At 34.7% G+C, this 72089-nt stretch overlaps 2 protein-coding genes across 3 annotated transcripts in view; one reads left to right on the top strand and one right to left on the bottom strand.

The window, feature by feature from the left end:
• Positions 1-34098: 34098 nt before the first annotated feature.
• On the top strand, positions 34099-60303 carry LOC133182452 (furin-like protease kpc-1; the record flags this gene model as incomplete). Its single annotated transcript, XM_061317301.1, has 17 exons — positions 34099-34278; positions 37839-37943; positions 38114-38206; positions 38476-38622; positions 42533-42609; positions 46528-46616; positions 49713-49885; positions 50790-51002; positions 51166-51266; positions 52046-52149; positions 52414-52531; positions 55255-55586; positions 55881-56047; positions 57407-57495; positions 57896-57975; positions 59546-59791; positions 60036-60303. Coding segments are annotated over 17 exons (2331 nt in total), but the record flags the coding sequence as incomplete, so codon positions are not given.
• A 9625-nt stretch (positions 60304-69928) lies between these two features.
• Positions 69929-72089, bottom strand: part of LOC133181795 (furin-like protease kpc-1) — a 29070-nt gene continuing 26909 nt past the window's right edge. The window contains exon 21 of one of the 2 annotated variants that reach the window (XM_061316397.1): positions 69929-70767. In XM_061316397.1, the coding sequence (XP_061172381.1) occupies positions 70694-70767 (74 nt within the window). In that variant the 3' untranslated portion in view covers positions 69929-70693. Of the gene's footprint in view, positions 70768-71318 lie in introns of those variants that run through there. The other variant, XM_061316396.1, reaches the window with a different exon arrangement.

The following is a 72089-nucleotide window of genomic DNA, read 5'->3' as shown; positions in this document are numbered from 1 at the left end:
GTCATAACGAATAGGCATGCCAAATATTAAGCCTTACCTCCTTAATGTCTTGCAGTGTAAAAGGTATGGGCTACAGTGCAATAGTTATGGCCAATGTTAAAGTTTTTCAAATGTAGGTCAAAGGTCACAGTTGAGGTCACATGATAAAAAATTTCTGTACCAATGGAAAGATCTTGTCATAATGAACACTCATCTAAAATATTAAAGCCTTAACCTTGACAGTGCAATAGTTATGGGCTAGGTTCAAGTTGACAACAGACAGACAAATGGACAGACAGGACAAAAACAATATACCCCCATGATTTTTCGATTCCTGGGCATAAAAATATCGCGTCCTAATGCAACATTTTGATGAGGCGTTCATGAATTAATGTGTAAATTAATTTTTTGTTCGCCTTATAGTTGCTTTACTTATCAAAATATGATTATTGACAGTGAGATATTTCAAGATTTAATCATAAGTAAACCCCAGAGCAAATTAAATTTTCAACCATTTATGAATTATTAAAGTTAAATTAGACTAATAATTACTAGCTAAAAATTCAATGGCATTAAAAACTACAGGCATTTTTTATTCCTATATTGCTATTAAATCTCGAAATAAAGAGAAAACTATCTCGTTCAACGAAATAACTAACTCGTTATATCGAGATAATTATCTCATTATAAGTCCTAGCTGCAACTGTTCAAAAGTTACGGACAAGGTAAAAGTTTTTTTTAAAGTAAGTAAAACGTCAAGGTCAAGGCCAAAGTTGTTGGTATCCAAAGGAGATCTTGTCACAAGGATTACATATGTGACGTATGAAAGCCCTAGCACCAACCATTCAAAAGTTATTTCCAAAGTTAAAGTTTTTCGAAAGTAGGTCAAACTCCTACGTCAAGGTCAAAGAGGTTGGTATCCAAAGGAAGGTGATGTCACAAGGATTACATATGTGAAGTATGAAAGCCCTAGCATCAACCATTCAAAAGTTATGGCCAAGCTTAAAGTTATTCAAAAGTAGGCCAAACTCCTAGTCAAGGTCAAAAGGTCTAAGTAGTTGGTATCAAAAAAAGGTCTTGTCACAAGGAATACATATGTGAAGTATGTAAGCCCTAGCTCCAACCATTCAAAAGTTATGGCCAAGGTTAAAGTTTGTTAAAAGTAGGTCAAACTCCTAGGTCAAGGTCAAAAGGTCAAAGAGGTTGATATCCAGAGGAAGGTCTTGTCACAAGGAATACATTTGTGAAGTATGAAAGCCCTAGCTCCAAACATTCAAAAGTTATGGCCAAGGTTAAAGTTTATCAAAAGTAGGTCAAACTCCTTGGTCAAGGTCAAAGACCTTGATATTCAGAGAAAGGTCTTGTCACAAGGAATTCACATGTGAAGTTCGAAACCCCAAGCACCAACTGTTCAAAAGTTATGGCAAAGGTTAAAGTTTTTCAAAAGTAGGTCAAACTCCAAGGTCAAGGTCAAAAGGTCAAAGTTGTTGGTATCCAAAGGAAGGCCTTGTCACAAAGAATACACATGTGAAGTTTGAAACCCCAAGCACCAACTGTTCAGAAGTTATGGCCAAGGTTAAAGTCTCATAACATTTTGCAAAAGTGGGTCAAATTCCAAGGTCAAGGTCAAAAGGTCTAATATGATGGTACCCAAAGAAAGGCCTTGTCACAAGGAATACACATGTGAAATATGAAAGTCATAGCTCAAACCAATCAAAAGTTATGGGCAAGGTTAAAGTTGACAACAGACAGACAGACAAACAAACAGATAAACAGACAAACAGACAGACAGGACAAAAACAATATACCCCCGGGATCTTTCGATCCAGGGGCATAAAAATTGCTTCCTGAAGGTTAAAAAAAAACGTTTTTGAGTCGGGCACTTTTTAGCCAATACGTCGGGAGAGGGCAATCAAACAATTTTTTGGCCTTAACGAATGAAAACAATTCTAAAACGTTCCAAGGTTTTTATGAGAAATAATAATGGTAAAAAAGGTCATTTCTCATCAACTCAAGGAATGCCATGTCACATTGCTAACGTTCATTTCTAGTTTTAGCCAAGAATGCCACCAAATTTCTCTTTGACCTGTTGCTGAAGTTAAAACATCTATTGGCATGGGTTTAGAAACAACGAACAAGACATATACGATAAATTCACATAGGAATGACAAGGAGAAAATCTGAAAATGCAAACAAGAGATTGTTTCATGGTAATAAATTTGTTTCACAAATATTAAATATCTAAGAGATCAATAGCTTTGAATTCTTTCTTAATGCATGAAAATAAATGATAGAGCATAAATTCTGAAGTCAACACTAATCTTTAAAAATATTTTTAAAATATTCCAGGTTTATTGATAACATTTGTGAAAATGAATCTGGGAAATTTTTTTTAAATAAAATTGAGGAAAAAAATGCAAGTGCCCTTTCTCCAGAGGCAATTTGTGCATTAATGCAAAAACTCTTCCCAAACATTAAGTGTAAAAGGAAACTGGACCAAAAGGGCACGTGTTTACTGTGGCGTTTGCTGTCTTGGTTTACTTCTTGGAAGAGAGAAATCAAAGAGGATAATTCAAAAAGGAATTCAGAAAGTATCTGATTTCTCATCAAACACGACAAGACATTGCATCCCTCGTGCTTCTCTCCTATGATAAGGGTAGCAATTCCCCCCCCCCCTTTTTTTTTTCAATTATTTGTACTTTCTTCCACAACGAAAATACTTGATCAGACAAGTTATTTCGTAGCACTGCTTCAGCTATTTCTTCCTTTGCAAATGTTTCTGGATTTGCTTGGAAGCCGATGTCTTGTATAATGCTTTATAGTCTCAGTATTCTTGTCTGCTTTTTGATGTTTTCTGACTTTTTCACATCTGCTTTCCCAGCCATGCATATGCTGCTGTCATCGCCTCAAATTTGCTTCCGTTTAGACCTGTTAGATTTCTTTTTCCGATGCCAGTTACTCTATTTAGCCATTTCTTCGCTCTGTATTTTCTGCCTTTCTATCTTGAAACAATTTTTTTAATGTATGAACTTTGCCCTTTCGTTTTTATTTCCTGATGAGCAGAACAAACTTCGTCGTCACCGAGTATTGAATGTTTCATTACTTTATTTAATTGCTCTTTTGAGAGTCCAATCTCCTTTATTAGTTGAGTGGCTTTGTTTTCTAGTGAATTTGTTTGTGTTTCTTTTCTCAACCTTTCCAGGCGCTTTTGAAGGGTTTTTGTTTCTTTTTTTCAGTTTGACCCTTTCTACAAATAATATGTGTATCATTAACGCTTCGTTGAGAAGGTGTGCGATTATTTAACGTTGTTTCAAGATTTTTGTTACAGAAAGAAAGTACGTTATAAAACAATGTTTACAGATCTTGGCAAATAAAGTAGAGCTGCGATACAGACAGCCTACAGAGTAAAGAAGCACTCTTGCTCATCATAGGTATACACTTAGCTTCTTTGCTTTATCACCAGGAGCAGAGATTCTCGTGTAATTTTATGTTATGTTTGTTGGGGGTCAGATTGCATAATCCTACTGAAGATACTCTTTGTTTGTCAATGTTTTCTAGTCTTTTCTGACCCCCATTATTTGTACAAGTTTTATATTCGTCATTTTTTATTAAATGACATTTTTTCAATTCAACACTGTGTTACTGGTTCTGCCTGTCAGGTCAAAAAACAAGCTTCGTCAACTCGGCAAGGTATTTAGGCAATCAATGGAACATAAAAAAATATTTTTTATAAATTATGCTTTTTTCACCATATAATCAATAGAACCCACCACTCTTTCACCAGAACCACCGACACTGGGGCCATGGATTTCAGAGTTTTAAAAATTCATACTTTTGAAGAAGCACCCTTGCTCATTATATATATGTCCTTAGTTAGTTTGTTTCATGCCCAGGAGAAGAGAAGAAGATTTTCAAAGAAATAATGCTCTTTCATTATATGATCTATATAGCCCCGCCCTAGCACCAGAACCCTTAACCTTGGGGCCATGAATTTGACAATTTTGGTATTTTATTTTTTTTCTTCTTTCTTCAAAATGCATTACTTTACTTTATAATGCATTATGCTTCTCCCTCTTCCTGTTTTTTTCTTTCTCTGTAGGCTTTCTTTTCTCTGTAGGCTGTCTGTATCGCAGTTCTACTTTTTGCCAAGATCTGTAAACATTGTTTTATAACGTGCTCTCTTTAATTCTATAACAAAAATCTTGACAGAAGACAGGAAGAGTAGACAAGATCAGGAACATGATGAAGGCGAGGTATTTAATGGCACCTGATCCCACCTCTGATGTTATTTCAGAAGTCTGCGTTTGCTCTACTACTGATTTATATTGATTCGATGGACTTTTAAGCTTGGTTATGAAAGTTATTGTACAAACCGAGGTCCTGTGTCGCAGTAGGTGTTGTCACGAAAAAGATCCTTCTTTGCTCAATGGACCCGAGACCGTTCACGGCAGCTCAGTCGGTAGAGCACTCGCTCCGTGATCGGGAGGTCGCGAGTTCGAATCTCGGCCGCGACTGACCTACGATATAAAATGGGTAGCAACTGTTCCTTCGCCATGCGCTCGGCGCTTTAAATTAAAAGCTGTGGGTCCTTCGGATGAGACCTTAAATACCGAGGCCCCGTGTCACGGCCGGCGTTGGTATGATAAAGATCCCTCACTGCTCAATGGCCCTGAGTGCCGAGTAAAGGTCAAGATTTGAAGCCCTGCACCGATATGTAATGACGTCTCTATATGAGTGAAAAATTCTCGAATGGGACGTTAAACAACATACAATCAATCAATCAATGGCCCTGAGTGCCGAATATTTGTGAAAATTTGCAACCCTGCATCGGGAAGTTGTGGCGTCTATATATGAGTGAAAAATTCTTGAGAGGAACGTTAAACAACAAACAAACGAAAGAAACCTATGTTTACGTCTTAGCAATGCGGTGTATTGATACTATCATTATTATTTTTTTTGTTTTTGTTTATTATTTTGTTGTTCTTTTTTTATTTGTATGAGTGTTGTAGGTGTGAGTGTTGTGTGTGTGCAGATGTTCTTTGCATTTTTTAAAGTTTTTTGGCACTGTAATAAACTTGTTTGCACGTACCCTTTGTCCTTTTTCAAAGACTTGGTTACAACGAGTTACAACGAGGGAATTTTTCCATGCCATTATCACAAATTGTGACAGCTAAGACGATCAGTTTAAAGCAATATGCAGGCGTCCGCACAACATGTTTGTGAAAGTGGCCCAAAAGGAACAAACTGTGAATGAGATTATGCAAATTTCAGCAGGAGAAATTGGGCATCCAATAACGATAAAATACCGCCAGGTGGACTCTCGCATTTGTTAAATGAAAGAGAGACTGCGCCTAGGTATGGACATCATGCAGATGCTGCCTCACATCTCATTTATTAAGAGCAAAGGGCAGTTTAGATCTGTGACAATAAGCTGTGAGCTCATTACAACATCATTACATACGAATGTCAGGTGGGGATTAGTGATAACTCAAAATATCTTGAGGTGACAGCAGTCAGGGTTCATGGGCCTCTTGGTAGCGATTTCGTCATAAAATCATCAAAATTTTTAATACCGAGTGAAAAATGATACATCATATATGAGGAAAATAGGCTAATCTATCTTTGTAAGCAGCAAATCTGTCATAGAAACATTTCACATATCAAAGGTCTACACATGTTTTTGTTGTTGCAAATTCTGTTCTTGAGACTGCAATTAATAATTAATTTCTTATAACACAAATAACTGTAATTTCCGCTGCAGACAGTTCCGTGATGGGTAAATATTGATATTTACTGTCACCCACGCAAACAAAAGACAAGCAGTTGTGGATACCTGTCTGTATAATTAAAGCCGAGTCAAGTCAATCTGCTACACAAAAGCATTTGATAAATCTGTGAAAAACAATTTTTGTTTTTTATCACTATTGGACATTAAATAAATCAGTGTGACTCCAATTGGCAATCTTCACAACTCTTAAAACAAAGGAGGCATCGTTTACCGTGTTGAGACTTTGATTGTTATTGTCCATCGCTTTTGCGAAAGCGGAAGGACATTAAATCTGATTCGTCTGCAGTCTGTCCGTCACAAAAACTTTAACCTTGGTCATAACCTTTGATTGAGAAGAGATAGGGCTTTCATATCTGACATATACATTACCTCTGACAAGACCTTTCCAAATATACTATGATTTTTGACCACTTGACCTTGAAGTTTGACTACTTTCAAAAATTTTTACAGTGCTTTAAATTGGTCATAACTTTTAAATGAAAAAGGGCTTTCATTGTACACATGAACATTACCCTTGATAAAACCTTTTCAAACATACTATTATTTTTTTACCCCTGACTTCGAACTTGAAGTTTGACCTACTTTTCAAAAATTTTATCTTTGCTTATTACTTTTCATTGAGATAAGATATGGATTTCGTATTTGACTTGTGCACTACCTTTGACAAGAAATTTGTACTACTTATTAAAAATTTTAACCTTGACCATAAGCTTTATGCTCCAGAAGTGATAGAGAGGGGTTTTTTTTGTTTTTTTTCCACAAGTGCATTACTTGTGACAAGACCTTTCGAACTGTATTATGATATCCGACTTAAAAACTTTGATCTTTTCGAACTGTATTATGATATTTGACCTGAAAACTTTGATCTTGAAGTTTGATGTGGTTTTGAGAAGCTATAATCATTTTCATAACTGTTATCAACTCAATTAATAATGTATGATGCACAGACAAGACAGGACACACAAACAAGGCAGTTACAATATGCCATAAATAATGGCATCCAATTCATGAAGACACCGAGAGCGGGGACCTTAATTCTTTTAATTTGCTTGTTTCCTTCTGGGTGTTTTATGAAAGAGTGTCATTTTAATGACATAATAATTCTTATCGAAAACAAGATGTGTTTGTGAGACACTGATGCCCCCGTATGGAGCTTACGGCGAAGGTTAAAGTTTTTCAAATGCAAGTCAAAATCCAGACAAAAAGATTAAAAATGTTGGTACCCAAAGAAAGGTCTTGTCTCGATGCCTGTGAAATTTGAAAGCCTGTTGCAACTATTCAAAAGTTATGGCAAAGGTTAAAGTTTTTAAAAAGTAAGTAAAACGTCAAGGTCAAAGTTGTTGGTATCCAAAGAAAGGTCTTGTCACAAGGATATACATATGTGAAATGTGAAAGCCCTAGCACCAACCATTCAAAAGTTATGGCCAAAGTTGAAGTTTTTCGAAAGTAGGTCAAACTCATATGTCAAAGTCAAAGGGTCAAAGTAGTTGGTATCCAAAGGAAGGTCTTGTCACAAGGATTACATATGTGAAGTTTGAAAGCCCTAGCACCAACCATTCAAAGTTGTGGCCAAGGTTAAAGTTTTTCAAATGTAGGTCAAACTCCTGTGTCAAGGTCAAAGGGTGAAAGTGGTTGGTATATAAAGGAAGGTCTTGTCACAATGATTATATATGTGAAGTATGAAAGCCTTAGCACCAACCATTCAAAAGTTATGACCAAGGTTAAAGTTTTGTGAAAGTAAGTAAAACTCCTAGGTCAAGGTCAAAATATCAAAGTGGTTGGTATCCAAAGGAAGGTCTTGTCACAAGGATTACATATGTGAAGTATGAAAGCCCTAGCTCCAACCGTTCAAAAGTTATGGCCAAGGTTAAAGTTTTTCAAAAGTAGGTCAAGGTCAAAGGGTCAAAGAAAATGATATCCAGAGGAAGGTCTTGTCACAAGGAATACACATGTGAAGTTTGAAACCGAAAGCACCAATTGTTCAAAAGTTATGGCAAAGGTTAAAGTTTTTCAAAAGTAGGTCTAACTCCAAGGTCAAAGTTGTTGGTATATATCCAAAGGAAGGCCTTGTCACAAAGAATACACATGTGAAGTTTGAAACCCCAAGCACGAACTGTTCAGAAGTTATGGCCGAGGTTAAAGTCTCTTAAATTTTTGCAAAAGTGGGTCAAACTCCAAGGTCAAGTTCAAAAGGTCAAAAATAATGGTACCCAAAGAAAGGTCTTGTCACAAGGAATACACATGTGAAATATGAAAGTCATAGCTCCAACCAATAAAAAGTTATGGGCAACGTTAAAGTTGACAACAGACAGACAGACAGGACAAAAACAATATACCCTCGGGATCTTTCGATCCAGGGGCATAAAAATACCCTTGTTATTTCAACCCCCTCCCCCAAAATGAAATTGCTTCCTACGGGCCTGACGATTAAAAACATTTACCCATGTATAAACTCAGCGTTGAAAACAGGAGAATCGTATGTATAGTTCGTCCTCTGTCGTCGATCAAAGTTGCGTGTGTACTTAGTATTTCAATCAGCACTTGTACAAATGTTGGTCAGCAATGAATAATGGATGACAGAAGGATGTTGGCTAGTGTTCAAATCAGGACGAGAAGTACATAAACATAGGCTTTTCGTAGCTGTTGGGTCTTTATTGAAGCAAGACGATGAAACGTCCTCATATGTTAAAGAAAACTAATAAAGTATTAATGATATTGTATGAGAAAATATAGTTTGATTCATAAGCGTAATCCGAGATTCCGTGTGAGACCGATACCGTATGTATTCGTCACCTCATACTGAATATATTATACGTTCGTACTACGTCAAATGTAACAAAAGTTTAATTTTCAGTTTAATATGGACAAACTACTTAACCTTTCAATTAATGAAATCTTTTTCGTCTTCAAGAAGTCTTATGAATATTATAATGACCTACATGTAGTGGCGACAATTAAGTAATACTTCACTCCAACTACATACATTGTAAGCATATAATGAATTGTACTCGCTTGTTCATCTTAGAGGCGGAACTTATATGCTTTACTAGAAGAAATCCCGGGGAATTGAATTTATACCACTACCGACAGAAAATATATTGTAGTTTCTACTGACAGCCTACAGGCTTATAGCAGGAAGATATACTTTGTTCAAAATCTCGCATGAAGTAGATTTACGTCTCCACCCCCACCCCCCATCCCCAATTTTGTAAATACTTGTAAAATAACAATTTTATTAATTGACGTTTATTGTGAAACTTGTTATACTATGTTATGGATATTGTACTTCAGATGCTCTTATTTCATTTCCATCAAGGATAAAAGCAGCAATATGCACATTGTACTGATAAATTGATTTGGGGGGGGGGGGGGTAAAAATTCACAGGTACCTTGATCTTGGTTTATAAATATGTATGTACCTAAGTGATATGTAAAAAATGTACTTTACCTTTTTTACATATCAATATGGTACATACATATTTATAAATCAAGACCCAAGTGCCATCTATAAAAATTAGTTAGCTTAAATAACGCCCTATGAATAGGCCGAGTATTTGATACAAAACACTGTATTCAGAAAAAAAAAAAACAGAAATGTATTGATCAAAGCACAACAACAATACCTTATTCATTAATTTTCTCTTTTCATGTAAGCAAGTTTATTACGTAGTACGTACAATTTGCACGATGTACCGATAAATTTATTAGGAAAACCTACATATATGTAATAGTCTTTCGATATATAAATATATTCAGAACTTATAGAGTATAAAATAGCCAAAACTACTTTATGACGCAGAGAATGCTTGTAGAATAGGACCACCGATAGGTAATTATAAACATTGGAGTTTGAGGTGCATACGATATGTATAGTTATATAATTTCATACCAATCACTAAATTCAGATGTATTTCTCGCCTTTCGACATTTAACTTGCATGTCCCTATATAAACATTTAAAGATATACATCTTCCTTTATCCTGCCTCTGATAAAAATCTTGAAATTTCATTGGTCGAGAAGAATACTGTATTAAAACATATTATGCTGCCTACCCACATCATATTTTTAATGTGCCCCCTCCACGTGACCTACCCACCACACATCAAATCAATATGCCCCCTCCACTAGCCATACTGTCCAAATGTTGTTTTCATATAAGCATCAAACGACGTCACAGTGTAGACAATTGTTACGGAACGGTTTGCTTAATTAACTCAGAGAAAATGAACTTTATTTAAAAAATTCTTCGACAGGATAAATTCGTTTAGTAGTCACTTAGAGGGGTAATACGCCTCGCCCAATATGCTTTTTCTTCAAGGACCCCATATATCTCCGTATTACCCCTCTAAGTATCTACATAACTAATAATCTGGAAAAGCTTTGCGTAGAGGGGAACAAGAATTATTAATTTCATGATCTCTGCATTCCTTGGGCCTGATAAGTGTTGCTTCAAAATTAATGCAATAATGTCAAATATCTTCGTAACCGGGTGGCATGATATAATCATTCAGTCCGTTTCCAAAATTTAATTCATGACCCCTGAGGCCTGTTCAACAAAGCTCTGTTGAACAGGCCTCTGGATTCACTTTTTACTTAAAGAAACTGGGGGGATAAACCGAGCCATATGCCTACATAACGATCGATAAAAAAAATCAATAAATTCATTTTACGAAGATATCACTATTTGTTGAATTAATGTAATGCTCATTACCATTTGCATACAAATTTGACAAAACCTGAATACTGTAAAAGCGAAAGTGATTCTGATTAACACAACAAAATGGCATCACGTTCAATTTTCACAAAAACTGACATAAATTGGATTTTTTTGAGAACGATTAATGAAAGGCAATGGAAAGATGTTGCTTTTTACACTTGCAAAAATTTGGTATGAACACCCACTCTGCATAAAAAATTAAGTTAACTTACTTAAATTTTCACCCTGGTCTTAAAAATTCTAAGTCCAAATACGCTTGCTAAATGTAGAGAACTGTATGCTATTTAAATGGGCATGTATGTGTGACTCCGTGGTCTAGTGGTTAGCGAAGTGCTCTTTAAAGGGACGTTTATTGAGGAAAGTGTTCGAATCATGCTCTGATTTTTTTTTTTTGGTTTTAATTTTGTTTTACTTTATAAAAAATGTCTATAGGAATAACATATTTTTCACTGGAAATAAAATATATGTATGTAGTAATGAACTCATTTACAGTAAATTATTTAAAATGCCGGATAAAAATTATAATAGATATTTGAAAACTTTTATTCCCGTTTTTATTTATTTTTACTACAAGCGCTTCTAGATCACCACTATCATTATATACAATGTTAACATTTTATAATATCTCCACAATAAGTGTTAACACTCAATATGCAGATTAAATAATAGAAGTCCCTACCCATGTTAGACACCTGTGACAGTAAATGAAAGTCAACTGTTTAGCTTGGTTAGAATATAAATATCATTTTGAAAACTACTGTAAACATTAAAATGCTTAAGTAAATTCGAACAATTGAGATATTTTTTCCAATAAACGTTCTTGCATAGCCGAAAAATGGGCATGGACACATGGCTCGTCTTATCCCCCCCCCCCCCCACCCGATTCTTTTCATTTCGACTTTTAACGTGTTCTTACCGACAGCCTTGACTCTCATCGATATGAATAGATTCACCTCGATGGTTGTTTTTTTTTTCTTTGCAATGATCTTTCAGATTCACATCTTTTTTTATTGGCATTTCCGTTGATACCGTCTAAGACTTCGCGACCTTTATTACAGAAATATAACATTAAGTCCACATATACCTTATTTATTTAAGTCAGTTGGATTTTCTAAATCGAAGGAATTGTATAGCCCCTATGACACATGTACGGATTTGTAGTTTGAATGATGTTCTGGCTGCTGAGCCATTTTTGCTTGGACCAGACATAAAGAAAAACAAGTTTGTTTTCTCAGAAAGCCTTAAATGTCATCTCTTTGGTTTCAATAATGTCAAAGAAAGAAAACTGGAATATAACATTTTTTTCAGTTATTAATCTAAATGAAAAATTTACTTACAAGACTTTGAAGGTTTTTGAGTACGATTGTTAAAAAAAAATGCATCGATTTCTGCTGAAGAAATGATAACCAGTCATTCTTTATAAAAAGTACACAGTTCTTCTGCCAGACGATCCATCTTGTCTACTTTAAACAACCGCTTATTACTCTGTTTTATAGCCCATACGTCCCTTAATTAATGGCTTTCCTAAGCTTTTTTCTAAACCACCAAGAAGATTTTTGGCTATAGAGCCACTGGAAATATCATGTTTTGGTTATTTTAGGAATGACTCTAATTCTTGGCCAAATTATTCGCGTATAACCTGGTTTGGGTCAGTTTTCGCTTTATAATCCTTATAATTTAATTTTAAAATCATTATATAACTATGGGTGTAAAATTTCGTTGCTTTTTATTAGTTCAAATTGGCCGCTCAATAATACAACCGTAGTAACGGAAGTACCGGAAGTGATGGGAAGCGAGGGGAGGTAAAAACTGATACATAGGCCTAGCAGCCTTGTTGTTTGTTTACATGTGGTAAGATCGAATTATTGTTTGGTACATTCATTAAATCTGGAATTTTCCTTGAATCCCGGGGACTGGAAATGAGAGGATTGTATGGATACAGATGATTCAGCTGGTTGTCGGGGGGGGGGGGGGCCCCATACCAAACCAGGTTATACAGAAATAATTTGTGTTCCTTTTTTAACCGATCAGAGGTTAGAATACAAACAAAATTAAATCATATATATATATATATCAGTGTTATTCATCATATAACTACATGTAAATTCCTAGCAAGATTCCTCACTACTATAATTTGTTTATAAAAATTATTCACAAAATCCAAAGCATTGGGTTAAGTATAAATACTTACAGATCTTTTTCTTTTAAAAGAAAGGACATAATAATAAAGCTTATATATGTTAAAGCATTAAGTATTTGAAAATAATCTTTATCTACCGATCCAGTTTTTAGATTACAAACATAATCGAAGAATGGGAGGAGTGGACTAATGATTATCTTCATTAACCACATGGAATTTCAAAGATTCATGCAAGTATGAAATCCAATTTTAAAATAAATAAGAAAAAAAAAACAAAAGCGCAGATATCCGTGAAAACATCCAAAAAGATTCTTGATGAACTTTCCAACATCCGAGGAATTTGTGCTTGCAAGTTCTAAAAATTGCTTTAATTGAAATTATATACTGAAAGGAAAAATAAACGCATGGTAACATAATATGTGAACTATTTTTTTCTTAGTGGCCGAAAATTATCAAAAATTGGTCAGAGGTGTATCTTGATCACTGTGCACTAAAATCGTTGTTCAAAATTACTCAACCGTGAAATGTATGACGTCACGTAGGAAAGTGGTAAAAAGCCAAAGATACATGCATATTGATGATGTCAGGTTTGGTAACAGATTTTGTAGTACTTCTTGATGCACTGGAGGTATAGACATCGTTTTTCACTATTTACAGTGGATATGAATTTCTTGGAATCATGGTACGGCTGGTGGAAGTCCCATGGGGTCTAGGAATTGAAATGCCTATGTGAAGAAAAAGGTATTATCATGCTGCTGTGAAGTTTGTTATTAATTTTCCACCGTATAACATTTTATCCGTTGTCAGAGAGGAACAGAAATGATGTCTAACCACCCGTGACGTTGGCGCGTAAAAACATCCACGGTAGTCGGTAGAGCGCTCGCTCCGTGATCGAAGGGCGTGAGTTCGAATCTCGGCCGCGACTGACCTAAGTCGATAAAAAAATTGGTAGCAACTGTTCCTTCGCCATGCGCTCGGCACTTTGAAGTGAAAGTTGCGGGTCCTTCGGATGAGACCTTAAAAACCGAGGCCCCGTGTCAAGACAGGCGTTGGCACGATAAAGATCCCTCACTGCTCAATGGCCTTGAGCGCCGAGTAAAGGTCAAAATTTGAAGCCCTTCACCGGTATATGGTGACGTCTCTCTATGAGTGAAAAATTCTCGAGTGGGACATAAAACAACATACAATCAATCAATCACATGCCTTGGCATCAACTATTGGTTTTGCGTTATCTCAACAACTAAAAATTCAATGTTCTGAACTCTGTCATTTGCCTAGCACTTGAGTGTTATTACACCCTTTGATACAATTCTGTGCCCTGAATAAGATTTCAGAATGTTTCTTGTACTCTTAAGTTAATGGTGCACGGCAATTTTTTTTTCCAGTGTACTGTACGGCACAACATTATACATTGCACCTGTGGCAAGCTGGTATTTCACAGATTTACCATTAACAACAAAAGTCCGAGTCCATTCTTTTTATACCCCCGCTCCGAAGGAGAGGGGGGTATACTTTTTTACCCTTGTGTGTCTTACTGTCTGTCCGTAACAAAATTTTCACTTTGTTGAGGCATGCCGTATGGTGGGATTAATTTTTGTACGAATCCGATGTCAACTTTCTGTTTATCCATGCTTCTGTCCGTACCATACATAACAAATTTTGGTCGCAGTTTTCTCAGCAACTACTGATTGCAGATGCTTGAAATTTTAGCACATTCTTTGTTTAGGCATGCCACATGGTGGGAATCATTTTTGTACGAATCTGATGTCAACTTCCTGTTTATCCGTGCTTCTGTCCGTACCATACAGAACAAATTTTGGTCGCAGTTTTCTCAACAACTACTGATTGCAGATGTTTGAAATTTTAGCACTCTTTGTTTAGGCATGCCATATGGTGGGAATCATTTTTGTACGAATCTGATGTCAACTTCTTGTTCATCCTTGTGTCTGTCCATAACTAAACTGTGTACATTCACTTCAAAGCGGGGATATTACTAGTGAGCATTGGCTCAAAGACTTCTTGTTCTTTATGGTCTAAGGAATTCACTTGTGATTTCATTCGAATGCACCCAGCATTGTATTCCTCTCCTCCGTCACTTGAATATTCATTGTCAACTACGTGCACGTTCTTCTTAGTCCTAGACATTTTCTTGAAATGATTTGGCTTCTTGAATAGTCCACATATCTTAATACATAGATATTTATGATTATTATGATTCCTAGTTCAGTTTCCTTGTTGTGGCAAGTTATAATAAAACAGGGATTTGAAGTATTTCAAACTTACTTTCAATGACGAATGAAAATTGCAACCAAAAAAAGACGACTTAAGAAGATGGAACATTAAAGTTGGAGGAATTGTGACATTCTAACTTATGGCTTTAATCACATAATTTGTGTCAAGAAGGACAATCCAGAGATCAGGTGGTAAATGTGACTTGAAAGTTAGACACAAAGAGTTTCTTCGTGGTTTCTTGGACCAGAAATAACATGTACAGTGGCTGAAAACTAGTATTGGAATAAGAATATAAAATATAGTGACAGAATGGTAGTTAACTTGCTGTGAGTTCTATCTTGTCAATGTCTGGAGAACTAAACAAGAGAAAAGTAACTTTCCAAGTGAAAGTATTGAACTGGTACTGGGTTTCATAACATACCAAGGTCTGGAATTTTTAGGTTCCACAATCGAAAATATGGATAGTGAGAAATATCGTTACTTAAATGTATTAGATAAAAACCTGTGTCAAATATAGTCATAGACAAATATAGGTTAACAAATGAACTACACATGCTTCAGGACGATAATGTTCTATCTAATGCCTCAAGATTTACCAACGTCTTCAAATGTAAAAGGTGCCAACGAATAACAATCAGTTCCTCCCCTGGCCTGCGCTATAAAGGTTTGACACGTTTAATTTTTCTAGGTGTTATTCCAGCCATACAAGTGCCGGTTTCTACTAATATTCCTGAAGGCAATTTTATAGTTAAAACAGAGAGAAATCAATTTTTTTTACATAATGAAAAAAAATTATAATAAGTTGTCCTTTTTGTAGTGATACTTTTATTTATGATGCACAAAGCATTTATGTTTTTGATTAAACTATAATATTTGAGAACTCATTCATAAGGTTTATCATTTATCTAACACATTAAATCAATAAATTCTAACTTGGAGACTATATCTCCATGGTATTGATAATCAGACTCCAATTTTATGTTTCATTTCCGCAGAACTATTTTTTTTAACACACACTCATAACAATAGTGTTCAGTCAATCTCTTTATTAGCTGTAGAATAGAACTGCAACAGAATTTTATCCTGAGAATTAGAATCGTTGTTATCATTCCAGTTAAAAGGTCTCCTGTGTTTGAAGGTACTGAAATTCCACAAATGAATTGCTGGCAAAGAATTAAACCACATCTTGTGTTTTGAAGTGAAAATGGGTCGAGATCTCTGATGGTGGACTGTTAGTCCCCGAGGGTCTGTACAGCCCAGTAGCTAAGTACTTCGGTACTAGCTTGAAAATACGGATATATATTTAATTGCTGTGGTAAAATTTAGGATTCTACAATGAAGCGCATTGAAGTGGTAAAATGTTCCGTTTGAATGGAACGTTCTGAGCTTTCTTTAGAATGTTGATTGTCATATAATAACACGCCTATTTCTTTAGAAAGGAAAAACAACAGTCAAATGGTTCGTTCGAATATCTATGGAACAGGTATTCCATAAATATATCCAATCAAATTGACAGTCTACATAAACACAGAGTAAACGCGTGTTCGACCGATACATGTGGTAACTTTAGCAAACAAATTCATAATTATGTACATATTCGTTGCAATACGTGTTTTACAGAAGCTAAGTCTGTAACTCTCTCTTCTAACTTTTTAAAATCTCCATTTCAGTGTAAATCATGTTGCTAGTCGCAGAGAGTGGGATGTACGAAAGCATTACGACGAATATTTCTTTCTCGTCTCTAAAGAAATGGGCGTGTCATTATGTAGCAATTGACGTTCGGTATTAAACACCCAAACTTTCCACTTAAACGAAAAATTTTACCACTTCAGGTATCACACCGGTAATTGTTTTCACTATGTAATTCTATATAGAATAAAAAATCATTAAAAATCAGGTATTCGAATTCATGAAAAAATATTTAGCAGGAAGTGTTAAACGTTACCAGTCACAGCAGCTGACACCAAAAAATAGGGTACCTACACGGCATTTTCTGATTTTTTCCATCCGCAAACAGGAACACCCTCAAAACCACGTGTACTCAATGTGTTTATAAACATCCTGTGTGCACCCCAGGAAGTGGCCTCCTATGCCCCGAAAGAAATAGTTCCTGTCAAAAACCTTTAATATTTTACAAAGTACATAAAATATCCTAAGCACAGATACCAAAAATGTAAAAATAGAATAGGGGAAATTAAAAAATTTCTCACAATAAAAAAAATATTTCTTTATTATGTATGGAACTACAATTGACTAAGTTCATTTTGATTGGTCAATTACCGGTGTGATACCTTGAAGGACCTTTGAAGTTGTCAGATTTTTTTCATTTTTGCACCTGAGATTTCTTAAATAACTCTCACTAACATCCTGAAGTCTGGGGATCTTATTCCCATTATTGCTGGAGATATGATGCATTTATCTCCCTTACTCCAGAGCAGTCAAGAATACACACTGAGCACTCTGACAGAAGTTTTTTGTGCATATTTTGAAGCAGAATTTCATCCTTAATAGACTAAGCCTGGCAACCAATTTTTTATCCGTGGAGAGTATATGCACTGTTCTTCACAACAAACAAAAAATAATTCACAAATCTGAGACCATTATGCAATTATTACATAACAAAATTGCATTTTACCCTCCTAAGAATGACAGAATGTACAGAAATGGTTAAATATTAGGCCGATAATAAAATCTGCATCTGGTCAATTTATGTTCCAAATAAAGCCTAGGTACTTGTCTACAACCTGCTATGCAGCAGTTTATCTAAAAGCTGTGTTGTAACACAGGGCAGTCCAAATGATATCAGCATCTGGGGAGGTTCTGGACAGCTCTGGCACTCCATTAAACTTGCTTTGATGATAAGAAAATGGAGAAAACAATTCAGATGTAATTTATTGTTGTGATTTATGTAACTGACTTTCTCTGCAGACACAAATTAGCCATGAAATTCCAATTGAACATACATGATTATCCTCTTTTCATTGAATTACTCAGGAATTGCAAAGGTGTTTGATGAATTTGCATGATTAATTCAAGATTACAGCTTTTTGTTTCACCAAATTTACATTAAAATTAAACATTTAAATTTAAAAATATAAATCTTAAACATGTTTGTGGGTCTTAACACTTTTAAATGTGAATAAATGCAACAAAGAAACTAATATCAGGCCATCCTCCATGATTCTTGGAGTTGGGTGGGTGTACAAAAACTGCTGATAAAATTTATAGGAAGTGACAAAAGAAGAACAGGGCACTTTATTAGCTGAATTATGGTTATTCTGATATTTTGATTGTGTAAATATGTCAAATTTCTTCATCACTTTAATTTGTAATTTATTAATATTTCAGTACATTAATGTGCTTAACAAATCATGCTAAAATAAACATCCTGACTGAGACTTAATTTAAAAGAGAGGGTCAACACCTACATAAAAGTGGTAAAATGACAAAAAACATTCTCCGGCAAACTGAAAAATCTTGAATGTCAGTTGCGAAAGCATGGAAAAAGTCTAGAGAACCATAACAGGCATACCATGGTGCTAAGTGACATTCTGTACTATATGTGTGATGCACAGTTGGGACTCAGAATAAGTATTCACTCTCATGCCCTGACAGCATTTATGCATTTTTGGTCATAAGCTTCTTATTTTTGAAAAATTCTTAATAAATTTTATTTGTGCATTACTTTTATTAGACAAATTTAACTCATTTCATTATTTCTATTCCTCCACTCCAGTAATAAATGAATCACTTAAGGTGAATAAAATGAAAGTAAACCCAGTCTCTGTAAAATTTAACACTTTTTAAAAACATGTTTTACTTCTTTACATTTTATCGCAGTTGTCGCTTTTGTTGAAAACTCATTCGCAAACCCAGAATTAGTCTTTTCTTGAAAAAATCAGCCTAAAGTGCTTTTACGGCAAAGTCTGTAGACACTATAATTGACTGCGGTCAGGTGGTGCACAGAGTTTAAAGTCATCTAATATAAAAAAAACCCAACATTTTCTAACTTCTTTCTGCATGTCAGATGCATAATCCTACTTTGAAAGTCATAATTTGGAGTTTTGAGGGTAAAACATGACATATTATTAGTATTTTACATAGAAATCTGTATAAATTAATGTCAACCATGTTTCTAAATTTAAAAATATGTGCTTTCACACAGAAAGTTCATAAAATGACATATTTTGTTGAAATATGCCTTTATAAAATTAAAACTGCCTTTAATATGGGTGTAGATGATTTTACACAATCACCTTGAAGGACCTTTGAAGTTGTCAGATTTTTTTCATTTTTGCACCTGAGATTTCTTAAATAACTGTCACTAACATCCTGAAGTCTGGGGATCTTATTCCCATTATTGCTGGAGATATGATGCATTTATCTCCCTAACTCCAGAGCAGTCAAGAATACACACTGAGCACTCTGACAGAAGTTTTTTGTGCATATTTTGAAGCAGAATTTCATCCTTAATAGACTAAGCCTGGCAACCAATTTTTTATCCGTGGAGAGTATATGCACTGTTCTTCACAACAAACAAAAAATAATTCACAAATCTGAGACCATTATGCAATTATTACATAACAAAATTGCATTTTACCCTCCTAAGAATGACAGAATGTACAGAAATGGTTAAATATTAGGCCGATAATAAAATCTGCATCTGGTCAATTTATGTTCCAAATAAAGCCTAGGTACTTGTCTACAACCTGCTATGCAGAAGTTTATCTAAAAGCTGTGTTGTAACACAGGGCAGTCCAAATGATATCAGCATCTGGGGAGGTTCTGGACAGCTCTGGCACTCCATTAAACTTGCTTTGATGATAAGAAAATGGAGAAAACAATTCAGATGTAATTTATTGTTGTGATTTATGTAACTGACTTTCTCTGCAGACACAAATTAGCCATGAAATTCCAATTGAACATACATAATTATCCTCTTTTCATTGAATTACTCAGGAATTGCAAAGGTGTTTGATGAATTTGCATGATTAATTCAAGATTACAGCTTTTTGTTTCACCAAATTTACATTAAAATTAAACATTTAAATTTAAAAATATAAATCTTAAACATGTTTGTGGGTCTTAACACTTTTAAATGTGAATAAATGCAACAAAGAAACTAATATCAGGCCATCCTCCATGATTCTTGGAGGTGGGTGGGTGTACAAAAACTGCTGATAAAATTTATAGGAAGTGACAAAAGAAGAACAGGGCACTTTATTAGCTGAATTATGGTTATTCTGATATTTTGATTGTGTAAATATGTCAAATTTCTTCATCACTTTAATTTGTAATTTATTAATATTTCAGTACATTAATGTGCTTAACAAATCATGCTAAAATAAACATCCTGACTGAGACTTAATTTAAAAGAGAGGGTCAACACCTACATAAAAGTGGTAAAATGACAAAAAACATTCTCCGGCAAACTGAAAAATCTTGAATGTCAGTTGCGAAAGCATGGAAAAAGTCTAGAGAACCATAACAGGCATACCATGGTGCTAAGTGACATTCTGTACTATATGTGTGATGCACAGTTGGGACTCAGAATAAGTATTCACTCTCATGCCCTGACAGTATTTATGCATTTTTGGTCATAAGCTTCTTATTTTTGAAAAATTCTTAATAAATTTTATTTGTGCATTACTTTTATTAGACAAATTTAACTCATTTCATTATTTCTATTCCTCCACTCCAGTAATAAATGAATCACTTAAGGTGAATAAAATGAAAGTAAACCCAGTCTCTGTAAAATTTAACACTTTTTAAAAACATGTTTTACTTCTTTACATTTTATCGCAGTTGTCGCTTTTGTTGAAAACTCATTCGCAAACCCAGAATTAGTCTTTTCTTGAAAAAATCAGCCTAAAGTGCTTTTACGGCAAAGTCTGTAGACACTATAATTGACTGCGGTCAGGTGGTGCACAGAGTTTAAAGTCATCTAATATAAAAAAAACCCAACATTTTCTAACTTCTTTCTGCATGTCAGATGCATAATCCTACTTTGAAAGTCATAATTTGGAGTTTTGAGGGTAAAACATGACATATTATTAGTATTTTACATAGAAATCTGTATAAATTAATGTCAACCATGTTTCTAAATTTAAAAATATGTGCTTTCACACAGAAAGTTCATAAAATGACATATTTTGTTGAAATATGCCTTTATAAAATTAAAACTGCCTTTAATATGGGTGTAGATGATTTTACACAATCACCTTGAAGGACCTTTGAAGTTGTCAGATTTTTTTCATTTTTGCACCTGAGATTTCTTAAATAACTGTCACTAACATCCTGAAGTCTGGGGATCTTATTCCCATTATTGCTGGAGATATGATGCATTTATCTCCCTAACTCCAGAGCAGTCAAGAATACACACTGAGCACTCTGACAGAAGTTTTTTGTGCATATTTTGAAGCAGAATTTCATCCTTAATAGACTAAGCCTGGCAACCAATTTTTTATCCGTGGAGAGTATATGCACTGTTCTTCACAACAAACAAAAAATAATTCACAAATCTGAGACCATTATGCAATTATTACATAACAAAATTGCATTTTACCCTCCTAAGAATGACAGAATGTACAGAAATGGTTAAATATTAGGCCGATAATAAAATCTGCATCTGGTCAATTTATGTTCCAAATAAAGCCTAGGTACTTGTCTACAACCTGCTATGCAGAAGTTTATCTAAAAGCTGTGTTGTAACACAGGGCAGTCCAAATGATATCAGCATCTGGGGAGGTTCTGGACAGCTCTGGCACTCCATTAAACTTGCTTTGATGATAAGAAAATGGAGAAAACAATTCAGATGTAATTTATTGTTGTGATTTATGTAACTGACTTTCTCTGCAGACACAAATTAGCCATGAAATTCCAATTGAACATACATAATTATCCTCTTTTCATTGAATTACTCAGGAATTGCAAAGGTGTTTGATGAATTTGCATGATTAATTCAAGATTACAGCTTTTTGTTTCACCAAATTTACATTAAAATTAAACATTTAAATTTAAAAATATAAATCTTAAACATGTTTGTGGGTCTTAACACTTTTAAATGTGAATAAATGCAACAAAGAAACTAATATCAGGCCATCCTCCATGATTCTTGGAGGTGGGTGGGTGTACAAAAACTGCTGATAAAATTTATAGGAAGTGACAAAAGAAGAACAGGGCACTTTATTAGCTGAATTATGGTTATTCTGATATTTTGATTGTGTAAATATGTCAAATTTCTTCATCACTTTAATTTGTAATTTATTAATATTTCAGTACATTAATGTGCTTAACAAATCATGCTAAAATAAACATCCTGACTGAGACTTAATTTAAAAGAGAGGGTCAACACCTACATAAAAGTGGTAAAATGACAAAAAACATTCTCCGGCAAACTGAAAAATCTTGAATGTCAGTTGCGAAAGCATGGAAAAAGTCTAGAGAACCATAACAGGCATACCATGGTGCTAAGTGACATTCTGTACTATATGTGTGATGCACAGTTGGGACTCAGAATAAGTATTCACTCTCATGCCCTGACAGTATTTATGCATTTTTGGTCATAAGCTTCTTATTTTTGAAAAATTCTTAATAAATTTTATTTGTGCATTACTTTTATTAGACAAATTTAACTCATTTCATTATTTCTATTCCTCCACTCCAGTAATAAATGAATCACTTAAGGTGAATAAAATGAAAGTAAACCCAGTCTCTGTAAAATTTAACACTTTTTAAAAACATGTTTTACTTCTTTACATTTTATCGCAGTTGTCGCTTTTGTTGAAAACTCATTCGCAAACCCAGAATTAGTCTTTTCTTGAAAAAATCAGCCTAAAGTGCTTTTACGGCAAAGTCTGTAGACACTATAATTGACTGCGGTCAGGTGGTGCACAGAGTTTAAAGTCATCTAATATAAAAAAAACCCAACATTTTCTAACTTCTTTCTGCATGTCAGATGCATAATCCTACTTTGAAAGTCATAATTTGGAGTTTTGAGGGTAAAACATGACATATTATTAGTATTTTACATAGAAATCTGTATAAATTAATGTCAACCATGTTTCTAAATTTAAAAATATGTGCTTTCACACAGAAAGTTCATAAAATGACATATTTTGTTGAAATATGCCTTTATAAAATTAAAACTGCCTTTAATATGGGTGTAGATGATTTTACACAATCACCTTCAAGGTATCACACCGGTAATTGTTTTCACTATGTAATTCTATATAGAATAAAAAATCATTAAAAATCAGGTATTCGAATTCATGAAAAAATATTTAGCAGGAAGTGTTAAACGTTACCAGTCACAGCAGCTGACACCAAAAAATAGGGTACCTACACGGCATTTTCTGATTTTTTCCATCCGCAAACAGGAACACCCTCAAAACCACGTGTACTCAATGTGTTTATAAACATCCTGTGTGCACCCCAGGAAGCGGCCTCCTATGCCCCGAAAGAAATAGTTCCTGTCAAAAACCTTTAATATTTTACAAAGTACATAAAATATCCTAAGCACAGATACCAAAAATGTAAAAATAGAATAGGGGAAATTAAAAAATTTCTCACAATTAAAAAAATATTTCTTTATTATGTATGGAACTACAATTGACTAAGTTCATTTTGATTGGTCAATTACCGGTGTGATACCTTGAAGGACCTTTGAAGTTGTCAGATTTTTTTCATTTTTGCACCTGAGATTTCTTAAATAACTCTCACTAACATCCTGAAGTCTGGGGATCTTATTCCCATTATTGCTGGAGATATGATGCATTTATCTCCCTTACTCCAGAGCAGTCAAGAATACACACTGAGCACTCTGACAGAAGTTTTTTGTGCATATTTTGAAGCAGAATTTCATCCTTAATAGACTAAGCCTGGCAACCAATTTTTTATCCGTGGAGAGTATATGCACTGTTCTTCACAACAAACAAAAAATAATTCACAAATCTGAGACCATTATGCAATTATTACATAACAAAATTGCATTTTACCCTCCTAAGAATGACAGAATGTACAGAAATGGTTAAATATTAGGCCGATAATAAAATCTGCATCTGGTCAATTTATGTTCCAAATAAAGCCTAGGTACTTGTCTACAACCTGCTATGCAGCAGTTTATCTAAAAGCTGTGTTGTAACACAGGGCAGTCCAAATGATATCAGCATCTGGGGAGGTTCTGGACAGCTCTGGCACTCCATTAAACTTGCTTTGATGATAAGAAAATGGAGAAAACAATTCAGATGTAATTTATTGTTGTGATTTATGTAACTGACTTTCTCTGCAGACACAAATTAGCCATGAAATTCCAATTGAACATACATAATTATCCTCTTTTCATTGAATTACTCAGGAATTGCAAAGGTGTTTGATGAATTTGCATGATTAATTCAAGATTACAGCTTTTTGTTTCACCAAATTTACATTAAAATTAAACATTTAAGTTTAAAAATATAAATCTTAAACATGTTTGTGGGTCTTAACACTTTTAAATGTGAATAAATGCAACAAAGAAACTAATATCAGGCCATCCTCCATGATTCTTGGAGTTGGGTGGGTGTACAAAAACTGCTGATAAAATTTATAGGAAGTGACAAAAGAAGAACAGGGCACTTTATTAGCTGAATCAAGGTTATTCTGATATTTTGATTGTGTAAATATGTCAAATTTCTTCATCACTTTAATTTGTAATTTATTAATATTTCAGTACATTAATATGCTTAACAAATCATGCTAAAATAAACATCCTGACTGAGACTTAATTTAAAAGAGAGGGTCAACACCTACATAAAAGTGGTAAAATGACAAAAAACATTCTCCGGCAAACTGAAAAATCTTGAATGTCAGTTGCGAAAGCATGGAAAAAGTCTAGAGAACCATAACAGGCATACCATGGTGCTAAGTGACATTCTGTACTATATGTGTGATGCACAGTTGGGACTCAGAATAAGTATTCACTCTCATGCCCTGACAGCATTTATGCATTTTTGGTCATAAGCTTCTTATTTTTGAAAAATTCTTAATAAATTTTATTTGTGCATTACTTTTATTAGACAAATTTAACTCATTTCATTATTTCTATTCCTCCACTCCAGTAATAAATGAATCACTTAAGGTGAATAAAATGAAAGTAAACCCAGTCTCTGTAAAATTTAACACTTTTTAAAAACATGTTTTACTTCTTTACATTTTATCGCAGTTGTCGCTTTTGTTGAAAACTCATTCGCAAACCCAGAATTAGTCTTTTCTTGAAAAAATCAGCCTAAAGTGCTTTTACGGCAAAGTCTGTAGACACTATAATTGACTGCGGTCAGGTGGTGCACAGAGTTTAAAGTCATCTAATATAAAAAAAAAACCCAACATTTTCTAACTTCTTTCTGCATGTCAGATGCATAATCCTACTTTGAAAGTCATAATTTGGAGTTTTGAGGGTAAAACATGACATATTATTAGTATTTTACATAGAAATCTGTATAAATTAATGTCAACCATGTTTCTAAATTTAAAAATATGTGCTTTCACACAGAAAGTTCATAAAATGACATATTTTGTTGAAATATGCCTTTATAAAATTAAAACTGCCTTTAATATGGGTGTAGATGATTTTACACAATCACCTTCAAGGTATCACACCGGTAATTGTTTTCACTATGTAATTCTATATAGAATAAAAAATCATTAAAAATCAGGTATTCGAATTCATGAAAAAATAATTAGCAGGAAGTGTTAAACGTTACCAGTCACAGCAGCTGACACCAAAAAATAGGGTACCTACACGGCATTTTCTGATTTTTTCCATCCGCAAACAGGAACACCCTCACGTGTACTCAATGTGTTTATAAACATCCTGTGTGCACCCCAGGAAGTGGCCTCCTATGCCCCGAAAGAAATAGTTCCTGTCAAAAACCTTTAATATTTTACAAAGTACATAAAATATCCTAAGAAAAGAATACCAAAAATGTAAAAATAGAATAGGGGAAATTAAAAAATTTCTCACAATAAAAAAAATATTTCTTTATTATGTATGGAACTACAATTGTGATACCTTCAATGCGCTTCATTGTACTTCAAAATTAAGGATTATCTCCCTCATGCATAGCTCAGATCCATCGACGTATTTGACTCCAGTCTATGGCGCCCCTTTTTTCAGCTATTCAAAGTTTTTAATTTAAATATTTCGGATTTCCAACGTTTAGGCATGAGCATCACTGAAGAGATATAATTTGTCGAAATGCGTAACTATATGGTGCATCAAAATTGATACCGCATATGATTACATCAAATTGTTTAGGACTTAAGTATAAAGTCGACAACTCCAATCTGTTTTTACCATTTTCTCTTCACTAAATCAGCAACAGCAGATGAATGGGAAGAGATAAATGATGTCAACAAGGGCAAAAGAATTTTGATGCCAATCTTCTTGCTTTGAATTTCTTCTCAGGTCAGCTCACATCCAGACCTACCAACCATTACGATTTTAGACCAACATTTTTACTCAAGCCTTAGAGAGGCTACTACACCTACTGCGACACGGGACCGGTTTATAGTTCTCATCCGAAGGACCGGTCATCACGTCCCGTAGTGGGATTCGAAACGATCAACTCCTTACTCCAAGGCTCTAGAGGAAACGCTTTTACCACTGTGCCACTGTATGATATTAAAATACAAACACTTAATGAAAATTTTGTTTGATTATTAAAATTATTTCAGGAGTTTTTTTTCATTTGAAATATTACACATGTATATACTTGATGATTATTTTCATAATTTTCATTGGCTGAAAGGACGTCACGTGATATTCGTCCTTTTGTGATATTGACGCGAAAGCGCGTCTGCGGAATATGATATCGCACGACTCACCGCTAGCAGCGCCAAATTACGTAGAACGTGACGTCATAATATCAGAATGTTCAGTTAAGACTGTGTAAGATTATTAACTTTGAGTGACTATGTAATATAACTGTCAATATGTGGTTATAAGGACCCATTTCAAGTGATACTGACCTCAGACACAGAAAATGATAGAGACCTCGCAAGTTCGGTCGCTATCACTTCCTGTGTCTTCGGTTAATATCACTTGACATGGGTCCTTGTAACCAAATATCGACCTACACTGAAGTCCATAATTGAAAAGTATTGATAATGAGGACCTTAAATCACATTATCAGAAGACGAAAGTTTAGGGTACCCCGATTTTTCAAGTGGCGTCATAATTTCATAAATATTATGAATTCAGTAGAAGATTACCACAGACGATCGGCTAAATATGAAAAAGAAGACCTTGACACTTTCAGAATGGATTAAATGTATCAATTGAATGTTGAAATCGCGCATTAAGCGATTAAGGGGGAATATGAAAACCATTTATCCTTTTGTTCTTGACTATACAGAAGTGAAACAATTAGATAGATTACACGATCAGTATGCACTGGCCTCCGCTGACAATCAAAACAGATACAATGTTACAGGATTATATTTGTTTGTAAGGTTCATTATTTGAATTGTATTTTAGAGGAACTAGGTTTACTTGAAAAATGATTACCTGATACAAGGAATGCCTTTCCCACAAAATGCTTTTGCGTAAAACACCGAAGACTGTCTGAGGCTCTTCAAAAGATACTTCTGGGTCATTAACATGAACCATTCTACCAAACCCACACAATTGTTCTTCAGAGCTCCAGCATGCTTTCTTTTAGTTTTCTTTGTTTGAATGTTGTTTAACGTCCATCTCGAGAATTTTTCACTCATATGGATACTCCACCACTTGCCGGTGGAGGGCTACAAACTTTGACCTATACTGGGCACCCATGGCCATTCTTTTTCGTGCCAGCACCTACTGCGACACATGACCTCGGTTTATACGGCCTCATCCGAAGGACCGGTCTCCAAGTCTCGCAGTGGATTCTAACCCGCGACGTGAGGATCAGCTCCTTACTTCGCGACTCTAGAGCAGACGCTCTAACCACTGCGCCACGCGGGCGACGCAATTTTTTAGTTTCAGCTGTCCGTTTTAGCTTAGTAAACCTCTGCTTTACGATGGATAGTGGGATTTCTATTGGCTCTGTGTATGCAGGATTTTTCTCACAGAAATTTGTTGTGCCTTTTCAAACAGTTCATAAATTTCAATTGAAGAACAAATTCTGCAGGTATTTTTCTTTTCTCTGTCCATGGCAATATTCTGCAGAACTAGATTCAATACACTCATCACACGTTCTGCTGGCTTATAATAGAGAGGTTGAGATTTTACACTTGTACGCGTACGTGTGCACAAACTTTGACGTACACGTACACGTTTTTTGTAATTTGTCTGTTGAGATTTTAATGACATGTAACATGAAGGTGTGGACTGTAATCGGTGTCTCTGTTTTAACTATTTACAATGTAGTAGTTTTGTGACATTAGATTGATTTTAGTTAGTGAACAAAACATGGTTGAAATAAGTGTTCATGAAACTTAACATCCTAAATAATTAACAACAATAACAGTTTCACACATAAATTGACTAGTTTTTATTGAAAAAGTTTACACCTACGTGTAGATGCTTTTTTTTACAAGTTGGAGGAACGTGTAGAAAACTTATCAACACCAAAACTGATGACGCAATACGCAAGAAATTTAGGAAATTCCCCTACTAGACGTACACGTATAAAATCTCAAAAATTACAATTGAACAACAAATTCTGCAGGCATTTTTCTTTTCTCTGTCCATGGAAACATTCTGCAGACCTAGATTCAATACAATCATCACGCGTTCTGCTGGCTTATAATAACTCTGTTATATGGCCCCAGGGTCAGGTGTAACCCCAACTTATAGTTCCAATGGTTCATTTATCAAAATTATATATCCAGGGTCTAGCAAATGTTCTACCAAACCTCTTTCTTTACTCCTTCCGAAAATATTAACAGCAGTGAAGGAAATAAATTTATGAAATAACATGTTTGAGAAGTTATGTTCATCAAATGTGGATACTAAAAAAAATTTTTCTAGAAAGTTTAGAAAATTTGAAGTCACAAAATTTTGCCTTAATCAGTAGCATCAATACGTATGACTTTTCAACTCTTTAGTCAACCATTCCTTAAGACCAGGGTTTTTGACATCATAGACGAGACAACTGCTTTTTAAATAAAAATGGAACTTGGAAATTTTCAAATCATGACATTGGTAATCTATAAACTATCTTTTAAAAAAAATTCTTTTAACACAAGTACACTAGAATTCATATTAAAAAGATGTTTGAGTTCTTCATTGACAATATCTATGTAGTCTATGAAGATCAGTGGTCCTTTCACAAAAAGTCTTAAGACTAAGAATTTTTTTTCAATTCCTCAATAAGTATCTTTGCTGCAGTACGACAAATTTTTTGTATTTTGAAGCAGAATTTATTTAAAAACTTCTTCAAGAAAAGAAGCTTCTTCTGTTGGTCTTCAATTCGTACATTTAGATACTAATAGCATATCGATCACATTCTATCAACAATTTTTATTTTCATTCATACGTTGATTCGATATACAAATATTAATATGTACGAGTACATTCCATTGACCTCTAAATAAAAGACAACACAGAATCTGACATCTTTTTCATATATTTGGATGTTTTACTAGAGAGAACATTAATGGAAATCTAACAATTACATTTTATAATTAATGTGATGACTTCAACTTCCCTTATTTATACCATTATCACCTGCATATGGGGTTTACAAGGGTTGTTCGAAAAGTTAACTATTTTATTTAACAGCATATTCTATTCAATTTCAATAGACATGTAAACAATAAACTCGAATGAAATGTATTAAAAATTTCAAATATTTTAAATTATTAAAAATTTTAAAACGACGGAAATAGGGTCACGGAGCAGGTCAAAATTTTGCAATTTAAAAACAATGCACTAAATAATTCTGTAGCCATATCTCTGTAAAATGGCGCAAAAACAAAACAAAACCAAAAAAAAAAAAAAACCAAACAAACAAACAAGCAAAACAAACCAAAAACAAAACAAAAGAAAAAAAAATCCGAAATTAAGAACTATTTTAAAGTTTCATGTGCCAAATTATGACTTAATATTTTGCGTCGTTTAAAAGGAACTCAAATTAAGAAGAAAGGTAGTCCTCGGTTACCCCCCCCCCCCCCAAATGACGTCTTCACGTTACGGAGAAGCAATCACCATATGCAGGTGAAAACAGACTACATGCCAGCGACTCTTAGAGCTATATCCACTGCACCAAAAATCATTCCGATTCTTCACAGAAGAACTCTGAAGTTTTAATTAAAACTCATGCTAGAATTCCTCAATGACAACATCAATAAAGTCTTTAGATTTGAAGACCAGTTCCAACAATCTGTTGAAATCACTATGTGTAATTATTGTTCCCCTTTATTATAGCGGACTATAAAATGTCTGTTATTTGTTAATTTGGGAATAATGGTTTCGATATTGGATAAAAAACAACCATTAATTCCCTTACGGGCAAGCAAATGCTTTTTTATTGTTTATACTTATGATCTGTATAAATTATTCGTATAAAGTTGAATTGAAAGTATAATTTATATAATTAGTCCGTACGTCACAATTTTTGAAGAGCCAGTTTCTTGGGAAACCTTTAAATCAGATAGCTCTAAAAACTGGTTTTAACTGGATTCATTATAAATGAATTGATAACAGCAACAGGTTTTCATTAAGAAAATAAAGGAGGAATTATTCAGTAGATGTTTGTCTGTTTGTTGTTTAACGTCCCTCTCGAAAATTTTTCACTCATATGGAGACGACACCACTTGCCGGTGGAGGGCTACAAATTTTGACCTACACTCGGCACTCAGGGCCATTGAGCAGTGAGGGATCTTTTTCGTGCCAGCACCTACTGCGACACGGGACCTCAGTTTTGTACGGTCTCATCCGAAGGACCGGTCTCCCCGTCCCGCAGTGGGATTCGAACCCGCGACGTAAGGATCAACTCTGCGACTCTAGAGCAGACGCTCTAACCACTGCCACAAGCGGGCGACTTCAGTAGATGTAAATATATCTTTACAAAGCAAGATTTTTGTAAAATAACTACATAAGAAAAAATGACTCTGGCCGTCAAATCATCATGTAGATATATCGACGACAACATTTTATCAATTAACAATAATTATTTTCATTCGTATGTCGATGCATATATCTACGCATATTTGCAGTCAGATGCATTTGGGGACATGCGAACGGGGGCTAAGCAATACACGTCTTTTTACTCCTGGTGCAAAATTTACATCTAGTCAGAATAGATGTAAATTAACTTTTACATTGAGTAAAATTAATATATTCGTTGAAAAGAATTATATTTACACACCAGGAGTAAAGTTTTCACACATGTAACATTTACAATTGTAAGTAAATGGACACATATGTATAGGGGTAAAGTGAACTAGAAAAATTAAACACCACAGAGTCTGCCACATCTCTTTCATATTGGGTTTTTTAGGTCACCTGAGTGACTCAGGTGACCTATTGCTATCCGTTTTTGTCCGTCGTCGTCCGTCGTGCGTTAACTTTTGAACATTTTCAACTTCTTCTCTAGAACCGCTCAACCAGTTTCAACCAATTTTGGCATATAGCTTCTTTGGGTTAAGGGAAACACAAATTGTGAATTTGGTGGGGCCCCAGAGGTGGGGCTAAAACCACCAAAATTGATGCAATCGTTAAAAATCTTCTTCTTTACTCCTGGACATCAAGCAGTCAAACTGTTGGCATGATTGTAATAAGCAATGGTGCTAGGGCGGGCTCTATTGATTATATAGTGAAAATGCATTGATTCTTTAAAAATCTTCTTCTCTGCTCCTGGATATTATATAAACAAACTAAGTGCATGGTTATGACAAGCAATGATGCCTTTTCCAAAATTGATAAATTCATGGCCCCTAGGTCAGGGGTTCTGGTGTTGGGGGGGGGGGCTATTGATTATATAGTGAAAATGCATTAATTCTTTGAAGATCTTCTCTGCTCCTGGATATTATTTAAACAAACTAATGATGCACAAGGCTTCCTTTTTCAAAATTGTGAAATTTATGGCCCCAGGGTTGAGGAGGGGGGCTCTATTCATTATATAGTGAAAAAGCATTAATTCTTTGAAAATCTTCTTTTCTGCTCCTGGTTATAAAGTAAACTAAGTGTGTAGTTATGATGAACAAGAGTGCTTCTTCATGAATCATGACCTCTAAGTCAGATGTTCTGGTGTAAGGGTGGGACTCTATTGATAATATAGTGAAAATGCATTAATCCTTTTAAATAATCCTCTCTGCTCCTTAGTGTTGAGCAGATAAATAAAGTGCATAGTTATGATGAACAATTGTGCTTCTTACAAAATTTTAAAACTTGTGGTCTTCAGGTTTTGGTGTTTCTCAGTGGAGGGGGGGAGGGCTATATTTGTTAATAAAATGAAAATCTGTTAATTCTTTGAAAATCTTCAACTAAGTGCATAGTTATGATGATGAGGGTACCTCTACCAACTTTATGAATTTCATGACCCTGGGACTTGGGATTTAGTGTTAGGGTAGGGGTGTGTTGAATCTGTAGTGAAAATGCATTATTTCTTTGAAAATCTTCTCTGCTCCTTGGCATATCAAAGGCAAATAGAATTAAAGTTTTAATAAGCAAGGATATTTTTACCAGATTTTTTAACATCAGGACCATTTGGTCAAGTTTTCTGGTCCAAGTCAGGGCTCTATTAATTTGTATTCAACTGAGAGAAGTTATTCCCTTGGCCATTTACTTTTGATAATTAATCACTGTAAATATTGTATTTGAAAGTTAATAGAATAAGAGAATTATGTAAAAAAAAAAAAAAAATTATTGAATAATACAAAAAGTACTTTCATAGTTTTAATGATCAGATAGACTTGTAAATAATAAATAGATAAAAATGAGACAAAAATAACTTATTAAATGTTTTTCAAAGACCAAGAGAGGCCAATGTGAGAGGTCACAATGTGGGGTTAAAAGTAGTACAGAGGAACTATTAGTTTGTTGATAGTCTGCATGGTGATAGTGCTAAATGGGAGATAAATTAGAATTTAATGTATGAGTTGTTACTGAATACTAGACTAATTATTTCATTGATTCTGATCATCCTATTTCTCTTGCTTTTGGACAACAAAGCTTCATTTGTCAGATTATTTTATACTCTATGGATCTTCTAAATTGTTTTATTATACTCAGGTGACCGTTAAGGCCCTTGGGCCTCTTGTTACTGACTGTAGACATTAATGGTTTACTAACTATATGACAAACGAGATGAATTCAGCTTTTCCATCGGCACTTTTTTTTTTACTAATATTCCACTATCACCTGCATATTGTCTTTAGGTATCCCAACTTATTTGGAACGCAAGAGCAACTTCTGATTACAAACAAGTTTTAGAACGAGGTGGACTACTGACAAATAAGTTGATGTAACAGAGCTTTCAACAATATTATTTAAAGTTCAGCATATTTTTAATTCTATGGCTGCTATAATGACCTTGTTTGCAAAAACAATCAAACATTGGGTCGTATTTTAACTGACATGTTCCTACCAATTGGTAGATCAGTTTTTTTCATACCAGTTTTGATTATGAATACTCCGTTCACCTGATCAATACAGAAGACTCACGGCATGTGTGACTGGTCGATAGGGGAAGCTTACCCCTCTGAGGCACCTGATTTACTTAAGTGTTTCCAAGGCCCTTTGTTTTTGCCCATTTTACAATTTGTGTTGAATACAGGATAATGAGATCAATCACTGTTTGTAATCTTTAACTTTTTCATTATTCGTTTTCCATGTATTGCTCTTATATGTATTCCTTGTTTGTTGTTTAACGTCCCTCTCGAGAATTTTTAACTCATATGGAGACGCCACCACTTGCCGGTGGAGACTCAGGGCCATTGAGCAGTGAGGGATCTTTATCGTGCCAGCACACTTTCTCGAACCCGCGACGTAATTACTCCGCGACTCTAGAGCAGACGCTCTAACCACTTTCTTGTAAGAGAGTTCTTCGTTGCTCTACGACAGACCTCATAAAATGCTTTTATCTGAATAAACCGGTTACATCTATTTAAAGAAGTTGTCACGATTGGGATCACTGGTTTTTTAACAGTTCTGTTATACTTTTAAAATACCCGTATAAAATACACATAGAATTCAGTCTTATTTTTTTATTTACAATACTTCCTGGTTCGATATAAACTAACACTGACGTGTTACTTGGAACTGACCAATATATTTAATTGCTGCAATGATTTTGCCGGACATTACACGGATCTTCTGTTTATTTTGTTTGCTTGTCATTCTGTTGTTTCAACACTCAAAATGTAACTATATGAATCAAATCGCCGTCCACATAGAAGGGGGTAGTCATATAGCAGATAGAATAGCTTCAAAACATGGATTTATTTATATGGGACAGGTAAGTGATATTCACTGAAAGCGAATCTTTAAACTTGCTCTTTGTATGTAAAATGTGAAGATAACAAACACCGATCATTCTCAGAAATCTAGTAAACAAAACAAATCGTGAACAGGGCAAAAACATGGATCCCAGGAAACAACAGGGGGGAGATAGGTGCCTAGGAAAATAAGCATCCCCTATTGACCGTCACACCCGCCGGTAGCCCTATGTATTGATCAGGTATACGTAGTACTCAGTTGCATGTACAATTGCTGATACGAATATATTTGTACAATTAAAAATAGCCATAACTTATTTCATAACAGTTAGAACAGTGAAATACTATTATGTGATTGAATAATTCTTATCTCTCTGATAGGCTGAAATCCAACAATGTTAAAAAATACAACGTCATATTCACCTGCACGTGGCCTTCCGGGTGAATATAAGGATTTATTTTCTTCACACTGGTCTAAAAATAGATCGAGAAATTCCAGATTGAAACAAGTTTACAATTTCACTTGCTACCGACTTCCCTGACTCCATGCACTCCGGTGAACATAACAATATGGAAAACATAATTTGGGATGGGGTGGTTGCGGGGAGGGTCAGGGGACCTCCCCCAAATACTTTTTTTCTGAATGTAAAATTTTACTTTTAATTTAGACTAAAATATTCATTAAAAGGCTCGTCCCTCACTAATGGACCTTAATTCCCCCCTCTAGCCCCAACTCAATCCCACAAAAAATGTTGTAGAGAATTCTCCCATTTTCATGTGGGTTAGTCAAAGATTTTTTTTTGTCAGCTGTCATTTCTTCCCTGATAATGCCCCCCCCCCCTTTCAATATTGAGCCTATAAAAGAGCCTGACATTATTTTTTTCATAGCAACTAAAATAAAAACTAAATTAGATTTTAAAAAAAATTCAAATTAATACGACTGGTAATGTTTTTTCAACCTTGTTTCTCTCATTGCGTTTGGCTAGGACCTCAGCAAATGTGAACAAGATGGCATGAACTGAGCTGCTTAATGAGTTTGTATCATTTAATCATTGAAACATAATAAAACAATTATTGCTGTTTTTTCAGTCAGTGCGATGATTTAACCACCTTTGAAATACAATATTCACCTCACCCTTCGGGCTTGGTGAATATTGTACTCCACAGTGATTTTTTACATTGAAAAATATTAAAACTGTAAAAAAAATCTCCCTGCTATAACAAAAAAGCGAGAGTAAATACGCCATCCTGACACAAACTAAATCTGCCAAAGTTTCTCCAAATTGTTAGTATCCATGTTTAAAATTTTAATCTCACAACTGGCTCAGCTATGACGTCACAACCTGCAACAGGACAGAAGTAAAAGGTAAATCAAAGTGTAATAAACAGAAAATTCGTTGTTTATTGACAGAATATGGCATTTATTTCACTCGTGACATTCTTATTTTCGTAAAATATTTCTACTCGCGATTTGCGCTAGTGAAAATATCAATAAATCCTATCCCACTAATCATTGTGTCGCCAGCAGAGCAGAGCAGGCACTTAGGGATCAATTTACCAAGCGTCTGTCTGTTTGTCTGTCCGTTTGTCACATCTTGTAGCTCGAGAACTGTAAGAGATATGGACTTGATATTTTGCATATATATTGCATGGCACTATGGCTTTTGTGAATTGCCATGGCTACCGACCTCATGCCCTTGACCTTTAACGTACTTTTACAAAAAAGTTAATAGTGCCAATATACAGCATATTTTTTACATTTAAGAGGTAAGTCTCATATGCTATTTAGCATATGCACTGATTGTCATAAAACATTATTAAAAAAAAAAATACCAGCATTACAATTGACTTGACCTTGACCTACTTTGCAAATCACCCCCCGGACAGTTTGATTTAGATTATGTCTTTTGAATTGTGAGAGACGGGGTGTTGATAATCAGCATTTATACATGTTTATGAGCTCATGACACTGTACTTTGAAACTGTATGATATTCAGTTACCACACAAACTGATATATAAATACTACGAACCATTCACGGTAGCTCAGTCGGAAGAGCGCTCGCTCCGTGATCGGAAGGTCTTGAGTTCGAATCTCGGCCGCGACTGACCTAAGTCGATAAAAAATGGGTAGCAACTGTTCCTTCGTCATGCGCTCGGCACTTTGAAGTGAAAGTTGCGGATGAGAACTAAAAAACCGAGGCCCCGTGTCACTGCTCAATGGCCCTGAGTGCCGAGTAAAGGTCAAAATTTGAAGCCCTTCACCAGTATATGGTGACGTCTCTCTATGAGTGAAAAAAATCTCGAATGGGACGTTAAACAACATACAATCAATCAAATACTTTGAAAATACATCGGGATCGGTATCCCACAATAGATCGTGTAGACTTACAATTGGAGTAAAAACTTTGAAATACGTATTATACATGTAAAATGATAAATAATTATTTATAATACATGTAATTTCAATTTAATTATTCATTTGAGGGTTGGGAATCATACTTTCTTTGATTGTCAGATTCTATCACAGTCATACTATGCGTGGATGCTTTTTTCTGTATGAACTTTCATATTAGTAGTAAATAAATAACTAACTAAACTTAAGTTTATTTACATCTTTAATGAGGCTACAAAGCAGGCGACACATGCGTTCCTTGGAACACTCTAGTATTACTATAGTGATCTGTTTTGCCCCGACTGTAAACTTTTATACAATTTCAACTTCTAAGAAACGCACTATACAATGTTGTTATGTAACAGATATGAGTAAAGACTAAAGAGAAACAAAAATATGTTAATGTCAGGCCCGTAGAACGCGGGAGGGGGGGGGTAGACTTTTTTCTGAGTATTGTATTTTGCTATAGTAAATTTTCTTTAAGAGGCTGGTCCCCCCCCCCTCCCTTTTTGATGCTGTAAGGTCGAGCACTGGCAATCCCGGATTTGGACGGTAAATTATTACCTTTTTTTTGGCTTGTCAGATAATTTTGGGAAGTTGCCCCCCTCTTTTGAAAACGTTGCTACGGGTCTGAATATCATGGTCTCTGCCCCCTCTCCCGTTCTGAGAACTGTATGCAAGCAACAAAAATAATGATCTGTAAAACAACAGAAATATTAAGGTTTCACAAAGGCATATACTAGTATTCAATCCTTTTTGTAAAAATAGAAGTACACACTTGCTTAAAATTGTATGCTCTGGAGCGTATCTTATGTCAATGGGGACAAAACATTTAGCTTTTATTAATAATATTGACTCTAAAAATTGTCTTCAAGTAATCAATGTAAGGACAGTGAGAATAAAGAACGATCAACGAAAATCTTTTTTTTTTCTCACTGTCCTAATCTAGTTTACTGTTTACAACGTAAATAATATTGTTGAAGTTGTTGACATTCCTTGCATTTACTTCGTACTAACAGAAATGATTGATACACGTATCCTTACATACTTTCAGTGTTCATGACAATTTGTTACATTAAATGTATAATAGGAAAAGGTTGTTAAATTTGTTGATATTTTGATTTTATACACACATTTAAAAGATGTTTTTTTTTTTTAAAATTCAAGCTTTTTATATCTTATTTCAGATTGGAGATTTAAAAGATCATTATTTATTCTACCATCCACACATTAGTAAGAGATCTGCAAGTCCAAGTCAAGCGCACTACCAGCTATTATCAAAAGAACCCGAGGTATTTAATTAAAAAGCAAGATTTAAACCAAGGCTATTAAAAAGGACGAATTAGGGGTATTACCGTATGCAACCTGTAATTATGTTCATGTAAATTTTTTAGCTTTATAATTCACAGTTTTATATAAACACTGTGTTGAATGGTTTAATGAATATAAGGTGATGTTTCAGATCCGATGGTTTGAGCAACAAAGAGCCAGAACTCGGACGAAGAGAGATTTCAGTGACTTTAATGATCGCTTATGGAGATCTCAGTGGTATCTTGTAGGTATCTTGCCATTATTGAAAAGTTCTGTAAAATTTCATGTATAGCTTAATTGACGAAATAGGCACAAATGATGGCCAAATTTCTGACAATTTCAGTGAAAAAGGAGTCTTCCAATGTGAACTCGCCATAAATATGGAAAGCCACAAAGAGTCCCAGGTGAAGTCGTATATATAAAGAACATAACCTAGGGGGCCCCTGAGTCTTTCCATAGAAATGTCCTATTACTATGGTTATAGGAAATATAATTGACTTTCTGTTGATTTAGAATGGAGGAGCACGCCTAGGTAACAGCGGACAATTTGATATGTCGGTCAAGGGGGCGTGGCAGATGGGATACACGGGGAAGGGAGTCGTCGTTAGTATCCTTGATGATGGAATTGAACATACTCATGACGATCTGAAGGAAAACTATGTGAGTAAAATATAGATTACCGAGCTAAATTGATACTGGGGAGGGTGATACCAGCTAGATATTGCATTAAAAAATGCGTAATAAATTACATTTGGAATTATAGTCATTAAGGAATTCAGATAGGAATTCCAATTTGGATATTTAAGTCTGGTCAAATATTACATGTATAATGTTGAGGATGTCATTGAAAGTATTTTGCTAATACAGACGACATTATTTTTAATGTGTACTGTAACTTAATAAACTACTAGTAATTGAAATTTTCTGTTGCAGAATACTGAACACTGATAAACAATTACTATATAACAAAAATCAATTTGTTGCACGTACATTCTGCATTGAAGGTCCTCTTGAAAATTAAAGATAAAAAGAACTAATTGCTCATTTCTGATATACTAGTACTAATGTGTTACCCATTGCGAACATCCTTTTTACTGTTTTACATTAACCTCAGAGGTTATCTAAAATCTCTCTGCCGTGAGAAGTTTGACAGCAAACATCAGAGAATAGTCGTTATTCTTCCTTTGATAAATTTTGAAATTTCATTGGTTGATGAAAGTACCGTAAAAGCCATAACATTTTGCCTACTCACATGATTTATCCATGTACCCCTCCATGCACGTGACCTACTGACCAGATATAAAATCCACACCCCTAAACGTGACCTACTGACCAGTTACATATTCCATATACCGTTTTCACTTGACGTCAAATGAGCGTTAGAGTAAGACGACGAAAAAAATGTATACAATGGCTACGGAAATGTATTTTTTCGCTTAAAAATATAACTTTATTGAAAAATCATTGACGGGATAAATTCGTAATGTATACATTTAGATGGGTAATGTGGAAATATATGGGGTCCTTGAAAAAATGCATATATTATTTCCTTATCAACATAACTAATATTATCATGCCTCTGATAAAAATCTTGAAATGTTATTGGTTGAGCATACCGTATTAAAGCCATATCATTTTGCCTTTTGACATGATATAGCTCATATACCCCTTCACGTGACCTACTGACCAGATATGAAATCAATGCTCCCTATACATGACCTACTGACCTGATATAAATCCATATACCGTTTTCACTTGACCTTGCAAGCAGCCTAACAAGTACAACAAAATATACTGAGATTTTAGACGACGTCACAATGTAAACAATGGCTACAGGATTATTTTTCGCTAAAATACTTTGTTGAAAAAATAATTTACATGATAATTTCGTTATGTAAACACTTAGAAGGGTAATACGGAAATTTACCCAGCTTCATACAAAATAGAACATTGATTGGCTAAAAACAGATCATGTGACACCCTGAAATTTCCAAATACATCTTCTCTGAGCAGGGATGTATTAAAAATCGGGCGCAAAGTTCTGTTCTACATGTTTCTGATGTGAACAAATGTGGGCAAGCAAACGGTTTGTTGTACAGTAATTTATTGTTCGTATCTTAACTGTGATGATGTACATGTAATACTGAAAATGTATAATGATCAATTTTTGAATTATATTTAAGCTCACCTAAGATGAACTCTCAAGTGAGCTTTTCTTATCACATCTTTTCCGTCATACGTCAGGTCTGTCTCTAAACTTTTCACATTTTCGACTTCATATCAAGAACCACTGGGGCAATTTCAGCCAAACTTGCAACAAAAGCATCCTTGGGTGAAAGGGATTAAAGTTTGCTCAAATGAAGGACCACGTCCTCTTTTAAGGGAAATAATTAAGAATTAGTGAAAATTTAATGGCATCTTTTAAAAATCTTCTACTGGACCAAAATAAGATGAAACTTATGCAAGTTTGATCAAATCATGACCCCCAGAGGGGAGGAGCAACAATGGGCAACCGAAGTTTTACAAAGGATTATACAGGAAAAATCTTAAAAAATCTTCTTCTCAAGAACAGCAAGGCCGTGATTAGTCATAATGATATAGAAGCATCTTCAGGTAGTGTAGATTCAAGTTTGTTCAAATCAGGAACCGCAGGCGGTAGGGTGGGGCCACGACAAGTGATCCAAGTTTCATATAGAAATATATAAGAAAATTCTTTAAAATCATGTTAAGAACAGTAAAGCAATTATTAGTCATATTTGTATGGAAACATCCTTAGTAGTGTAGATTCAAGTTTGTTTATTTCATGACCCCCCAGGGTAGGACGGGGCCACAATGGGAGATCAAATTTTATAGCAAAACATGGGGAAAATCTTGTCAAGAACATCAAAGGCATGATGAGGCATTTTTATATGAAAGCATCCTCAGGTAATGTAGATTCAAATTTGTTCACTTCATGACCCCTGGGATGTAGGCCACAATGAGTGATCAAAGTATTTCATTCTGATAAATAGGAAAAATCTTGAAAAATCTTCTTCTAAAGAACAGCAAACCCATGATTTGTTCATTATATATATATATATATATATATATATATATATATATATAGAAAGCACAAAGAAATTCACTTTTATAAGGATACCCACTTCCGCCCCAGCCCGGGGTTGAACTCTCGACCTAAGGAATCTGTCTCCTAGCAGTACAGGAACAGCGCGCTAGACCGCTCGGCTATTTAGGCAAGTCAAAAAACTTGCTTTCGATGCCGATGGAGTCCTACATTACACGGTCATTGAGAATGGAAATGAGATACAGTTATTTGGATATTAATTTTATTACAGGATCGTTACTAATACATGTTGTAATGAAATTATAATTTTTATTTATAAAGCACATTTTACAACAACTCTTACACTAACATAACTGCCCTAAGTGAAGAAATATTAATACAGAAAGCAGAAAGAAATTCACTTTTATAAGGATCCCCACTTCCGCCCCAGCCCGGGTTGAACTCTCTACCTACAGAATCTGTCTCCTAGCAGTACAGGAACAGCGCGTTAGACTGCTCGGCTGCATGTATCTAGTCAAGTCAAAAAAAAACTTCCTTTCGATGCCGATGGAATTCTCGCGGCGCTGTCCTACACTACATGGTCATTGAGAATGGAAGTGAGATTCAGTTATTTGGACACTAGTTTTATTAGAGGATCGTTACCAATACACGTTGGAATGAATTTAATTTTTATTTATAAAGCACATTTTACAACAACTCTTAAATTACACATAACTGCCCTATCCTAAGGGAAGAAAGCTAGTTTCTTGATATATATTGTAGGAAATTTTACTGTAACACCAGGGAACATTTGATATCTCTCTACAGTGGGAAATTTTATTGTAACAGTTACACAAAACAGTTGGTTGATATCTCTCTGCTTTAGGAAGTTAACAGTAACACTAGAGGATAACTGATAGTTATCTATTGTAGGAAATGTAATTGAACCACTGCATGGATACTATAGATATTTATGTGCCTAGCGAGTATTATTGTATCAATCATGTATATCTCGTTTGGAAATTAAACACATGATTTATCAAAGTATAACATTTGATTAGAAATGAAAAGATAAAAAAAAAAGTAATCCATAATATATCATATTATTTCAAATGAACAGATAAAAAAATTAATACGTGTACATCATATTATTTCATGACCAAGTAATGTAACATAAATTTTAATTCTATTGCTCATTTAACTGTTTTTTTAAAAAGGATTATTCATGTAACATTATATACTTGGGATTTATCACTGGTAACTAGTATATATTTGATTGATTAAATCTTAGAAGATTAACAAAATTTCAGGGCACTACAAGTGTGTTGTATCTAACTGTTGATTCCCTGGTGAACAACCCATTGGTTTCCAAATGATTACTCTTGAATAGCTAGAAAATCGTGTGAGAACGATTCCAATTGTTTTTCCAAGTCAAAGATTATGGGCACCATGACATAAACAACTTATTTTCAGATAATATCTGGACTTTGGTGCGAGTTTAACAATATTGAGTTTTTTTCCTTCCAGGACCCATATGCAAGTTATGATGTGAATAACCATGATCCTGACCCAATACCAAGATATGATCCGACCAATGAAAACAGGTGAAACTTTTTAATGCATTTTTTTTTTTTTTAGAATTTTGACTTTACCCTTGAAAAGTTAAAGATCCTTTTCCTTGAATGGTAAAATTTAGGCTGTAAACTATGTCAAAATATATGTACAAGTTTTTGTTTTACCCCCCTCCTCTTCCCCAAGAGATATGATAATAATACAACGTACTGTACTTGAAAACGTGTGCTCATTGTTTCACTGTATTCGGGAATGGTTCTTGATATGGCCGAAAAAGGAACAGTAATTAAAAAATTAAAATGAAAAAAAAATTAAAGAAAAGTATTCTGTTATTGAAGAAACAGGGCCTCGAAAATGAAATTATGCAATTGCCTCTGTCAGCAATGATGTAAACAATAATGTTGCTGGAGTTTGGCAACCACTTGTATTAAAAAAATTATAATACAATCAGCATTGTCCTTCTTTTTCTTTTTCTTTTTTTGAATTTTGTCCAAGTTATTTTAATTTCTTACCTAGGAAAATGAAATTAATTATATAATTCCACATACATACATTACTGAAAATATATACTAAAATATTCACAACAGTGAAGGAGAAACTTCAGGAGTACTGTGCAACAATATATTCGAGAAGTGGTGTAAATCAGATGTGGATACTTACAAATTCCAAGGAACTTTTGGAACATTTAAAATCACAAAATTTTACCAAAATCAATTTAATAACAAAAACTTACGACTTTTAAACTCTGTATACAACCATCCCCCACGATAAATTAAAGTCCAGGCTTTTTGACATCATTGACAGCTGCTTTTTCAATAAAAATGGAACTCGTAAATTTACTTACTTTGTTACTGGTCATATGCAAAATTATTTTGTTAAAAACATTCTGATTGTACACAAAATACACTGAAGTTGATATTAAAAAGATGCTTGAGTTTCTGATTGACAATATCTATGTAGTTTTTAGAGATACGTCTTCCAACAATCTGTTGGAATTTCCATGGGTACCAATTGCGCTCCGTTTTTTGTATTCATATGAAGCAGAATTTCCCGATCATGACAAGGAGCACACGCGGGTGTGACCAGTCGGCAGGAGATGATTACCCCTCCATGGCACCTAATCCCACTTCTGATGTTTTTTGGAGGTCCGTATTTGCTCTGCTCCCAATTTGTATTGTTTTAATGGACTTTGAGCTTGATTACTGTTCGTTATCTCCATATTTCATGTAAATGGACCTCAGACCTTGTCCCTTTGAATTTTGTTTGACGACATGGGAACTGCATAGACATCATCTGGATTGTCATCATTTGTATCGGGAACAGGGACAACAGCTATACAATACAGAGCATGCTGTAATAACCAGTAAAAGTCGGAGCTGCTGTCGTAAACAGAAATCCTTTCCATATTCCAAATACATTTTCTATTTTCACTCGTGCATTACATATTGCAAAAGTTGCCCGCGTGGCGCAGTGGTTAGAGTGTCTGCTCTATAGTCGCGGAGTAAGGATTTAATTCTTACGTCGCGGGTTCGAATCCACTGCGGGACGTGGAGACCGGTCCTTCGGATGAAACTGTATAAACCGAGGTCCCGTGTCGCAGTGTGTGTTGGCACGAAAAAAATCCTGCACTACTCATTGGCCCTAAGTGCAGAGCCTAGGTTAAAAATTGCAGCCCTCCACCGGAAAATTTGGTGGCGTCTCCATGTACGTGAAAAATTCTCGAGACGGACGTTGAAGAACAAACAAACATCTAAACATATTGCAAAATTTAAACGCCTCCCCACATGTGAGTAATGGGGTAATCAAGTATAGTCTGAGTGGGTATCTATTATCCCCTATTAGAATTTCCTGAATTTCTCTTATTTCCACCCGTTGCACAAATGTACCTATTTTCAAATATTCGACTACTGTGTGTACTCCCAGGCCATCTAGCAACAATATTGGTAAGCATCTAGCTATGGCTTGTACATTAGTTGAAAAATAGCCTTTTTTGTTCCGAAATAATTTGGTACTGTCACCATATCAATTCTTTCAAAATACTCATCCATCTTATGGCTAACCTTCATTCAAACCTTCCTACTGCTGGATTCAAAACTAGGGTAATTTAACCCCGACGTATGGAAGCGGCCAATACATATTTCAAAAAACAAAAATTAAATTCTGATAGAATAATTAGGACCCACAGTGGGGGCACCGAATTGTAATTAATCATCTGTTAGAAGAGACCCTCTCCAAGGCTGAATCTTGTTAATGCTACGCTTGTACATGCCTGATTAAGTGTAACTTGTTTACCCATTCTGTGACCGCTAATTAAACATACATTACGTAGTTTATGCCCAGTCACCTCATAAATTGAATCGACAAGCAAATTTAAACAATTGAGGTCCTCTGCTTTCGGTGTCTTAGTGAATAGGATGCTGTTATTCATGGCACATTGTAACTGTCGTGTATATGTGTCATGTCTTGTCTGTGCATCATTCAAAAAACACATAAATTATTGAATTAATAACAGTTATGACAAAGATTAAAGCTTCTCAAAACTGCATCAAACTTCAAGATCAAGGTCAGTCAAATATCATAATACAATATGAAAGATCTTGTCTGAAGTAATGCACATGTGAAAAAAAATATGTAAACCTTTTCTTTTCTGGAGCAAAAGGTATGTCCAAAATTATATCCAAAGTAAAAATTTTTGATAAGTAGGTCAAAATTCTAGGTCATGAAGTCAAAAATCATATATCATTCTGAAAGGTGTTGTCGTTATACATACATGTAAAAATATGAAAGCCCTATCTTCTCTCATTCAAAAGTTATTACAATGTAAAAATAATTTGAAAAAGACTAGGTTTAACTTCAATAAAGGTTACGAAGTTAAAAACCAGAGTACATTCTTGAAACAGGTAAAGCATGTCAAATGTAAATGCCCTATCATCTCTCAATCAAAAATCATAAGTAATGTTCAAAATTTTGAAAATTAAGTCAAACTTCAAGGTCAAGATCACGGGGTTAAAAATCATAGTACATTTGGAAAGTCTTGACACAGGCAATGCACGTGCCAAATATGAATGCCCTATCTTTGCTCCTTCAGAAGTTAGTAGCAGTGATAAATGCTTGAAAATTAGTTCAAACTTCAAAGTCAATGGGTCGAGTATCATAGCACACAAGGGAAACTCTTTGACATAGGTAATGCACTTGTCAAATATGAACACTTTATCATCTCTCATTCAAAAGTTATCAACAATGTTAAAAAAATTTAAAAATTAGGTTAAACGTCAAGGTCACAGGTCAAATTTCATATCACATTCGTAAAGGTCTTGAAACACAGGTAATGCATTTGTCAAATATGAACACCCTATGATCTTTCATTCAAAAGTTATCACCAATGTTAATTTTATTTTGAAAATTAGGTCAAACTTGAAAGTCGAGGTTAAAGTTTCAAAAATCATAGCATATTTGGAAACTTCTTTTTACAGGTGATGCACATGTCAAATATGAAAATCCTATCTTTTCGCGTTCAAAAGTTATAACCAATGTTAAAAATATTGAAAAGTAGGTCAAGCTTCAAGGTCAAAAAGTCAAAAACCATAGTATATTTGGAGAGGTCTTGTCACAGGTAATGTACATGTGAAATATGAAAGCCCTATCTTTTCTTATTCAAAAGTTTTGACCAAAATTAAAGTTTGTTAAAATTTTTGAAAAGTACATCAAACTCCAAGGTCTAGGTCACGAGATCAAAAATTATAGTACGTTTGGAAACGTCTTGTCACAGGTAGTGTACACGTGAAATTTAAAAATCTCTTCTCATTCAAAAGTGATGACCAAGGTTAAAGTTTTCACAAAGACAGACAGACTGAAACCTAGCCATATGAATGAGATTTAAATCCCTTCGCTTTCGCGAAAGTGGGGGACAATAAAGAGTTGTACATAATTAATCACTTTACTTTTCGTAGGCATGGGACTCGATGTGCAGGGGAGGTGGCAGCAAAAGCCAATAACAACAAGTGTGTGGTAGGGGCGGCCTACAACTCCAGGATTGGAGGTAAATACAAAACAGTGTCTATACTTCTTGTGTTATGTTGTCTATGGTCATCTGTACATTTTCGTGTTTAGGATGACCATAATATTAGTTTTCAGTGTTGGTAATTCATGAAGTTTAAGATAATTAATCAAAAAACCACTTTTAATTACACTAAATTGTTTAGGTTTTTTTTGTTTCCTGGTTTGAACAGTTTGTTCAAGTAATAGTTTCCATAAAAGAAGGCGTTCATGCATGAAATTATAATGTTTGATCATCATCACAAACCCCGCCCAGCAACCCACAAAGCAGTTTTCCTTATATTTGCATCTTTATCTGATCCTTGATTCAATTTAAAAAAAAATTAGACACTTACGTCATTTTTATTCAATAATTAGAAATCTTAGTCTACAAGCCCGCCAAGTTTATTACTATGCCTGTAACGTGGATGAGCTAGGCTTCCTTTTCAAATCAAAACTTAGACTTTTTTCAAAGAAAAACAAGGATTTATTTACAAAAGAACAGAAAGAAAAAGGAAAGATAATTAAACTAATAAGTCACACAATCACACACACTCACTCAAATGATCATAAAAAATTAACAAGTTATTTACAATGAAGAAAAAAAATGTTCAAAACATTTTGTTGATCAGCTGTGATCAACACGTGTTCTCAAATTATCGATTTCATTCAAACCTATCAAAATATTGCCAGTATTGTCCACATATATCAATATTAGAGTTCACTCCCTATAGTTCCACACTATCCCCCAAACATTCGGTCTGTAGTCCTAGACTGTTGTTGGGAATCAGTGTCGATTCACAAATACTAGAGATTCCCGCGTCTAATTCATAGACATCATCGATATCTTCTTCTTCTTCATCATCATTGACATCATCTTCATCAACATCATCGTCGTCATCATCATCATCATCCTTATGATGTACACCTCAGCATGGTGCTAAAATATTAACCCTCCTTAATCAGTAAATCAATCATTATTTACCCTATATATGGCAATACTGTTATAGAATTATACTTGCCTTTAATCAATAACCATTTAGTCATGTTTGAGTTCAATATAACATAAAAACTAAGATATTATCAATATCATCAGTTTGTTTACAGTAGACATAGATACAAAATGGCTGACAATACTTCCGGTCACTTACTTCCGCTCATACATTTAAATGAAAAAGTAACACAGCGAGCAAAACCTATTCAAACACTCTCGCTAATGTCACACCTGAACACACACACAGGTAACTCACTGATGAGTGCCTGCCAAGGTGAATTTATAGAACGAATGTTAAAAATACATTTACATAACTAGAAATACTATAAAATATACTCACCACGGTCTGTTTTCAGTGCAGAAATATACTTAACTTTTACAGTAACCCTGCTGTAAGATTCAGACATATGCTGGAGCAAAAATTAATATCATTTGTGTTGACCCATTACACTCACTTCTTGCACACTGGGCAGCTCTGCTGGGAATGACCTAGTAGCTACTGTTACCTGTCTGCTGAGTTTTTGTTGTTTTTTTTTTGCAAAGAATTCTGGGTGCTAATAAAGAGGTATTTGATGGTAATACTTGCGAAATATACAATAGATACCCAAAGGGTTAAACTAGTCTAATGATTGTTACAATGCCACATACAGCATACTAGCAAATGGCTTTATAAAGATATAAAGCTTTTTCCTTATTTGTAGTTTACCTCAAAAAAGATATCTGAAAATGTAAATATTTAGTTTATAAAGTTCATTCTGGTCAAGTTTACGAAACCATTTTATCGTAGTGACATCAAATGACGTTACTTACAAACGAGGCGTAGTAATGACCTTTACTATTGCAGAAAGCATTTCTCTTCCGAAAGATTCCTTAGTGTGGGTGTGTACATGTAGTGAATCGTTTTCACATCATTATGTCTGTTCACGGGTCTGTATTTTTTTCTCCTATTTTCAGTAATTTAAAAATATTTTTACATTCAGTGTAATTTTCTTTATGAAATCCATTAGAAATCCACGACTTTCAAAAACTCTATAACACTCGCGAAACCTTGTCACCGCGCGACAGAATACACAGTAGGAACTATTTGCATTTTTAATACTCTAGGAACACCAAAATGTATATTGCTTTGACTCAATTTAATAATTAAAAAAAACAACTAACCTGTTAATTTAACGTAAAAATTTAACAAATGTGCGTTTAAAATTAATTTGTCATTTTTTCCCTCGCAATGTTCATTTGCGTTATTTAACTTTTCAACGTCACAAATGGCTCTTACGTCTTTTAAGCACAACAATTCTGAAGGGCGCTAAATTCACATTAATGATTAACGAAATAAACAATTATGAAGAGGAAAAATTAAAGAATGTAAAAATAAGCACTGAATTCTTATTTTTGGATGTTGTCGGTCCTATAACACACCTGGCCGTGCCCACAAATTATCATACCGCGCGGTATTCAATTTGTTGGCACGGCCAGGTTTGTTATAGTACCGACGGCATCCAAAATTACGAATTCAATGCTTTTAAAATATCTAATAGAAAACTTAGAAGTTAAGGTTCATCGATATGATGAGAGTAATAACTCTTAATTAATGACGTAAATGTCTATTATTCCTTTATAAATTTGACGAGTTGAAGTGTGTTTTTGTCTAATTTTGCCTCACAAGCTATGCTATAATAGTTTGTATTTTACTTATAAAATACATTTCTTTTGAGAGGGTTTATGATTCTTAATTAATTTCTTAGATCTCTTTTTTTATAACTTAAACAGTGTTGATGTGAGTATGGACTTCCATGATCCTCAATAAAGGTCATTTAGAGAAAGTTAAGGTCGCAGAATTCAGGAGTGTCAAATTTTGGAGGTCTCAGAATTTTAAAGGCAAAAAGGTTTTGGAGGAGCATTTGGAGTCATACTTAGCAAAAAGGTTGATTATGACTAAGAGGTCAATCAGAATTACTTGTTAAGGTCAAGGTTACATGACTCAGAGGTTAGATATTCTTTGGACTATGTCTTTTTAATGCTACACTATGGATGGTCATGTTCAACACAAGTTGCTCACGGCAAGAAGTGTTAATCCTTCGACTACTTACTTATTTATTTACACAGGTATACGTATGCTGGACGGTGATGTGTCAGATGCTGTAGAGGCTGCATCCCTCAGCTTTAACAGATCACACATTGATATTTATTCCTCATCCTGGGGACCAGATGATGACGGTCGAGTGGTAGACGGCCCGGGTCCCCTAGCTAAAAAAGCTTTTATTAGTGGGATAGAACAGGTAAGTAGGATCAGTTTTTTGGAATAAATCAGTTGAAGAAATGCGATGTGCGAACACTAATGTCCCAAAAGGTGGCCAAGGTTTGATGTAAGCAACATTTCCTAGACATTCTTCTTACACTTTTCTGGAACAGCCTTTGTAGATAGATAACTTTCTTTACATTTTTCACAGACCATATGTAAACTCCAAAAGAATCATCGCAAGTATCACAGCAGGTGGCACAAAAGAGAACCCTCGTTCTGTTATAAGTTCAAAAGTGCTGAATATTATAGAAACCAGAGCAACTCAAATCATTGTTAATTCACTAATGATTTTAAAAATGCAGTTTTAAAGAAAAAAGTACAGTGTAATTATATCTTGAAGAAATAAAGTACTTATATTACATGAGGCTTCATGATATTGGTATTCGAAATTCTCCTTTTTATGATTAAATAAAAGAAGTATAAGGTATTTACAGTAAATATTTGTTCATGTACTTTATAATCAAATTTTAATCAACATTGAATTTAAAGTGGGGATCTTGATTTAAGCTGTGCGAATTAAATTTGTTGAAATCGAGTTTTCTGTTTTCTATAGTGTCAGCAGATTTTGAGTAACATCATTCTGGACACAAAGTAGGTAATCTTTTCCTGTAAAGGCCACATCTCCGCCTTGTTCAGCGACTAACGTGTTTACGAACATCGCATCTCATCTACATGTATTTTTAAGAGGTGTCCTTTACTGAGAGTTAACTCCAAGTAGCATGCTACGGTTGTTTAACCTTTGTGTCGCGAGGTGTTCTGCTTACCTGCCTTAATTTTGAAAAAAAGGCGTGCGTGCATTTACTGTAATTGTTCCCTTTTCTTTTGTACTCAAGGGAAAATCTTGCTTGTGATGGACATTATTTTATGTCAATCTTTTATAGGGTCGAGGTGGCAAGGGAAGCATTTTTGTATGGGCATCTGGTAATGGAGGGAATGCTTTTGACAGCTGTAATTGTGATGGTTACACCAATAGTATTTACACTATGTCCATCAGCAGCACCTCTGAACATGGCCGTAAACCCTGGTACCTCGAGGAGTGCTCCTCCACACTGGCTACAACCTATAGTAGCGGGGCCTACAATGAAAAACAAATTGTAAATTCAATAATTGTTCACATAGGACAATCTAGTTTTAGCGCAAAAGAAATATCTACAATAAAACAGACTTAATAAATTTGTAAAAAATGTAATTCAAAAATTTGAGAGAGATAGCAATTTTACATAGAATATTACGGCATGATATCAGTGGTCATTACAGATATCGACAGACCTACACAACCACTGTACCAGCAGTCACACGGGTACCTCTGCCTCTGCTCCTCTAGCCGCCGGTCTGGTCGCCCTCCTATTGGAGGCAAAGTAAGTGAACTTACTACCTCAGATTGAATACTTGAGTACAGTACAGTCAACATAATTCTAATAGATACAGTCTCAAAATCAGAGTGGCTTGATTTTGTGTTAAGTTTATTTGAAAATATGGGCGAAATGGTTCAAGAATCAGGTAAACTATTTTCATGATTAAAATGAAGATAGCCTTCAACCAAAATTGGGCAGAGAATGTTGTTCTTGATTTTTGATTTCGTCAAAAGAAGCTTGTTTGAGTTCCCCATGTCCCAGGGCCGAAATGAATTGTTTCAACTTATTTTCGGTTCGTAGGTACTAGTTACATTTCAGAAACACCCTCCATAGATGATTAAGATGATAAAGGAGAGGCACAGAAGGAAGAGGGTTTTAAACTCGATGAAGACTTAATCTCATTAAAAACTAGCATCCTCATCAAGATATGTCCTTTCCAAATTGTAAAAATTTAAAAACAGAGTTATATGTGTTTAAGAAAATGGTATACCGTTGACATTTGTCGTAAGATAATATTCGTTAATCGCAGTCACACATTGCTCTACCAAAGGAAAATGATAAAATTAAGTCAATACTACCCCTTTTGGATATGTTCATGAAAATCAATTTTCTTTAATTTCTATCGGTTGCAGATATCCGTTCAGGCACATTTTACCTTCCTAAAAAATGGTAAACTAAAACAAAAACCAAACAAAGTAAAAGAAAACAAAACAACACTTGAAATACGGCAGGTATAATGCCGTTTTATTGCACATTCTTTGATACATTTTATTGTTTGTCAGTCCGACCTTGACCTGGCGGGATGTACAGTATATTACCTTGCTGACCTCCAACCCTGACCCTATGGAGGATGGTAACTGGATCACAAATGCCAAGAACAGAAAAGGTACTTTTGATGAGGATCAGTGTTTCTTTAGATGCATCTTCGGGTTAATCTTTCTTCCTCCACAATAAACAAAGAAATAAACTTTTATGACGACGATTTTATCTTCTGTATATCAATTGAAGTATCAATCACAAGTAGAATAGAGACTTTTTAATAGTCATTGTTCAAAGTGTATTCGTTCCAGAGTCATATTCCGAAACAAATTTGATACGTCTTCAGTCATGAAAACTGATATAAATATGTCCTTAATTACTAATGTTTCAGTGAGTTTGAGGTATGGCTATGGTCTTATGAATGCAACAGCAATGGTGGATTATGGACTGAGATGGACAAATGTTCCTCCTAAACATATCTGTACAGTTCTCAGTAATGCCATTCACGTGTAAGTAGTTGAGTTTACTCGGATAAACTATTTATTTATGCTCGGTATCAGTGGGTGTCCCAGAGTAATCATGTCAGTTTGTTCATCTGTCTGTTAAAGTCCAAGACACATTTCAATGTCTTTTTTAAAGATTTACGGGACCGTCACTGTAGTTCAGTCAGTAGAGCCTTTGCTCCGTGATCGGAAGGTCGTACGTGGGTTCAAACCCCGGCTGCGACTGACCTAAGTCGATAAAAATTTGTTAGCAACTAGTCCTTCGCCAAGCGCTCGACACTTTGAAAGTTGGGGGTCTTTCGGATGAGACCTTAAAAACTGAGGTCCCGTGTCACGGCAGGCGTTGGCATATTTAAAGTTCCCTCACTGCTCAATGGCCCTGAGTGCCGAGTATAAGTCTAAATTTGAAGCCCTTCACTGGTATGTTGTGATCTCTCTACAGGCCCGTAGCAACGGTTTCAAAAATGGGGGGGGGGCAACTTCCAAAAAACCCCACTTAAACTGAACTGACCAAAAGTGGGGGGGGGGGGGGCAACTTCCCAAAATTATCTGACAAGCAAAAAAAACAACAAAACAAAACAAAAAAAACAACCAAAAAACAAAACAAAATAAAACTAATTTACTGTCCAAATCCTGCAATTTGGCAGTGCTCGACCTTACATCATCAAAAAGTGGGGGGGGGGGGGCAACCTGAATCTAAAGGAACATTTACTATAGCAAAATACTATTTTTTAAAAAAATGCCCCCTCCCGGCGTTCTACGGGCCTGTTCTATATGAGTAAAAAATTATTAGAACAGGACGTAAAACGACAAAATATGCATATAGTCTTTGTCATGTCCGTCTTCCGTCCTTCTTTCTTTCTGTCACACTTTGCGTTTAGGTCATATTCAAAGAAACTATTCAAGACATTTTTATCAAACTTCATATGCTGATGGATATTGATGAGAGCTATTCAAGTGCATCATCATTTGCTGACCTTTCCTTTGACCTTGATCTTACTTATCTTAAATTTATGTTTAGCTCAATTTCGAAGAAACTTTTTAAGACATTTTTATTAAACCTTATATCCTGATACATACTGTTAAGAACTATTCAACTTAATCACTATTTTTTATCTTGACCTTTCCTTTGACCTTGACTTAACTTTTCTTAAATTTGTGTTTAGCTAAGTTTCAAAGAAACTACATGTATTTATGATATTATCAAACTTCATGTGTACTGATACATATTCATAAGAGCTTTTCAACTGAATCAAGATTTTTTTTACCATAACCTTTTCTTTGACCTTGACCTCACTTCCTTAAATAAATGATTATTTAATATATTCAAAGAAACTTTAGATTTTTTTTTAAACAAATCTTATATGCGTATAAGTATATATTGATGAGAGCTGCTCAACTGCATCAACATTATTTGACCTTGTCCTTTCCTTTGAACTTGACCTCACTTATCTTAAAATGGTATTAAACTTCGTTTCAAAGAAACTATTCAAGATAATTTAATTAAACTTAATATGCTGAAACATATTGGTGAAAGCTATTCAACTACGTAAACAATTTTGATCTTGACCTTTCCTTTGACCTTTACTTCAAATTGTTGTTTGGCTAAATTTCAAAGAAAGTATTGAAGATAGTTTTTTGAAACTCTATATGCTTATACGTATTGATGAGAGCTATTCAATGGCGTCATTATGTTTGACCTTGACTTTTTCTTTGATCTTGACTTCAAATTTGATTGATTCTTTAATTGTATTTTGTTTAACGTCCCATTCGAGAATTTTTCAATCCTAAAGAGACGTCTCCGTATGCCGGTGAAGGGCTTCAAATTTAGACCTATACTTGGCACTCAGGGCCATTGAGCAGTGAGGGTTCTTTAAAGTGCCAACGCCTACCGCGACATGGGACCTCGGTTTTTAAAGTCTCATTCGAAAGACCCGTGACTTCCACTTCTAGTGCCGGGCACTTGGCGAAGGAACAGTCACAACCTATGTTTACGTCTTAGGTTTGACGCAACACGGAGAAGGAGACTCGAACTCGGGCCTTTCGATCACGAAGCTAGCGCCCTACCAGTAGGCTACTGTGGTGACCCGTTGACTTCAAATTTCTGTTAAGCATAGTTTCAAAAAAACAAATCAAGATATTTTATCCAACATTAAATTCTTATACATATTGATGAAAGCTATACAATTGCATAAACATTTTTGTCCTTGACCTTTTCTTTTACCTTGACATCAAATTTTGGTTTAGTTTCGAAGAAACAAATCAAGATATTTTTATCAAACTTCATATGCTGATACATACTGAGATTAGCTATTCAACTTCATGAACATTTTTTTATCTTGACCTTTCATCTGATCTTTACCCAACGTTTCTCAAATTTGTGTTTTTGCTCAAAGAAACTATCCCAGATAGCTTTTTATGTAAGCTTATGCACTTATACATTATTTGGTGAGAATTTATCAACTGTGTCCAATTTTTTTTTAAAACCTTGAACTTCCCTATGACCTATGACTTCACTATTTATTGTGTATTAAACTCAGTTTTAAAGAAACTATTAAAGGTATTTTCGTCAAACTTCATACACAAATTTTAGTGTTGCATTACTTGAGAATCATGGGTGGGCATTCATGTCTTATGGACATATTTCTGGTTGAATATGCATTATCCGATTTATTAAAACGAATTTAATTCTTTATGACAAATATTTGAATTTTACTGAAACACTTTAGGAACTTGATGGGATCTCCATACACCAGTCAAGTCAGAACAGATGGATGTCGAGGCACTGCCAATGAGGTTAACTATCTGGAACATGTTCAGGCAAAGATAACCTTGACCTATTACCGCCGCGGTAATCTGGTCATCCATTTAACATCTCCCAGTGGAACGAGATCCACAATTCTCCCAAAACGACCCTCAGATATGAACAACGGTGGATTCGTTCAGTGGGCATTTTTATCGGTCCATTTCTGGGAGGAGAATCCCACAGGGACGTGGAAGTTGGAGATTACTGATGAGCATTCATCAACCAGCTGGCCCAGACCTCCAGCTGGGGTCAAAGGTATGTCGTGATTGTCAGGTTCTGGGAACACTCATCAAAAAGCTGACCCAGACTTCCAGCTGGGGTTTAAAGTAAGTCGTGGTTGCCAGATGCTTGGGACATTCATCAAATAGCTGGCCATGACCTCCAGCTGGGGTCAAAAGTAAGTCGTGATTGTCTGGTGCTGGGAATCTTTGACAGGGTACTTTGTTGCAGATTCATAATCAATTAGCAAAGCACGATGATACCAGTTTCTTGCAAAATATTGCAAATCTGTATATCGCATGTAAGTCATATTTCGTACGGTACTTGCAGGTCAGCTTTCGTCATGGTCTCTAATCCTTCATGGAACAAAGGATAATCCAATTCAACTGAAGCCACCAAATCAAGGTGGAGTCGTCACAAAGCCAGGGATGGGGAGTACAGTGACAACCCCTGTGATACAACACACACATACAGACATTCCGATTACAACCTCTGTGGTAGGAATTACACTACACAAAGCAGACCTTCTATAGTGATATCCTTTTATCACACACACACACACACACACACACGGAGAGCGAGAGAGAAAGGTTCAAGTTACAACCTCGCTCTGTGGAAGGAATTACATTCCACACAGCAGACCTTCTATAATGGCACCCCTTGTGAAATACACACACACAACACAAACCCTCACACACAGAGAAACATTCCGGTTGCATTCCCCGTAGTAGAAATTATACTACACGTAGCAGATATTTTGATGACATCTGCTGTTAAATGCAATAACTCCCCCCCCCCCCCCACACACACACACACCACACATAGAGTGCCTGGCATTTTAGTAACATCTCCTGTGAAAGGGAATTCACATGGCCAGAGTTTCCGGGAAAATCCCCAATGATAAGAATTATGCCAAACAAAGACTTCCCAGTGACTCCCTGAGAAATGAGCTTGCACACAAACAGATATTCAAGTGATAGGAACGACAAAAACACACAGAATCAGTCATCCAGTACATTCCTGGTAGGAATCACGTGAAAACAGGCTGTCCAACACAAGCACAAAAATACACACAGTCGACATTGCAGTGGCATCTAACATACTTCAGGACACACAAACACACTTACCAGCACACACTTTTAAACACAAACCAAGATTTCGCAGACATACAGTTTGTATTGAAAAGAACTAGATCTACCAAGCATGATAAGCCTTGTGAAATGTTTGATTTGAAACAATAAATAACAAACAAATCATTTTGCCTTATAGAATTTGCTTGAAATTTTGACAACCGATCACGGCAGAGTGGTAGGGCTTCGCTTCGTGATCGGACGGCCCTGATCGCTTGCCGCGCCGCGTCAAACCGAAGTCGTAAATAAAGGCAGTGACTGTTTCTTTAACCAAGCGCCCGGCATTTAGAAGTGAAAATCACGGACATTAAAAAACCGAGGTACCGTGTCACGGTAGATTGTAAGCGTTGGCACGATAAAAAAAAAACCTCACTGCTCAAAAAAAAACCCTCACTGCTCAATGGCCTTGAGTGGCTAGTAAAAGTCTAAATTTGAAGCCCTTCATCGGTATATGGTGACGTCTCTATGAGTAAAAATTTTCGAATGGGACGTAAAACAACATGCAATCAATCAATCAAACTTTGGTAATGAATATATGCGTGTTTCCTGAATCAAAGTTATGTTACACTGGCTGGATTCAATCATTTTGGTTCCTTTTTTTGTAAAAGTCTGTAAAATTAGAATAACAGACAAATGTATCGTGTAGAAATGCCATTTTTTTTTATTAGTACCACAATACACCTCATCAATGTGCATTTTAACAAATATTTCATGCATTTATTTCAGAAATGTAATAATGAATGTCTTGATACCTGCGCTGGGAGTCGACCCGAAGACTGCAGAGTGTGCAAACATTTACGTATGGGAAAGACAGGGTTTGTATGCAAATTTAAGTCTTCAATTATTAGACGTAAAGTAAGCTTTAGTATATGTAAGCAAGAGGCAACAGAATTATTGAATAAACAGGGTTAGTTGTACTGATTATTTGATACTGTAAATTGAACTAGTATTGATGAGGAATGGTTAAGTACTGTATATGTGCGTATGCCATTCTTTGATCCTGTCAAATTTGTACTTATACATACCTTTCTTTATTGAATAACTTTATACCACACGGTCCAACGTTAAAAACATATGTAATTATGGACACATGCCGAGTCTGAGGGGGATGCGACTCCTAGTGTCTATCTGTCTGACTCCCAAGGACTAACATTCACAGAGTACATGTATATATAATAAACTCTTCATTAATAACATGAAAATTATTATTGACAGTGCCTGTGTTCAAGAGTGTCCTCCTGGATACATCAAGAACCATTATTTGTGTCTGCCCTGTGACTCCACCTGCCCTAACTGTAAGTACAATTGTAATATGTAATATTAAGATTGGTTGTTTATTTCTGTGTCCTTAACCGAACATGATGAACAATGCAGCAGTAAACCTTTTCTTCGCCGGATTTCTTTCTGTCCCTGTACACTTACATTAATGACCGTTTATGTCTACACCCGCTGAATATTTCCTCTTTTATTTCTTATGAAAACCGATTGCCTTAATCAATCATTTATAATAAACTTATATTATAATAGTTAGAACCAGTTAATGAATGTTAATACGGACCAATAATACAATATATGACGTACTTTCACGCACTTTATATGAGTAATTTATTTGAACAATAAACTCTTTCTGTCTTTGTTAGTACGGTAAATGATAACCCGTGTAAGCGGGTTTATATTTTTTCTGCAGTAGATACAACCGTTAATTCCTTTAGTAACAAAGAAGGAAAAACATCTTATTGTTTATAATAATGTCTGTATAAATAATCATACAAAGTAGGTTTCAGTACTTTTTATATTGGACTATTTATATTTACGTCATTATTTGTATCATTGACCTCATATAATTTTTATGTTAGCATAATAAGGGTAACAACGGTAAACTGGGGCTATAAATAGTTTAGAGTTCTAATCATTTAGTTTTTTGTAATATTGAATTAAAATGGGTAAATATTAGAGAATTGACGGAGGAAAATCGGATTGAAATAATTAAGATGTTGTTTTTCTAAGTCTAACTGGTTATTTAACGAATGATTTTAGTTTTGTGTGAGCTATCGGTGTTTAAATAACACAGAATTGTAACGTAGGCTTATATATGCAGAGCGCTATTGCTTCGTGAAAAATGTGCCTACGTTTAAGTCTTGTGATTTACCAACAATTCACACTAAATTTTCAATAAATCAATAATTCACACTAAACTTAAAAACATTTTCTTTTATTTACATTTTACATGTTTATAAGCACCATCAATATACCTAATTATTGAATTTCTCGCTGCCGTTTATCGTTATATTTTTACTTGCGTCTGTGTAGCCTCATTGTAACGTCATTTTAGTGCGAGTTTCTACGCGTGAGAATACATGTCAATGGCATTCAAATCAATTTCAGGCTTGGTTAAGTAGAAAAACACAGCAAATGTTAATATTTATATATATCAAAATTATTACTTTTATATTAAATATCATTATCCAAAGAGTTTTGTTACTTGTTATATTTTGTTAATAAAGAAAATATTGGTCATTGTGTTAAAAATAAAGAGATCCCAGGGGTCACTACCTAGTTATATAAGGAATGAATTTAATAGCTACCCCAGTTATACTGGTATAACCTGGGTTGAGACAGTTTATGCTTTATAAACCGCGAAGCGGTTTATAAAAAAAGTGTAAACTGTTCCAACCCATGTTATACCAGTATAACTTGGTTAGTAAGTTTATACCAGTATAAGTTGGTTAGTAAGTTCAAATAATATACTGGCATGCAATAAAGAATTTCAAAAATATGAACAAAAACCATTCCAGTCAACAGTTGCTGGACTGATAAGAGAATGGGAAAAATGTCTTACCATAATGAAAATTGTTTTATGTTTAGGCAGCTGTGTAAAGTCCGATATTCCTGTTCAGTCTTGGAAATCCTCCCCGGAAGTAGGGACGACAGTGGCCGTTATTCTGGCTCTTATTGGCATTTTTGTTGTCGTTGTTGTATCGACCATTACGTACAAGACCTGTAAAAAGTCTGGAGTTCCCAGATGGTGGTCCATATTTTATCAGCGAAACAAAGACTTTAACTTTAGTCACCTTCAAGAAGATACACAACAGATCACACCGACGAACGAAGGTGATATAATGTTGATATGCAATTACTGTATAAAAGTAGGAAAACTATTGTTTCCTTACATAATTTTGAAAAAAGTTTGATTTTTTTTTCAAATTTTTAAATTTATGTTTTTGAATTTGTAGATCTTTGCATTTGGTTCTAAAACTGAAGTATACTTTTCAGATTTCATTATCAGCTTTAAAAATGTCATGTTTCTTTTTGCAACTTGTAGTTTGATATAAATACCGACACTTATAATTTACAGAAATAGGCTACATCTAGAAAAGTGGGAGAGAATATTTACCATCACAAGACAGAAAAGGACAACTCATTCCATGGGAATTCAACCTAATCACATCAACTTAAGATTTACTTTAGAACACATATTAATTGTTGTTTTTTAAGCAATTAGTTTGTTAGTATTGTCAATCATATTTCCAAAAAGATATATTGAAAAATTTTTGTTCACGGCATTGATCGGGAGGATTGTTGTGTTTAATTGTTTGTGAACTAGAAGATATATGTACAATGCTGTTTGTTCAGAACCTGTCAGAAAAATTCTGAATATTGTCAACGTCAACCCTTAAAATTATAAGGGCTTTATGAATGAAATATGGAGTTAACAAACGGTAATCAAGCTCAAAAGTCTATTGAAACAGTAAACATTTGGAGCAGAACAAACACGGGCCTCTAAAAAGATAACAGGTGGGATCGGGTGCCATTGGGGAGTAAGCATCCCTTATCAATCTGTCACAACCGCCTTTTGCTCATTGTCAAAATCGGGCAAAGGAGAAATCCGTAAAAAATGTAGTGCGTAAATAATGAAAAACGTCTGTCAACCTTTGACTTAATGATAGATTGTATTTCCTGACTAGGTCATCATATTGACTATAGAAATTTACCAAATGTTGACTTTAAAGGAGACTGTTGACAACTTGTTTGTCAATGGCTTGCCTCGTTTTAGAAATTGTTCGTACGTAGAGCATGCTCTTGTGTAACGAATCAACTAAGAGACATAAACTTTATATGCAGGTGATAAGGATATATTGCTACATAAATAAGAGTTGACGACAGGAAAATTGAAGTCGTCACGTTGATCAAAAAGTTTTGTTAGGTAACCATTAACGTCTTTTTCTATTAAAATGTCCAAATATGAAACAGATATGTCAGACTCTGTGGTACCTTTTATTTAGAGTTCAGATAGCTGCAGAACTGTAGCGTTATGGTTTTATATATTATTAGTCTTTGACCATAATGCTACAGATCCCGTAATGCAAACATGGTGCAATTTACGGCGCAAGATTTTCTGCGCACTTTGGCGATGTATTTCGCCAGTTTCCAGCATTGGTCAATCAATTACCCTTTATTTCCTAATTCTAGACGTATTCTATAACCAGTCTGTTATTTTATCCATCTTCTAACCCTTTCTAGTCGTCTCTACAGAGCAGTAAACTCGCTTGTTGTGAATTGTATGCCATCCTACAACAAATTCACAAAAAGCGAGTCTATTGGTCTGTAGAGACGACTATAAAGGGTTAGTAGGTGGATTAAATATACAGATTGGTTATAGACTAGAATATATTTAGAATTAGGGATTGAAAGTACGATGATTGATCAATGCTGGAAAGTGGCGATATACATCGCCAAAGTGCGCAGAAAATCTTGCGCCGTAAATTGCACTATATTTGCATAACGGGATCTGTAGCGTTATGGTCAAAGACTAAAATATAAAACCATAACGCTACAGCTCTGCAGCTAGAGTTCAGAGGGCTATATCGAATCAACATAGGAATGAAAATGAATATTGTTTATTGATTGATTGATTATTATTGTTTAATGCCAAGTCGACAATATTTCAGCCATATTTCGGCGGTATGAATTTAAATATTGTAGGAACGGATTTGAAGTTTTAGGGTTTCTCTGGCGGCCCCTATTGTTTATTGAAAAAATATCGCTGATTATCTAAATGTTGAATTAAAGGCAACAACTAGCTGCAGAACTGTAGCGTTATGGTTTCGTATTTCAGTCTTTGACAATAACGTTAACGCTACAGATCCCGTAATGCCAATATTGTGCAATTTACGGAGCAAGATTCTCTGCGCACGGTTAGGGAGAATTTCTCCACTTTCCAGCATTAGTCAATCAACTACCTTTCACTCCCTTGACATATTTTTTAACCAACCTGTATACTTTATCCACCCCCTAACCCTTTGCAATTGTCTCTATAGACCAATTAACTCGCTAGTTTTGAAGTTTTTGTCGGATTGCAGAAAATTCAAAACAAGCGAGTTTATTAGTCCATATTTACATGTCAAGTGTATTTCTTGTGAAAAGACCTTATTTTCATTTTTGACCTCAAAATCTTGACCTTAATTTTTTACCTACTTTTAAAAAACTTTAATCTTGCCCAAAACTTAAATTTTTTGGCAAAAGAAAAAAAAATTACAACATAGAAAGTTATTCAGCAATTTATAATTGAGTTTACTAAGACATGTCAGACATGTGTTTAATCTTATTTCTATAAATATTACGCCAATATTCTTTGTTCACACAAAAGTTTCGACTCAACATTGATTGATGACATTGATATTTAAACTTTTTGGACAACATATTTTCTTTTCTTTTTTTTTACCTGAAAAACTTTGTCTTCGTAAAAACACAACATCATATCAAACGATATACTGTTTCGTTACAACTTTTTAATTTTGTATTCACATAGCTGATTTGATCTTTTATCAGAATGTTGAAAATTCTTGTAATGTTTTAAATTTACCATATTCTAATGTTTTTACCTCATGACATTGACTTTGGAGTTAGAACTATTTTTGAAAACATTCGACGAGAAGGCAAACTTGAAAAAAGAACATGAAAATTAGGTAATTTAAGCATGTTTTAGATCTCCTTCCCATGGTTTGTGATTTGATGTTAATTGTAGATCGTTTGTTTGGATAGAAAACAAACAATTTTTTGTAACAAATCATATGTCACAAATGATGTAGATTCTCCTCTCTCTCTTTCTCTCTCTCCAAGTTGGCAGATTACATCGAGTCATCAGGTCAAACGATCTTTGATGTTTGTTGCCAAGTTTGATCTCTATAATCAACGAGATAAATAGAAAAAAAAACTGATAAAGACAATCTCTCATGATTTGTTATTGGATGTGAATTTTTATCCAGATGTTTTAGTGGTGTTGGAAAAAAATAGTTATTTGATTTAAACACACATGTTATATTAAATACTAAACGAATGTTTTGTACTTGAATTTTATTCAAATTTAGGATAAGACTCGTAACTATGACAAACAGTCAATTCATATGTCGATCCATAAACCTGATCAATATAAGTAGGGCTCACTTCGGGTCGACAGGGGATGCTTACTCCTCGTAGGCACCTGATCCACCTCGGGTGTTTCCAGGGTCCGTGTTTCTGCCCTGTTCATGATTCGGTTTGTTCACTGGATTTATAAGATTGATTGGTATTCGTCATCTTCACATTTTACATTTACAACTTTTCATTTATTTTGAAAATAAAAATGTATTTTTAACATATATTTTATTCCATTGGTAGCCAAATAACATCACTGGGCCAGAATGAGGGGGCGTGTCCCTTCATATCCAGTCTCACTGCTCCAGAACCTCGAAATGCATGCGGAATGAAGCCCCACGTGCTAAATAATGATAAAAGCATCTCACCGCTTCTCTGGCCCTTATGTGTCTCCCATGCTAACACTATTACACGTGTCCTTTTATTCATCAAGAGGTATTTGCTTCCAAGAAGCACATTGTGTTCACTTCCGTCTGTGTCTATTTTAACTAGCAAGTTTCTATTAGAAAGTGTGAGTATTCTGTCTACAGTGATTATATTTCCGTTATATTTGTCCTCGTCATAAGACTGAATTTCCTCTCCAACTGAATGGTGTACTATCCTAACAAAATTTGTCGCCCCATTTTCGGCGATGGACATACACAATCCTCGGACATTATCGTAGTCTGACTCTACAGCAATCACATGATGACCATTTCGCGCCATACGTAATGACGTCACTCCAATACTAGCACCAATGTCGATAAAGAGAGTAGAAGGGAAATTATCCAAATACATTGAAATATAATCATCGACTTTCATTGAAAATCTGTGACTCAGGTCGGACATTTTTTGAGAAAGACTATCGTTTTCTTCTTTTCCAACACCATAGATAACGAATGGGGTTTTTCCAGAATGCAGTCTGTAAGATACCACGTTCACCGGAGGCCGTGTCGGGTCACAAATGTCTTGGTTCTCTATCCACTCTCCACGCCACTGTAACACACGTGTTTTCTTGGAATCGTCCAACATGCCTCTCACTCGACCTAACATTAACAAGTTTGCACTTCCAGAGCCACTTATGTTAAGAGTCTGACGAATTTTGCTAACTTTTCTCTCGTCGAGAAAAGTAACAACAATTGCTATCACAAGCAACACAAAAACTACATATGTAGTATACCGACACAATCTCAAAAATTTTGAAGGGATCATAATTTACCTTGGTGTTAATAATTCCTTAATCCTAGTGTTGAGATATCTAGAGTAAGATCATTTAACATTGCTCACACCTTTTAGACAGGTATATCCCCATGGAATAAAATGAAACAATGTGTAAAACATTCAGTAAACCAACTCGGAATGTATTATTATGGTCATCTACTTGCCCTGTTTACCATAGCAGAACGGTCTACAGTTCTATAATCGGGTATAGATTAAAACTACCGGAAAAGACCTTATAAAGCTGAATTGAAATTTAAATGTCCCAACTGTCTCTGTCATTTAGAAGTCCGCAACTCTTTGAAGTTTCAAGTCAATATAATGTTTGTTGTGCTGCCCGATTTAATTACCCTTTATGGAAGTGAACTATCGAAACATATTCTCTCACCTACCACCAGTAAATAAATATTTGGATCAAAAACAATGGCGTGACTTGTCTTGGAGTGGTATTGTTCAGGTCGGTTTGTTATGAAGACATCCATTAAATCAAGACTATTTACAGATAATTTTACTTCGGTCACAGTGACTGATTTTCGTAAAACACCTTCAACTATACTATATAGCTTCCATTTGATATTTCTAAATGGTTTATTCATTCAAGGTTAATGCAATTACTGCTTTACAGTACCTCTACCTACGGAACACCTAGACAGTTATATGATGACTGGACATTACACACCTTGTTCTTATCATCTGTCTTCATTTCAGTATATCATGTGCAACGTCCATTATACAAAACAATTTCTTCATTTGTGATATGTTTATATCATGATATATTTAAGCATTTATCATATGATTATATGAGGTTCATATTATATGGTTTCTGTTTTGTTTGTTTTTTGGACATATCCCAATTACACATTCCCTATTTCTTCCCTTTCAAAGTATAAAATTCTTCAAAATCACGTTTCAGTTTTCGATAAAATTAACATCCCAGTCAGCGGAAGTTTGTTTGAGTTACCGTGCATATACTGGATTCCAAAACTCTGGCTGTAGACATTACCGACACACTGACACCTAAACCATATAACATACTGAATGGTTCAGATTTTTCGCGAAAGTTTCGCATCTATATACTTATATTCTATTACCACCCGCATATAATATATATGTCTCCCAACTGAATCGGTACGCAAGAGCATTTTTGAGCACTATCGATTTTTTAACCGAGGAAGGCTCCTGGCAAATAAATTGATGTTACACTGATATTCAGCATTTTGCAAATTATATATTGATAGACTGACCTTGTTTGTGAATACAAACTATCAGTGAATTGATTTCTCACAGTTGTTTTGTATACCAAATGTTGGGTTATTGTTTTCATACTTATTTTGACTACGAATTCCTCCGTTTACTTGATCCCTTATTTTTGTAGCAATATACCATTATCACCTGCATATGGAGTTTATGACTCCCAGTTGATACTCAAGAGCATACTCTACGTGCAAACAATTTCTAAAATGGGGCAAGATATGGACAAATAAGTTGATGATACAAGGATATCAACAGTCCCGTTTGAAGTCAATATTTCACAAATTCTATGGTCGACATAATGATTTCGTTAGTATATAAGTACAATTTATCGTTAAGTCGAATGTTGACTGACGTTTTTCATACAAATATTAGGCCATTATTTTCACATATTATTTTCACGTTTGTCCGGTCATGACAAGGAGCACACGGTGGGTATGACCGGTCGATAGGGTATGCTTACTCCTCCATGGCGCCTGATCCTACCTCTGATGTTTTTAGAGGTCCGTGTTTGATCAATTCGCAATTTGTATTGTTCCAGTGGATTTTTGAGCTTGATTACTGTTCGATATCTTCACCTATTTAACTTAGAGTCTCTCTCTCTCTCCCTAATAATAATAATAATAATAATAATAATAATAACATAAATATTTTTTTAAATATAAAATGTATTTCGCTTTTGAAGTGTTTGAGTCACGATTTTTAATTTCTTCTAGTTTGAAATTTCGATCGTTTAGATTAAGAAGTTTGAAGTAAATTTGAAATTAAAGGAAACGGAAACTTGAAAATAAATTTCTTGGAAATTTATCAAAAGTTTAAAATCCACAATTAGAAATGTAAACTGTTTCGACAGGGGATGCTTACTCCTCCTGGGCACCTGAACCCACCTCTGGAATTTTCGGGGGGTGGGGGGTGGGGGGCTGTTTTATGTCCTATTCACATATTTGTATTGTAGATTTTTTTTTAGATCGATCACTGTTCGTTATCTTCATGGAATTAAATGTCAAAATCTAGAGAAGTATATGTATAGGGAGTGCTTAAATATCAGACTTTTAAAGTGATAAACCTCATCTTTTTTTTTTATTTGGTCAAATTGCGAAGCAAAGTCGGTCGATGATTTGTTGATGCTTTCCAGTTGGTACTTCAAAACCTTTTCAATTAGGATTAATATATTGTATTTGTATGTTTTATTGATTTCATCTTCAAAACTTTACCCAAAGTAAACTAAGAATGCGATGTTTTCAATATTTCTCTTAGAGTTGCTATTGACTTTTTTAATTGGTTGTAAGAATTGCGTTATAGCTCTTCAATTTAATGACATGCATGTCTGCCGATATGTAGACTTATTTAGATCAATTTAGCGAGTTTTCCTTAAATAATTAAATTTATAACAATAGAATAATAGCCAAAAACTGCCAATAAGACAGTAAAGAAGCTTTACATTAATCTTGCAATAATATTATAACTAAATAAATAAGAACTTTCACTTTCATATTTCACAGGTATATTTCTCGGGACAAGACCTTACTCCTCCATGGCACCTGATCCCACCTCTGATGTTTTGGAGGTCCGTGTTTGCTCTGCTCCTATTTTGTATTGTTTAATGGACTTTGGAGCTTGAATACTGTTCGTTCTCTCTATATATTTTATTTGGGTACCAACATATTTGATTTGCATTTGAGAAAGTTTAACCTTCGCTATAAGTTGCCATACGGGGGCATCAGTGTTTCTTTTTTTTTCTTTTTTTTCAATTGATGAATATTCTCCAGTCCCTTCGAGCTTCACAGGATTTGATCACGTGACCAACCAAGTTCATTTCCCAGAGAGTTTTTTAACCTCGTTAAGGTCAAGATCTAGTAAATGAGTTTAGACTGTCTTGTTGGTGCTAGATCCATTATGATGTCTTAATTGATTTAAGCTTAATTTTGTCCGTACTTTACCGGAGAAACCGGAGTGGCATACCTTTCTCTCTTATATTGTATAGTTGCGAAAATTTTGTCGGGAACGATTATTTTGGTCACCCCCTAATTTTTCCCAAGGTAAACATGATAAATATGTGTTATAAATATAATTTGTGGGAAAAAAAGTCCAAAAAGTCTCGAGTTTGAATATCGGGGAGGGGGGACCTGTCTACAAGTACCTGTGATTCCGGCATTAAAAAATGGACCGAAAAGTTAGAGAAAGGTCCCCCCAAAGCTACATACACGAAGTAGAATTTTCGAGTTTGGGCAGTTTAGGGGGTGGGTGGGTTGTGCTATGGACCTAAATCCATAAAGAGTTATCTGATAGAATACACGCTGTAGCATGACAATCAAATAGAAATATGATCCCCCAGCCCTCAAAGCTAAAGAGAATAAAAAAAAAAGGTGGAACTCATAAAACAAATTTTGGTCAACATAGTTCATCTTTCAGTTTGTTTTGTTTTATACTTCTTAGGATTTTTTACAGTGGTGTATTATATCGTACTCAGGTGACCGTTAAGGTCCTTGGGCCTCTTGTATTTTTGCTATAATTCTAGTGGCAAATAGATATCTGACCACCTTTGGATTTATTTCAATTTTCAATGAGGCTATAAAGCAGCGACTTATGCGTTCCTTAGAACACTCTAGTTTTAAATGAATAAGCCAACATAGGAAACTTTGATCAATTTTTGCCATATACAGATAGTGCTTAAAGTACTTGACAAAATATATCACTGTCAGTAGTTTTTTTTCCCTTCGTTACGTAGTAAGTTTAGGATTTTGATATGCAACGACACACTCAGTCTTTGTTATCAATGACCTGAGATAAAACAGACCCTATCAGTGGCGGATCCAGGATTCTTGAAAAGGGTGGCCCAACCAGTTTGGGTTCTGGATGGAAAACCGGGGGCGAAGCCCCCCCCCCCCCCCCCCCCCCCCGGGAAGCTCTCAGGTTTTAAGAGTTTTTGGAACATTTTTTAACTTACTTTAGCTATATTTTATTTATAATTAATGCAATATCCCACACCATGTTGTTAACTTATTATGTATATTTTAGTCAGAAAGGGGGAGGGGGGTGCCCCCTCTCTAAATTCGCCAGTGCTTATTGCTTGCATCAGTATTTAAAATGAATTCTACCTAACATCAAGTTGTAGCAATGCCTGTTCAATTGAGAGTATTCTTTAGCTTCGTAAAGCTATCTCCTATTTGAAATTTTTGCCTTTGGCTGTTAGAACATGCGAAGGCTTTGAAGTAGCTGCATAAAAAAACTAATTAATCTCAGAGACTTATAGTAAGTGAGAGTAAGTAAGTGGCTAGTGTTAATAACAAGGGTTACAACGTGGCTATTGACTGAATCAAAAGACAGCCCCTTAAATACGGGTGGCTGAAGCAAACATACTTAATAAAGATAAAGATTTCTCATTGCTTACTTTATTACAACTCTAGAGTAATGTTCAGCATATTTCTATATTCATTGTCAATTTTGTAAGACTGAGCAAACCAATTGAATCCAATAACAAATTTATAAAGAAACCGCTCGGATCTCGCGCGATTCATAACGACAGTTTCAATCTTAAGTTTCAATACATGATTTCAGGCCCGTAGGAAGCAATTTCAGTTGGGGGGGGGGGGGGGGCACAGCCATACGTTTTGAAGTTGACAGTTGAGGGGGCACTACCAAAAATTTCGTTCCCTCCCCCCTCCCCCGGTTCCTACGGCCATGGATTTAAAAATCACATGGAGAAAAGATAGTATTTGATAATAATACTAGTAATCATTAACATTGTACCAATACTAATATTTCATATTACGTTAAATTTCCCCCCTATCTATTAAGGTTAATCAATAATTTATCGAAGTAATTAAATTCATTACTCCCTTTAAGATGTGGCTATTCCCACAGGTACTTGTGGACAGGACCCCCCCCCCCCCCCCCCAAAAAAAAATATACCCCAAGGGTCAAAAAATATTTTTATGTATTTTTTCATAAATTATTCTTCTAGTACACATTCACAATGTATTCCATAAGAAAAATCCAAAAAATAACGCAGGATTAACGTTTTACTAAAAAATCATACCCGCGGTTTAAAAAAATAGATGAATTTTTAGTAAAACGTTAATTCTGCGTTTTCTTATTATCCGTGTTTTTGTCTTGTCTTAATTTGCTGCAGGCAATGCATGAATTATAATGCTAGTAGTAGATTTATTTGCATCTTTATTAATGATGCTATAAAGCAGGCTATACAATCCTTTCTTGGAACACTTTTCTAGTTAATTGAGCAGATGACTTAGGACAATTCAAACCATCATCTTGTATCAAAATATATTTTGCAGTCAGTCCATGTCATCTGTTGGTTTCTGTGATATCCTTTATAATTACTCAATGTCAATGTACCAACTTTATTGAAAACATGGAGAACTGATCTACTGCTTCAGTGTTTATTCAGTATTGTAAATCATTAAAGTGTTAAATGCAATCAAACATAAATGACATTGATGACAAGTAGGCATGATTAAGGTACAACATCAAAACCTGTACTCAGATAACTCAGTAAAATGAAACAAAACAAATTCATATCATCCCATAAGCAAATGAAATGAACAAATTCATTATAAGTACAATGCGTTTTCTTTCAATGTACAACATAATCATTAACATTTCCACAATAGTATACTTCCAATAAACATTTTATGTTTCGGTAATGTTTCGATTCTTTATTTTGTATGTGATTTTTCTCCATGAATTTAACACAAGTGATGTCATTACATCTTGGCACATGAAACTAAACAAAATGGATTTCTCTAAATAACAAATAACACTAGCACTCTATAACTTCTTACACACAATTGTCAGCAGACTTTCTCCAGAGTGTCAGAGTAAATGTTAAGTGTTTTTCTTCCATTAAAAGACATGCTGATCAGTATACAGCAGTATGTTCTGTTTCATCAAAGATTTATTAAATTTCTCCTGAAGAAAAAAAGCTTTGAGGGTTTTAAACTATGTACATGCTTCAGTTCCTAATGAATTGCAAATCTGTAAAAATATTACACAAACCAAATTCTTGCTATTAGTCTTAGTATACTTCCACACCAAAAAACATAGTCTCAGAGGGTTATTAAAAGCATCTGTCAGGGCATAAGTATGTACTAAAGTGTGCAAAAAGGTCAAGGTCTAAGCCTCAATTTGAGATCAGTCAGGGTATCCAGGATACAGGTAACGCCAGGGAGTGGCCAAAAATATCCGACTTCTAACCATACACCTTGCTGAAAAGGATAAAAATCAGAGCTAATGGTCAAACAAAACCACAAAAAAGGTTTTTAAAAAAAAAAATCTCAAGAAACAAAAATGAAAAAAAAAAAGAAAAAAAGTTTTACTTCTATTTGAGTGAAATGACTCAAAACAATGAAAATCCTTTGAAGAATTGTTGGAGCCATATTTGTCAGATCTATAAAGCTACTTTATAATAGTGAAACACCACAGTGCAATATACCAGGTAAGCTGGATAGAAAACTAACAAAGAAATAGAATCAATATGCCTGATTTTGGGTCTTCATACTCCTTATATCATTCAGAAAATGCAAAAAATGACTTCAGTCATTTTTTTCTTCTTTTATACACGTATGTTCCATTATCAAGCACTTTAAGATTACTTGGTTGCCCTGCTCCATAATGACTAAATTCATTTCTTCTTCCACTTTACCATTTTTGCTCTCATCGTTTTTTTTTTTTTTAAATTTTTGTAGAAAATGATTTTTTGAGTGATAATTTCTGTAGCTTTGTTTTTTTTTGTTTTTTTTTTTTTTTTTTTTACATATATATATGACTTGCAACTATGAGTGAATCTACTGGCATGCTCTATTAATTCACTTATGCACATGCATACTACGAAACAAAATCCCATGCACAGTCAAATATATACCTCTAAGAACAATGTTGATCAGTGACAAAAGTCCCACAATCAAAAAAAATTGCAGGAGGAAAACTGTAAAAACATAGACACTGCAATGAAATGGTTTGATTTTTTAGTTGTTGCAGCAAATTAAAACAATGCATAGAAAAAGAAAACTGGGATAAACACATTGAAACTCAATGTCTTATTCCATCAAAGTACACAGATAACTGGGGATGGTATTCAGATTCTCAGAAACTTCTTAAACAAACATAGTAATTCTTTATGCAATAAAAATACCTTATAGGTCTCTCATGTACACAAATTCTACATGAACAAAAACAGGAATAAAGCCCACGTTCATTAAGGAATGAACTATTTAAATGTAAATACATGAAATGAACTTTAAAACATGTAAATATATGTAATGAACTATACAAATAAAAATGTACATAATCATAATAAACATATACAGAGGTCTAGCCAGCCTGATGTTGGTCTATTATGTGAAAGACATGCTGTTTTGAACTCATTTATAAACCTTACAACATCACATCGTACATAAAAAATCAGTTATGTTAATATTTTAACACAAGTATCACAGATATTTCATAATAACAATTATTGGGCTTATGTTCAGTCTGCAAGTTCAGACAATGAACAGACTACAGAATCACTCCCAATTCTTTGCTGTTG

Source organism: Saccostrea echinata, unplaced genomic scaffold (genome assembly GCF_033153115.1).
Source record: "Saccostrea echinata isolate AGI-Se365-2 ecotype Australia unplaced genomic scaffold, CSIRO_AGI_Sech_v1 ptg000009l, whole genome shotgun sequence".
Classification (NCBI taxonomy): domain Eukaryota; kingdom Metazoa; phylum Mollusca; class Bivalvia; order Ostreida; family Ostreidae; genus Saccostrea; species Saccostrea echinata.
The sequence above is the reverse complement of the archived record's forward strand: the minus strand, read 5'-3'. Positions and strand labels throughout refer to the sequence as shown.